The sequence below is a fragment of the Chiloscyllium punctatum genome, chromosome 36 (assembly GCF_047496795.1).
Source record: "Chiloscyllium punctatum isolate Juve2018m chromosome 36, sChiPun1.3, whole genome shotgun sequence".
In the NCBI taxonomy this organism is placed as follows: Eukaryota; Metazoa; Chordata; class Chondrichthyes; order Orectolobiformes; family Hemiscylliidae; genus Chiloscyllium; species Chiloscyllium punctatum.
Window position 1 is genome coordinate 24,205,146 of NC_092774.1, and position 71,816 is coordinate 24,276,961.

General features: G+C 45.5%; 2 protein-coding genes and 2 long non-coding RNA genes across 7 annotated transcripts in view; 2 read left to right on the forward strand and 2 right to left on the reverse strand.

Annotated features, from left to right (window-relative positions):
* The window catches only part of LOC140460248 (uncharacterized), a 1,175-nt gene extending 362 nt beyond the window's left edge, over window positions 1-813 (forward strand). Inside the window, exon 1 of the mRNA XM_072554686.1 lies at window positions 1-813. This exon is cut by the window's left edge and continues 362 nt beyond it. Coding sequence (XP_072410787.1) covers window positions 1-744 — 744 coding nt within the window. The 3' untranslated portion in view covers window positions 745-813.
* Window positions 814-2,746: 1,933 nt separating this feature from the next.
* Window positions 2,747-9,137, reverse strand: LOC140460264 (uncharacterized). The gene is made up of 2 exons (XR_011953936.1): window positions 8,440-9,137; window positions 2,747-6,521 (listed from the first exon to the last, which is right to left on the reverse strand). It is a non-coding gene; the product is annotated as an uncharacterized lncRNA (long non-coding RNA).
* Window positions 9,138-10,000: 863 nt separating this feature from the next.
* On the reverse strand, window positions 10,001-35,059 carry LOC140460245 (uncharacterized). Of its 4 annotated transcripts, none has more exons than XM_072554681.1 (4): window positions 34,905-35,059; window positions 30,778-30,963; window positions 22,027-22,391; window positions 10,001-12,521 (listed from the first exon to the last, which is right to left on the reverse strand). In XM_072554681.1, the coding sequence occupies exon 4, from the start codon at window positions 12,124-12,126 to the stop codon at window positions 10,951-10,953; it is 1,176 nt and encodes a 391-aa protein (XP_072410782.1). In that variant the 5' UTR covers window positions 12,127-12,521; window positions 22,027-22,391; window positions 30,778-30,963; window positions 34,905-35,059; the 3' UTR covers window positions 10,001-10,950. The 4 variants fall into 4 exon arrangements, with proteins under 4 accessions (XP_072410782.1, XP_072410781.1, XP_072410780.1 ...); XM_072554680.1 differs by having other exon boundaries at window positions 34,775-35,059; XM_072554679.1 differs by having other exon boundaries at window positions 34,752-35,059.
* A 29,218-nt stretch (window positions 35,060-64,277) lies between these two features.
* The window catches only part of LOC140460268 (uncharacterized), a 12,475-nt gene continuing 4,936 nt past the window's right edge, over window positions 64,278-71,816 (forward strand). The window contains exons 1-2 of the long non-coding RNA XR_011953940.1: window positions 64,278-64,429; window positions 66,279-66,483. This is a non-coding gene — a long non-coding RNA (uncharacterized lncRNA). The remainder of the gene's footprint in view (window positions 64,430-66,278; window positions 66,484-71,816) is intronic.

A 71,816-nucleotide genomic window follows, 5' to 3' on the forward strand; every position in this document is an offset into this window, starting at 1 on the left:
CAGCGATTCCACACAGGGGAGAGGCTCTTCAGTTGCCACGAGTGCGGGAAAGCCTTCAGCAATTCCTCCGACCTGCTGAAGCACCAGCGAGTCCACACGGGGGAGAGGCCATTCAGCTGCCCCGAATGCGGGAAAGCCTTCAGCGACTCCTCCAACCTGCTGAGGCACCGGCGGGTCCACACGGGGGAGAGGCCCTTCAGCTGCCCAGAGTGTGGGAAGGCCTTCAGCAATTCCTCCAACCTGCTGGCCCATCAGCAGGTCCACACGGGGGAGAGGCCCTTCAGCTGCCCAGAGTGTGGGAAGGCCTTCAGTAAATCCTCCAACCTGCTGGCCCATCAGCGGGTCCACACGGGGGAGCGGCCCTTCAGCTGCCCAGAGTGCGGGAAGGCCTTTAGCAATTCCTCTGACCTGCTGAGACACCGGCGAATCCACACGGGGGAGAGGCCATTCGCCTGCCCTGAGTGTGGTAAGGCCTTCAGCAATTCCTCTGACCTGTTGTCCCACCGGCGGGTCCACACCAGGGAAAGGCCATTCAGCTGCCCCGAGTGTGGGAAGGGGTTCACCCGCTCCTCCAAACTGCTGGCCCACCAATGGGTCCACACTGGGGAGAAGCCGTTTGCCTGCCCCGACTGTGGGCGGAGGTTCACATTGTCCTGCAACTTGCAGAGGCACCAGCGGGGGCACCAGTGCATCCAACAATCAGATTCCACCAGTGATGCTGCAGTGGGTCACCCACAGGGCTGAACCTCCTGCCCATTCTGACAGTGGGTGTAGTGGGTTTTTTTTGTTTTGTGCTGGACTCACCATTCCCCCCTCCCCACCCCCCCACCCCCCCCTGCCCCCGCAAGCCCACCTATGTGGCTCAGGGGTGGCATTGTGACTCAGTGGTTAGTACCATTGCCTCATGATGCTGACCTGCGTTCAATTCCACCCTCGGGATGACAGTCTGTGTGTAGCTTTCACGATGCCACCCCCACATCTGTATGGGTTACCTCTGAGTGCTCCAGTTTCCTTCCCCGGTCTAAAGGTGTGCAGGTTAGAATGGATTGGCCCATCTAAATTGTCCCATAGGGTTCAGGGATGTGTAGGTGTGGTGCATTAGTTGGGGTAAATGTAGAGGAATAGGGATAAGGGAATGGGTCTGGCTGGGTTACTCTGCGAGGGCCAGTGTGAACTTGTTGGGCCAAAGGACCTGTTTCCATACTGTACGGAATCTAATCTTAAAAAAAAAGATTTCCTCCAAGCGATACTGATAAAATATGCCGAGTTGGACAAAGTATCCCATCAAGTTTGAGACAAACCCAGGGTTGAAGAAGTCGGAAGTCACATGACACCATGTTACAGTGCAACAAGTTTATTTGAAATCACAAGCTTTAGGAGCATTGCTCTTTCATGAGTGCTGCTCCTTCATCACTTCATCTGGTGCCATGTGACTTCTGACCTTATCCTCCCCAATTCAACACCAGCACCTCTGCATCAGAGGTGACGAATGAGATTGGATTTTATTCGGCCTGATTTAGTGAGATGTTCATTTGGAAACTCAAAACTGTCGGACTGACAAAGAGACACGAATCATAGAGTCCCACAGCAGGAGACAGGCCCTTCGGTCCAACATTGTCCATACTGACCAAACTGTCCATCAACACTAAGCCCATTTCCCTGCACTTGGCCCATTTCCTTCCATAACTTTCCTATCCACGTATTTGTCCAAATGCCTTTTAACTGTTGTTAATGTACCACCTCAACCACTTCCGCTGGCATCTCATTCCATATGTCTACCACCATCTGCATAAATAAAGTTGCCCCTCACGTTCCCTTTTATTCTTTTTCCTCTAACCTGAAACTGATGCCCTCTAGCCCTCACATCCCCAACCCTGGGGTAAAAGTCTGAGTGCATTCAACCTCTCACGATCTCTTCACTTCTCTAAGGGCCTCTCTCAGTCTCTAATGCTCTAAATAAAAATATCTTAGCTTGTCCAACCTCTTCCTTTTACACAGACCCTTGAGTACTGGCAACATCCTTGTACATGTCTTCAGCACTCTTCCAAGTTTAATAACATTGTTGTTATAGACACTGCCTGTCTACATATTTTGTTGGAGAAAGAGGACCAAATATTATCCAAACTGGATAATCTGGCTGATGAGACAGGAAACCACTTTCTTTCTTGAGACAAGTCTCCTGGAGAGAACTGGCTGGCTGCCTGATCTACTGACCCTCACAGTACCCCACTGCCCTCAGTTATCTGGAGGGAGTCCACACATTTGCCTAAGGTGGTGCTTGAAACCTTTATCATCTTTGGGATGGATCCCCATTCATTCCGTGCTATGGAGTCATGCAGCCTGGAAACAGACCCTTCAGACCAACCAGTCCATGATCCCCAACTAAACTAGTGCCACCCATCTGCTCCTGGCCTGTATCCAGTTTGTTAATAGTTTTGTTCATTTGTTCACCGTGAGAGTTAGATAAATAAATTGCTGATTGTTGATTTTAAAGTGTTGGGGATTTATTCTTATCAATAGAGCGGGTCACACCACTTTTCATGCTAATTTTAGAGATTATTGGGCGACACGCTCCTCTGGGTGTTTCTGTTTGAGAAAGGTGGTGCTGTCAGCCTTCGCTTTGTAAGAGTATTGACGTGATGTACTGCTGAATGCAATGGAGTCAACATGAATCCCAGCCTCTCTCTGTGGTTGTGGGTGAATCGCCTTAATTTGGCTCTTAACTCAGAAACTGCACACAATTAACTGCTGAAACAATGATTTACACTTTATTGTATGTAACAACAAAAATAAAACTCCTCAAGTAACCAAGTTCAACCTCACTCACAACTTGGCTATCTCCCAATTAATGGCTGAATTTAACTGAGTTTCCACCAACAGTTTATGTCTCTGGAAGTGTTCAGGGATTCAATGCAGCATTCTTCTTCCAAGTCCTGCTGCTACATCATTCTGAGGTTGAATTCTGGTGGAGATTCCTCACTTTCAAATCTGTGATGTGATGTTTCTTTCGATTCTAACACCACCTCCCCACACTTTTGGAGATCTCTGGTCTGCAGCTTACCTTCTTATCCTCGGTTTTGTGGTTTGTTTGACACAGCCTTTCCTGCAAAAAAAACCTTTTACTTCAGGGCCTTCCTTCCACAGACAAACTTAATTGTCCTTTTGTCATGAGGTTATTAAACGCTTAGCTCATCTGTCCCAGGAAACAGTTTGTTGTTTTGCCTCCTTCTTCCCAGGGATGGTTAACGAGCAGAAATTAGGCCATTCAGTCTGCCCCACTATTCAATCATTGCGGATACGTTCCTCAACCCAATTCTCCCTGTAACCCTTGATACTTAAGAATGATTGAGTCTGCTCCACCATTCAATGAGCTGAATGGCCTAATTTCTGCCTCTGAGGTCTTCTGATGTAGCAGCTTCTCAGTGGCCCTTTTGTTTCTTGGTCCAGAAAGAGTTCCTGCTGACTCACGGAGTTTGGAAAGTTCTGCAGTTTAAAGGACCACACCACATTCCCCTCTGCCTCCTCCTGCGATAGTGGCAATTCCCAAGATCCCTTGGTATCCCTGAAAACAATCGAGGTATCTGGAAATCTCTGCTGCTACTCTGGAACAGAAGGATTATGGGGAGAAAATTCAGAAATCTGATGTGCAAAGAGACTATGGAGTTCTACTCCAGGATTCTCTCAAGGTAAACTTGCAGGCTGAGTCAGTGGTTAGGAAGACAAATGCAATGAAGGCATTTATTTTGATGAGACTTGAATATAAAAGCAGGGATATACTTCTGAGGCTCGAAGTCTCCGGTCAGGCCACAATTGGAGTACTGTATGTAGATTTGGGCCCCATATCTCAGGAAGGATGTACTGGCCCTGGAACGTGTTCAGAGGTGGCTCAAAAGAATGGTCCAGGAATGAAAAATTTAACATAAGAACATTAGAGGACTCTAGGTTTATACTTCATGGAGTTCAGAAGGATGGGGGGTGGGGTGGGATCTAATTTAAACCTACAGAATAATGAACGGTGTGGATGTTGGGAAGATGTTTCCAGTGGTAGGACAGACTAGAACCTGAGGGCTCAGCTTTCCTGTCAAGGGAAGACCCTTTAGAACAGAGGGGAGAGAAACTTCTTCAGCCAGAGTATGGTGAATCTATGGAATACACTGCCACAGAAAGCTGCGGAGGCCAAGTTACTGAGTATATTTAAGACTGAGATAGCTAGGCTCTTGAGTATCAAGGGGATCAAGGATTACGGGGAGAATGGGGTTGAGAAACGTATCAGCCATGATTGAATGGCGAAGCAGACTCAATGGGCTGAATGGCCTAATTTCTGCTCCTATGGTCTTATGGTATGCTGATGTGTGGAGGGGTGAGGAGGGGAGGAAAGAGATGGAGAGAAAGACAGGTAAGGTGAAGCTCGATAGAGATGAAGGAAATATAAGAATTGTATGATAAATGGCAGAACACATAGGAGCCCTGGCATACAGAGGGGTCTGGGCATATAGATCCGTGGAAGTGGTAATGCAGGTGGGCACGGTGGTCAAGAAGGCACACAGCACGCTTCCTTGAGTGTAAGAGTTACATTACAGCTGTTTATTCTGGCCACATTCGGAATATTGTGTGCAGTTCTGGTCACTGTGCTACTGGAAGGATGTGGGTGCTCTGGCTGAGGATACAGACAAGGTTCACCAGGACATTGCCTAGTCTGGAGGGCTCTCGTTATGAGCAGAGGAGGCATAAACCTGGATTGTTTTCTTTGGAAAAACAGAGGCTGAAAAGAGACCTCGACAAAATGATGAGAGACACAGATTGGCTGGACAGGGGTGGCAGGGTAGCTCAGCGGTTCGCACTGACACCTCACAGTGCCAGGGACCTGCGTTCGATTTTAGTGTCAGGCAACTAGCTGTGTGGAGTTGGCACATTATCCCTGCACCCCACCTCCCGTGTCTGCGTAGGCTTCCTCTGGCTGCTCCGGCTTCCTCCTACAATCCAAACATGTATCAGTTAGGGTGGATTAGCGATGCTAAATTACCCATCGTGTCCAGGGAGAGGCAGGTTAAGTTGGATTGTCTGTGTGTAAATTGCCCCAGTGTTCAGGGATGTGTAAGTTCGGTGCATTAGTCAGGAGTAAATGTAGATAATAGGGGTAAGGGAACGGGTCTCCATGCGTTAATCTTTAGAGGGCCGGTGTTGACTTGTTGGGATGAATGGTCTGTTTCCATGCTGGAGGGATTCTGTGATAGTCAGAGGCGTTTTTTTTCCTCTCCAAAGTGGAAAGGTCAACTAAAAGAGGGCACAGGTTCAAAGTGAGCAGGGGACTGTTTGGGGGAAGAGGTGGTGGGGGTGGGGAATCACACAGAAGGGTGGTGGGGGTTCCTGGAACGCACTGCCAGTGCAGGTAGTGGAAGCAGGCACCTTAACAATGTTTAAGGTGTATCTTGATAGACACATGAACGGGAGGTGAACAGAGGAACAGAAACCACACATGGGCAATAAACAGCAGGTCTAAGTAAGGATTAAGAATTATCACAGGCTTGAGGGTGTGTGTGTGCCGAAACCAAGTGAGACGGGCCTGAGACTGTGCTGTATTGTATTGATACAGCTTTCCCCCACTATTTGAAAGTAGAGTATTCCTTTCATAAGCCGAAATGGCCTAAATCGAAGAAGCAATTACCATGAGTTAATTTGTATTATGCCTTTCTTTGTAAAAACGACAATCATCTTCAGATTTCTTTCGGTTTGTGGGAGCAGGTATTAATGTAGGTCTTTTGTAAAAGTGAAGTAGTGGAAAGCGAACTTTGGAAAAGTGAGGGATACCTTTATGCTGATGGAGGGGAGATGGGGGGCAATGAAGAGGGGTGGATGGAGGCTCAGGTGGAGAATAAACACAGAGACCAATTGAGCAGCTTGGCCTGGTTCTGTGCTGGAGACTCAATGGGACAGAGACAAATGTATCTATTTCAGGTATACCTGCAGAATGCCCCATCCAGGATAAAAAATGTCCTTCATCTGCTTCAGCATACAGGGCAGATGAGCAGTTTCTCCCTGGTGTGGACCAAGAGGTGATGCGACTGAGTGAAGCCTTTCCCGTGCTGAATGCAGGTGAATGGCCGCTGCCTGGTGTATAAATGCTGATGAATATTGGGCAGGTGGGGAAGGGAAACCGTTCCTACATTTTCATGATTTCTCCATGGTGCAGGTGTCCTCATATTTCTCCAGGTTCAACAAATCAGTTGAAACTCGCTCACACTTACAGCACGTGTGTGGTGTTACTGGTGAACCCGCTGAAAATTGGAGGACTCTCATTCAGTCTGTAAAGCATGTTCCAGTCACTACTCTGGTGTGTGGGTATGTGAGACTCTGAGTTTCCAGTCACACTGACGTTTAAAACCTAACAAAGCAGGCAGACCTTCTCCCCTTTGTTTTCAAGGCCATCAATATCCAAGTCCTGGTGAATCAATCGACTGTCAGACTTTGATGTGATGTTTGGTCTGAGATTTCTGCCTCCAAATTCTTCTCTTGTAATGTTCCTGTGGAAAGAGATTGCAAAGGTCATCGCTGTCAGTCCACAATAGAAAATCAAAACACACAATTCTAGTTTCTGTGGAACATTCTTTCCTCTCTTAATACCCAAGATCTTTGTGCTGATGTATATGTAAATGTATACAGCAGGGTAATGTGGTGGATTGCATACTCCATGAAGAGGTCACTCAAGTTGCTGAATTGACATCTATCATGCGGTATTGATGTTCTTACTGAAGATATACAATATTCTGCAGTACAATATTATGAGCTCAGAAACAACTGCAAATCAGGCTTTTAGAGCCATAAACATTCCCTCAAATTTGCAGTGTGCGCTCCCTGCTTGGATTCATACTCTCTGCCTCCCGTTGCTGCAAGTGAACAGTGCTTCCCCCATTCTCTCTCCCTCCCAGGAGAAGGAATGGAAAGGGGGAGACATTGCTTCACTCCCAGATTTTGCCCAGAAGAGCCCCCCATTGTCTGAATGCACAAGTTGGACAATGAACTTCTGAAGCTACTGCTGCTCCTGTCTCTCTCTGAATGAAGATTGAGCTTCACCCCAGACTGCGACTCCCTTTCTCTGTCCAAACATATTTGAGCACAGCACATTTTTGTTGAAGTAAGGCATCTTTCCTGAATGTTACAATTAAAGGGGTGTATTTCCCCTCATATTCAAAGGGATGGTAAGTCAGAGAAGGACCATGCCTTCTCGGGTGCTCGTTGTTGTGGTTCTGTTCGCTGAGCTGGGAATTTGTGTTGGAGACGTTTCATCCCATGTCTAGGTGATATCCTCAGTGCTTGGGAGCCTCCTGTGAAGTGCTTCTGTGATCTTTCCTCCGGCATTTGTAGTGGTTTGTCTCTGCCGCTTCCGGTTGTCAGTTCCAACTGTCCACTGCAGTGGCCGGTATATTGTGTCCAGGTCAATGTGTTTGTTGATAGAATCTGTGGATGAGTGCCATGCCAGAGAACAGCCAGGGAATTCCTAGAGGTATGGCCTCTCGGCACTTTTCCAGATTTTTCAACTCTGAATCTGGGACAAGGTGTGTGGTGTGGGGGTGGATGGGAGGGGAAATAAAAATACTGGTGAAATCTACATTGATCCTATGTCGTTAGTGGGTCCCAAGGCAGAAGACGAGGTGTTCTTCCTACAAGCGTCAGGTAGCCAGAGCTTGGAGGGGGAGGCAGCAGAGTACTTGCATGTACTTGACGGATTGTGAGGGGGAGTTAAAGCGTTCAGCCACAAGGCGGTGGGGTTGTTTAGTTTTTGCGTCCCAGAGCTGTTTCTGAAATGTTCTGCAAGTTGGCGCCCAGTCTCCCCAATGTGGCAGAGACCACATCGAGAGCAATGGACATATAAATAAATCTTATAAACAAATTGTACAAATCTTAGCCTGCCAGAGTTATTTTCTTTAATTAAGTTAAAGAAAATTTTAATTAAATTGGGTGACTACATGAAACGGTTTGTTGGTCAGACTCAAGTCATGATCCTTAAATGAGACAATGCCATTAATATCAGTGAACTGCTTTTTTGTTAGAACCACAAGTTCTTGATTTATTTTCACAACTTACTGATATTCACATCTGCACATTTGATGTAAAACTCTGACATCAGAAATAACATGATACCATTAATGTTTTCTTATAATAATCCAACAAACAAATTAATAACACACAGTTAATACCAAGTCTCATTCGTATGAAATTAAATTTGACCAAATAAAATGTAAAATCAAGATGTGAGATAACAAATGGGGGAAGGGCAGAAGGTAAGAAATGCAGCATCATAGAAGGTGCTCCTCCAGGGAGTGTATTTTACCAACTACAACTGCTCAATATAAACAAACACTCTGACATGATCCTCCGGTTTTAATGTAAACCATAGCCCCATACAGTAGGTACCATTTAAATAAGTTAATAGATACAAGCCTTGAGCAAATCCAGCCTCCAGCCGGACCCCCCGCTTCTTGGAGCTCGGACCTTCCTCCAGCTCCGGGGGGTTGTTGAGCTCCTGGGCTCCGGCCGCCGCCGAAGAAGCCGCGGGCGCCGGCTCTCTCTCCTCCACCGCCGACATTTTTAATTTGTTTTCTCGTTCACCCGGTAACCGTCACCTCCCCCTTCCCGGGCCCCGGAAATTATACAAAAATAAACAATAAACCCCACCGGGGACTGTCTCCTTTTCTTCACAACTTTTGTTTGAAAAGTTCCGACTTTAATTTGAAATGTATTTTAAAGGTATTTTCTGAGGTAAACGATGCCTGTCTGCCCCCCTCCCTCCGTCAGAAACCGCCCGCTGAGTCGATGAGAAAACCGCAGCCTTGCGCCGCCATCTTTGTTTTTCTTCTTCATTCCGCCTCCTCGTTCAGTGACGCGCGTCATCCGCGCCCCCTCCAATCAGAGCGCACCTCACTCCACCTGACCAATGGCGGCCGGCTTTGCTGGTCGTGTTGGCCCCACCCTCTGCAATGTCTCTCTCTGATTAGTCGGTCCCGACCACAAGCTTTGGGATTGGTGGGGAATTTCACAATCACGTCAGTGTATCCGGCCTTTTCATTCCCATTCATTCATTCAACAGCAGATGACCCAGTTTACTGCAACGGGCTCTGGTGCTATAGTGGTAGTGTCAGATATTCAGGGGGAAGATATGATTTTTAACGTTATCAACCAATTCAACTCTGGCACCTTCACAACCACTCATTCAACCGAAGAGGGCTCAATTTAATGTAATGGCTCTGAAGGTATAATATTTGTATCCCATGTTGAAAACAAACCTCTTCCCCTTCATTCAATAGAAGAGGGCCGATTTGCTGCAGAGGTTTTTTTTAATGGCGCAGTGGTAGTGTCCCTATCTTCGAGCCCTGAAATCCCACAGCTATGAGGATGCGTAATAACAAATTTTGTAGTCATAAGTCACATGACACCAGGTTTATAGTCCAGCAGGTGTGTTTGGATGGGATCTTAGAGAAATATATTAAATTATGAAAGAAATAGAAATAGGATTTTCCACTGGTAGGTGAGCAGTGGAAATGCGCCCCAATAAGGGCGCATGGCCTCAAAGATTAGAGGTAGCAGGTTTAAAATTGAACTGAGAAGAAACTTCTTCACTGGAGGGTTGTCAATCGATGGAATTCCTTGCCCAGGGAAGTATTTGACACTACTTCAGTAACCACTAGAAGATAAATCTTTTATTTTTCAAAAACGTAAGGGATATGGTGAAAACGCAGGTAAGTGGAGCATAGTCCACGAAAAGATTAGTCATGATCTTATTGAGTGGTGAAGCAGACTCGAAGGGCCGGAAGGCCGACTCTTGCTCCTAGTTCTTATGCTCTTATGTTGAAATCAAAAGCTTTTGAAGTGTAGTCACTTCAGCAGATGAAGTCATGAGAAAACAAGTGCAGGAAAGAGAATTTAGATAAATGAAAGACAGAGCATCTCAACGGTCAATTACTTACTCCCATTCCTATTTCTGATGATCTTACTACACAGCAAGTTGTGTTTTCCAAACATTAATTTTATTTCCGTCATTTAAAAAACAAATATTTAAGATGAACAGTTTGTGTCCAAGTGGAGGAAAAACATTGTGACCCACAACAATTTATACAGCACTGTGAATATCATAAACTAGATTTGTCACTGAGTCACTCAAGTAGATACTAGAAAGGAGAAAAACTCATTCTGACGTCCACTACAGTACCTTGTACTATTCTTCACTGAACACTGCAAATGCTTTCCTTTTCAATTTAATGATCCACCTCTATTTTGAACGCCATAATCGAATCTGACTCCAACACACTCTCTGGCAGACAGTTCCAGAGGTCAAAGTATTTTCAAACATTAACGAAGTAAGTTTTGGATCCGCCCCAAAGACAATTCCGATGGACTTTTGTTTCCAAACATTTACAGTAAGTTCTTGGTATGGACACATTTCCAATTTAGTGTGTTTATTAAAATTTTATGACATATTGGGGTGGCACACTGCTTAGCATTGCTACCTCACAGCGCAAGGGACCCAGGTTCAATTCCAGCCGCAGGTAACTGTCTGTGTGGAGTTTGCATGTTTTCCCTGTCTGCACAGGTTTCCTTCCACAGTCCAAAAAGGGGCTTTGGTACATCTGTGTGGACCTCCTCCAGATAACGGAGGGCAATGGGGCACTGTGAGGATCAATAGATCAGACAATCAAATCAGTCAGCAAGTTCTCTCCGGGAGACTTGTCTCAAGAAAGGCAGCGGTTTCTTATCTCATCCATTCTCCTTCCATCCACAAACTCCACAGACAGTCACCCCAAGGGTGGAATTGATCCTTGGTTCCTGGTGCCATGAGGCAGCAGTGCTAATCACTGAGTCACCATGCCCCCCCTGAGCCACCGTGGGGTTGCAGTCCAACGGAAAACAAATAAATAGAGTGCACCAACTCTCCCACTGCACCCACTGTTAGGAGAATCAGTCCTGGGGGGGACTCATGGCACCATCAGCGGCAGAATCTGATTGTTGTGAGCGCTGGTGCCCCCGCTGGTGCTTCCGCAAGTTGCGCGAAAATGTAAACCTCTTCCCGCACTCAGGGCAGCTGAAGGGCCTCTCCCCAGTGTGGACTCGCTGGTGCTTCAGCAGGGCAGAGGAATCACTGAAGGCCTTCCTGCACTCGGGGCAACTGAATGGCCTCTCCCCCGTGTGGACCCGCCGGTGGGTCAGCAGTGTGGAGGAGCGGGTAAAGCCCTTCCCGCACTCGGGGCAGGAGAACGGCTTCTCTCCGGTGTGGACGCGCTGGTGCCTAAGCAGGGCAGAGGAATTGCTGAAGGCCTTCCTGCACTCGGGACAACTGAATGGCCTCTCCCCTGTGTGGACCCGCAGATGGGCCACGAGGTTAGAGGAAACAGCAAAGCCCTTCCCGCACTTGGGGCAGGAGAACGGTTTCTCACAGGTGTGGATCCGCTGGTGGGTCAGCAGGTTGGAGGGCTGGGTAAAGCACTTTCCACACTGGAGGCAGGAGAATGGCCTCTCCCCAGTGTGGACCCGCTGGTGCCTCAACAGGTGGGAAGACCTGCTGAAGGCCATCCCACACTCGGGGCAGCTAAAGGGCTTCTCACCCGTGTGGACCCGCAGATGGGTCAGCAGAGCAGAAGAGCGGGTAAAGCCCTTCCTGCACTCGGGGCAGGAGAACGGCCTTTCCCCGGTGTGGACCCACTGGTGTCTCTGCAGGGTAGAGGAATCACTGAAGGCCTTCCTGCACTCAGGGCAGCTGAATGGCCTCTCCCCTCTGTGGACCCGTTGGTGCTTCAGCAGGTCCGAGGATTTGCTGAAGGCCTTCCCACACTCTGAGCAGGGGAAGGGCCTTTCCCCGGCGTGGACGCGCTGGTGGGCCAGCAGGTGGGAGGAGTAGGTGAAGCCCTTCCCACACTCAGGGCAGGAGAATGGCTTCTCCCTGGTGTGGACTCGGCGGTGGTCCAGCAGGTGGGAGGAGCAGGTAAAGCCTTTCCCGCACTCGGGGCAGGAGAATGGCCTTTCCCCAGTGTGACTTCGCCGATGAATCTCCAGGACAGATGGGGCATGGAAGGCTCTCCCGCAGTCGCAACACTTCCACGGTTTCTCCACGGTGTGGGATTCCTCTGGTTTCACCATGGCCACAGCTACAGCCGCGTGTACTGCCCCTGCCCGCAGTAAATTCCTCTTTCCTGGCCGTACAACTGTTTCAGGTTTTACACACAGTGAGCTGTAACAGAAGAGACTCTCATTCAGTCCCACTAATGCTGAAAATGGTCTGAAACAGGAACCAAAATGTTTTGCTCCTTCTCACAGAATCATAGTTGAAAATCATTGATGTCCCGATGGATTGAGTGACTGTCAGACATTGATGTGAAAGTGGGGACTGCAGACACTGGAGAGGAGTTGAAAAGTGAGGTGTTCGAACAGCATGGCAGGTCAGGCAGCTTCCAAAGTGCAGGAGAATCGACGATTCAGGCATAGGCCCTTCATCTGTTGATTTTTAAACTTCAGTCTTCAGATCTTCAAATACTCTGGAAAAAGAGATTACAAAAGTCATCATGGTCAGTCCAGGGTAGAAATTCAGAACAAGCTACTCCAGTTTCTGCAGAACATTTTTTTCTTATGCTGTTCCACAAAATTGAAAGCATCCCACTCTCTCTCTCTCTTCCTCTATTCTCACTCCGCTCAAACGAATTGTCCTGAAGGTGCTGATTCAGGATCTTACAGGGACAGAAAAAGCAAAAACGTCAGGACTGACATCTTCGAATTTTGGATAACACCATGTGAAAGTTAATATCTTTCAGGATATTGGGATATTGCTGAGAGTGAGCAAGTCTGATTTTGGGAGCAAAAGAAGTGTAAATTCAGGTTGAACCTGCAATACAGCTTCTTGATAAAAAAACAGACATGAATTGGTTATCGTCCCTATGGTGGGTGGGGGTGGTGGTGATATGTGGTGGGTGGAATGAGACATCAAGGCATTGACACAGACAACCAGAGAGAAACTGAACACACAGACATGGCAAACGATAGTGGCAAGCCAGAGTTAGATCTACAGCACAGAAACAGCCCCTTCGGGCCAACCAGATATCCTAGCCTAATCTAGTCCCATTTGCCAGCACTTGGCCCATATCCCTCTAAACCTTTCCTATTCATATACCTATCCAGGTGCCTTTTAAATGTCATAGCTGTATCAACAACCACCACTTCCTCTGGCAGCTCATTCCTTACACACACCACCCTCTGCATGAAAAGGTTACTCCTTAAGACTCTTTTAAATCTTGCCCTCCTCCACCCTAAACCTATTACCCTCTAGTTCTGGACTCCCTCACCCCAGGGAAATGTCCTTGTCTATTTACCCTATCCATGCCTCTCATGATTTTCTTAAATGACTCTCAGTCACCCCTCAGCCTCTGGTGCACGAGGAAAAACAGCCCAGCCCATTCAGCTCAAACCCTGGCAACATCCTTTTAAATGTGTTCTGAACCCTTTCAAGTTTCACAACAACATTCTGATAGGAGGGAGACCAGAACTGCACACAATATTCCAAAAGTGGTCGACCCAATGTCCTATCAGCCACAACATAACTTCCCAACTCTTATCCTCAGTCAGAGGATTGGGAAAAAGTTTTCAAAACCCACAAAAGACAACCAGGAAAGAATGCAGGGACAAACCAAATTTGAGGGTCAGCTTGGAAGCATCAATGAGAAATCGGTGGACTGGGTTTATTGGGTATCCGTACTTCTTGAGTACATATATGTATTTCTCTTCTGCTCTTCGCAGTTTCTCTGGGCTGCAATGTGTGGTGGCTCGCTAAATAATCTCCTGATGCAGCTTCGTTTGTGGGTGTTGTGATGATTGCTTCTGTAGTTAGGTATTTGGTTTGTGTGTATTGTTTCTTGTAGACGCTAGTTTGAAGTTCCCCTTGACTGTTCGCTCTACTGTGACATCTAGGAATGGCACTTTGTTGTTGTGCCCTTCCTCTTCAAACCAGGAGCACCCCTCAGGCCGATACTCTCACTACCTGGAACACCAGTATACAGAGTAGTCAAAGAACTCCACTGAGGACTAAAACACCAAGTCGAAGATTCATGCCACTCCATTCACTCCACCCAAGAATTCCTGAACACCAAAGACACCAAGATAGAAGAGGATGAAATAATGCTGTCTTTTGATATAACAGCCCCATTCACATCCATTAACATCAACGTGGCCAAAGACACACCGACTACACTACAAGAACCACCAAAGACACAAACACCAAACAGCACCAACTTCATCAGCAAAGATAACATTGTCAAGTTTGTGGACCCGTATCTTATCATCCACTTCACATTCAATAACAAGCCCTACAAACAAATCAACAGAACACTCATGAGACCACCAATATCAAGGTTCCTAGCAGAAACAATAATGCAGAGACTCGAACAAACAGCCCTCCCAACGCTCCAACCCAAACTTTGGGTCCGCCACAGTGATGATACCTTTGTCATCACAAAATGAAACAAATTAGAGGAAACCTACAACACCATCAACAATATCCTTACTGGCATAAAATTCACAAAAGAGAACAACAACAAAGTGCCATTCCTAGATATCAGTAGAGCGAACAGTCAATAGGGAACTTCAGACTAACGTCTACAGGAAAACAACATACACAGACCCAAGTACCTAATGCAGAAGCAAATCATCCCAAACAAATCTGCATCAGGACACTATTTCAATGAGCCACTACACACTGCACCACCCAGGAACTACAAAGAGCAGAAGATAAATACTTATACAACATATTCAAGAAGAACGGGTACCCAATAAACCCTGTCCGCTGATTTCTCAACAACAAACGCAAACAAGCAGACACATGCACAGAAACCTGAGCCACATTACCTTACATCAAAGGTATCTGTGAAATGATGTCCAGACAACTCAAACCTCTCTGCATCATGGTAGCCCACAAACCTACCAACACACTTAAGCAGCAGCTAATGAACCTGAAAAAACAAATGTTATTTACAAATTACCATGCAAGGAAGTATAGACATGGACTCTGCCCTCATAGTTCTCTGTGGCAAGAAATGCTGGGATGAGATAAAGATTTTTTTCAGTCAGAAAGAGGTGACTCTGTGGAACTCATTGCCACTGAAACGAGGCAAGTAACTGAGTACTTTTAAAACAGATAAAGATAGGCTCTTGATTAGTAAGGGAATCAAGGGTTACAGGGAGGAGGCAGGAGAATGGGGTTGAGAAACATTGGCCATGATCAAATGGTGGAGCAGACTCAACAAGTCGAATGGACTGATTCTGCTTCTGTATCTTATGGATCTGTAACCACAAAGATCTGACTTAATTTTCACTACTTTTACTGTGTTCCTGTCGTATTTATGGCAAGCGTGTGGCAATATGTTGTAGATTTCTCAAGCTAGATCTTCTAATTTCATATCAAATATTGATAATTGGAGCTAATATTAGAGAGAGTAAAGGTGTTTATTTCTTGGATAAATAAACCTGCCATGCATTTTAAGCTTAAACCTTGCATACTTGCGAAATTAGCGTTGCCATTTTGCCCGCTGTCATCAAATCTCCAATAATACTTCCCTTTTACTTGATAACCCAGTTTGGGGAAATAAACATAACTGAGGTTTCGTGTTTTATGCAAGTGCTTTAAGCTTTTGATACAATGATTTTAAGCCATCTACACAGAGTGTGATTGAATTTCTAAACTTAAGTAGCAGCCTTAAAGTATTGTTATTTGTGTCACTCACATAACTTTAATGTAAATATTGAATTAAACTTATTGAAAAGAACATACTTGCTGAATTAGAGTCAGCATTGTTTTTAATTGCTTTGTCCATTATTCCCTTTCACCTCATTACCTATTTTCGAGAAAGAAAAAGATTGCATATGCTGGAACATTTACTTGTTTTGGCAATATTATAAAATGAAGAAAGCAGTTCAGTCAACTTCAATCTTCATGCAGTCACTTTTTAGAAAAGGTTTTGAGCAAGGTTACAAAATAAGGTTACCTAATTTGCAGCATTGCTTGAGACAGATTTAACAGTACAAGAAGTTATGATCTCCATTCAGTAATGTCTTGATTTGAAAATAGTTTAAGTTAAGCTAAGGGTGTTGCAGAAATTGAAGTCATTGTGAAAATGTTACCAGGGAAAACATTGGATTAAAAAAAAAATTCTGGTTTGAGTTTCTTCTTTGGGTATAAACAGATGCTGGATCCAAGTATCCTCCCAATATTCTAAAAATACGCCCACAAAATAAACACAATGCAATCTAAATAAATCAGGCCCAAAAGAAATTCAGAACCCACACTAATATATGGCAAGGAGGAAAGTTTTAGACTACAGGACAATAAAGATGGGTTGGTCAGATGAGCAGAACAATGACAGATGGAGTTCAATCCTGAAAAGATTGAGATGATACATTTCAGGAGGATCAACATGTTAAATCACAAGAACTTAGAATGTACTGAAGATCAGAGTAAGGTATGTGTGTTCATAGATTCTTGAAGGCAACAGGACATGTGGATGAAATGATTAAGGTGGCATATGAAATACTTGCCCTTAATAGTTAAGGCATTGAACATGAGAGCCAGGAGATCGTGATGGAACTGTACAAGACATTAGTTGGGCCACAGCTGGAGTAGTGGATCTGGTCGTCACATTATTAGCAGGATGTGATGGCACGCGAAAGGGTGCAGAAGGGAATACTAACTCAGGGTGGTGCATGTTGGTGGGTTTCAGCTATGAGAGTGATTAAATTGGCTGAAGGTATTTTCCTTACAGAGAAGGCTGGGTGAGGACCTGTTTGGAGTGTACAGATAAGACACTTAGGGTCTAGATAGGAAGAAACTTTTCCCCTTGGTGGACGGCTTCAGCAACTAGGGGGCATAGATTTAAGGAAAGAGATAGGACATTTTAATGGAATTTAAGGAAAAATATTACCTAGAAGTGTGCTGGAGATGGATGAATTTATTTATGGGAAGAATTGGTTTGTTTGAAGGGATGGATATAATGAAATAAAACTAGTTCAGAAGATCATTATAATGTGCTAAGAAAAAGAACTGGAGGTAGACCTCCAATAGTGGAAACAATCTAAAGAAGTTTCATTGTCCCATCTGAGAAAAACAATTCTGCTAAACTTCTCAAACGAACCCGAACATGTGTCAAAACTTGTTTGTTGAAAATCAATTAAACCTATTCCAAGTATTTAGGAAAATGAGAATCATTTTTAATCCTGACCCTATTGTCTACAACCAAAAGTGATAGGAAGCTTTTTCCGTTTTATTGAAATGGAGCTGTCAGAGATATTGGCTCATTAGAAGAACAGAAGAGGGTTGTTTGAGCTTATTGAGCAGTTTGTGGACTCAAACAAGGACCCAGAAAACAATTTTCTGTGGTATAGAAGCAAGGACAATTAACAAGGATTGATGTTGGTACTGTGTGTCCAAGTGTCTCAGTCTTCAAAGTTCTAGATAAGTTAAACTTCTGAAAAATTGAAGGTGTCAAAGGAAGATCAGTACGGAATCAAGGGTTTTGGGGAAAAGGCAGGAAAATGGAATCGAGGGTTATCAGATCAGACATGATCTCACTGAATGGTGGAGCAGAATGGCCAATACTGCTATTTCTTGCGGTAAATCGATCTGGGAGTTGATAAAAGCTTTGTATGATTTTTCTTTGTAGTCAGCAACATTTTGTATTTGGAAGAAGTTGGCTTTTGTGTTGGATCTCAAATAACGCTTGAGGCTCCACTGAGGGTTGTTTAGCAACTGAGGTTACATATCATCAAGTTAAATCAAAATAAGCAGCAAAATATATGGTAAAAGTGTAGGTGTGACTGCTGAAGGCCAAATAAAACATTTTCAGTCGCAAAAATGTCTTTACTCCATAATGTTTCATTTTACATGTAGTCAGCGACAACTCAAGCCAATCAAGGTGTCGCAGAGTAAAGTTAGGTCTCACCAAGACAGCTGACATGTCTGTACAATACTGTTGTAGCGCTCTTTAACCACAGGGTATATACTAGTGATTCATTTATTTTGCACTTTCCCCAACATCCCAAATTAGGTTGAGGTTTGTTACAGCATCCTGATGGGAAGCCCAATGTAACGTGCTCAGATTCTGCTGCAGTCGTGTGATGTGTTAAATTCCCAATGATTTTAAAAAAAAGGAGTGAAAGGCAGTGGTTATGTGTGTTGACACCACAGGTATTATTGATATTGGCTTTGAGATAGGGAACAAGCATCACCTCCCAAATTGTGTTTTGTTTGCACAGTATGAAACGCATTCTATTTTTAGACGGCCTAAATGCATACATAGTTTCTTATCAGCGTACCTTAAAATCAACATTAAAAAGCACAAACAATTCATTTTCACTGTAAATTACATATTTTAAAATCAAATATTGCAAGACATACAAACACATCAAGAAGTCAAAATTTGTGAAGTAAGCACATCTTTTCTGACAGTTCAGACAGGGAAAAACTTTGTTCTTGTGGTGGTCAGTGGAGACTTACTCGATCAAATATTAACGACCAGTGTATCTCACATAGATGCTGTATAAAACCAAGATCTTATTGATCACTGTTGACAAAATTAAACCTATTGACCTGACTCTTTACAAAATAAGAACATAACATTTTCCCATAATACAGACATTTGCAGTAGTGCAGTTATGTGAAAAGAAACCTGCATTGTTAATTTAGTTTGTTGCTCCACTTCAGAAATGTTGTTTTCATTTACTTTGAAAAATCAACCCTTCCACTCTTTCTAAAGGTACATGACACTTGAATTTTGTTTTTCTTTGCCAATTATCTTTCACCAATAAAAGCATTCACTTTTTTGGCATTGGGTGGGAGAGCTCTGCCAGCTGCCAATTTCTTGCTGAAATTGTTTCACTTAACATGAGTCTTGCCAATAAATGACAGCAACAGCAGCAGCTAATACTGATAACATTTCAACAAGAGTATACCAAGCTGCTTCACATTAAGTATCACCCAAGTTGGAGAAATGTGAGGATCTCCTTCTCGGCCTTTCCCCTCAGCTGAGGTGTGGTGACCCTCAAGATAAACCACCACTAGCCATCTCTAATGAGAGAGAACAGTCTAATCCTCTGGGAAGACTGTGATGAATGTGTTTAAAGTTGAAAGACTGTTGAAATATAAGGGGGCGGCACGGTGGCTCAGTGGTTAGCACTGCTGTCTCATGGCACCAGGGACCCGGGCTCAATCCCATCCTGGGGCGACTGACTGTATGGAGTGTGCACAATCTCCCAGTGTCTGTGTTGGTTTCCTCTGGGTGCTCCGGTTTCCTCCCACAATCCAAAGATACACAGGCTAAGTGAATTGACCATGCTAAAATTGCCCATAGTGGTCCATAAGTCAGGGGTAATTGTAGAGGAATGGGCTTGGCTGGCATAATCTCTACAGGGTCAGTATGGAGCTGTTGGGCCGAAGGGCATATTTCCACACATAGGGGTTCTATGACTGTAACAAACACCACATCTGACAAACAGGTATAAAACTAGCCACCAGGATATATGAACATCAACTAGCCACAAAAATACACGATCCACTACCACTCGTATCTTTACACACAGATAAAGGAGGACACCATGTTGACTGGGACCATACATCCATCCTATGACAAGCCACCGTCCTATAAGCCAACCAGAAACACACACAAGAATTCCTTGGAACATGTCATTCCAACTGGAAATGTATTGATTTGGACCCCATCTACCATGCTCTGAGAAAAAGAATGGAAATGATATCACCCACCCTAAGAAACCAAAAGACATAAATAGAAATCAGGACATAATACCAGCGCTTCACTCGACTCACTGATGATGTTACCTAGTACGGTGATGAAACATCTGAAAATGACCTTCCAGCTCAGCGAGCAAACTTACATCCACAATGAGAAAATTCTAGTTGACACAAAGGCTGCCACAAAGTTGGAATTCTCTCCCAGAAATGACAGTTGATGGTGCCCTCATCAAGATGGATCCTCGCGCTCCCCGCCCCAAGACAATTTGCGTCTTACCCTCACGAATATGGCGACTGGTTGCCCCCAGAGGTCCTTCCCCAAACAAAGTAAACACTGGGCCTGTGGAGCTTTTACTCGCGGCCTCAGGCCTCCCCTTGGAGTTTATAAACTCCCCAGTCTCCCTCCTCCCACGGTTTCCAATCCTCCCCTGTTTCACTGTCTCCTCTCTGTAAAAACAATGATTGCAGATGCTGGTAACCAGTCTAGATTAGACTGGTGCTGGAAAAGCACAGCAGTTCAGGCAGCACCCGAGGAGCAGTAAAATCGACATTTTGGGCAAAAGCCCTTCATCAGGAATAGAAACAGGGTACCTACAGTGTGGAGAGAAAGATGAGAGGAGGGTGGGGATGGGGAGAAAGTAGCAGAGAGTACAATAGTTGAGTGGGGGTGGGAAGAAGGTGATAGGTATGGGTGGAGGGGGTGGTGGAGTGGATAGGTGGAAAAGAAGATAGGCAGGTAGGACAAGTCATGGGGACAGTGCTGAGCTGGAAGTTTGGAACTGGGGTGAGGTGGGGGAAGGGGAAATGAGGAAATTGTTGAAGTCCACATTAATGCCCTGGGGTTGAAGTGTTCCGAGGCGGAAGATGAGGTGTTCTTCCTCCAGGCGTCTGGTGGTGAGGAAGCAGCAGTGAAGGAGGCCCAGGACCTCCATGTCCTCGGCAGAGTGGGAGGGGGGAGTTGAAATGTTGAGCCACAGGGCTGATTGGTGCAGGTGTCCCAGAGGTGTTCCCTAAAGTGTTCTGCTAGGAGGCGTCCAGTCTCCCCAATGTACAGGAGACCGCATTTGGAGCAATGGATACGGATACTGGCGGATGGGCAGCTAAAACTTTGATGGGTGTGGAAGGCTCCTTTAGGGCCTTGGATGGAGGTGAGGGAGGAGGTGTGGGCACAATTCCTGCAATGGCAGGGGAAGGTGCCAGGGTGGGACAGTGAGTTTTAGGGGGGCATGGACCTGACCAGGTAGTCACAGAGGGAATGGTCTTTGCGGAAGGTGGAAAGGGATGGGGAGGGAAATATATCCCTGGTGGTGGGGTCAGTTTGGAGGTGGCGGAAATGTCAGCAGATGATTTGGTTCATGCGAAGGTTGGTAGGGTGGAAGGTGAGCACCAGGGATGTTCTGATCTTGTTACGGTTGGAGGGGTTGGGTCTGAGGGCGGAGGTGCGGGATGTGGACAAGATAGGTTGGAGGGCATCTTTAACCACATGGGAAGGGAAATTGTGGTATCTGAAGAAGGAGGCCACCTGGTGTGTTCTGTGGCGGAACTGGTCCTCCTGGGAGCAGATACGGCAGAGGTGAAGGAATTGGGAATACGGGATGGCATTTTTGCAGGAGGTAGGGTGGGAAGAGGTGTAATCCTAGTAGCTGTGGGAGTCGGTGGGTTTATAAAATGCCGGTGTCAAGGCGGTTGTTATTAATGGAGATGGAGATGTCGAGGAAGGGGAGGGAGGTGTCAGATGGTCCAGGAAAATTTAAGGTCAGGGTGGAATGTGTCGGTGAAGTTTGCTCAACCTCCTCGCAGGAGCACGAGATAGCACCAATGCAGTCATGAATGTAGCAGAGGAAGAGGTGGGGAGTGGTGCCGGTTTAACTACTGAAGATGGACTATTCTACGTAGCCAATAAAGAGACAGGCATAGCTGGGGCCTACATGGGTGCCCATGGTTGTCCCTTTGGTCTGGAGGAAGTGGGAGGATTTGAAGGAGAAATTGTTAAGGGTGAGGACCAGTTTGGCCAGATGAATGAGTGTGTTGGTGGAAGGGTACTGTTGGGGACGTCGGGAGAGGAAGAAACAGAGGGCTTGGAGGTCCTGGTCATGGCGGATGGAGGTGTAGAGGGATTGGGTATCCATGGTGAAGATGAGGCGTTGGGGGTTGGGGAAACGGAAGTCTTGGAGGAGGTGGAGGGTGTGGGTGGTGTCTCGAACGTCGGGGAGTTCCTGGACTAGGGGGGATAGGACAGTGTCGAAGTAGGTACTCACTGTCTCCTCTCCCCGGGCGCTCAGGCCTGGCGACCTCTCCGGGATGTTTCCGTTCTGAAGGAGGATCACTGGACCCGTAACGATTCCTCGGATTCTCTTGACACATGCAGCCAGGGCTGCTCAGCTTTTCCAGCGGGTCCTGTTCTTGTTCCTTAAGCCGCCGGCGCCATTCCTCTCCCACACTCAGTAACACTGCCTTTGTCCCACTACATGGCCTACACTGCACATGCGCCAACTCACAAGGGGCTGGGTGACCAGACCGTGACGTCACCCCGCGTGTAGTGGGCGCGGTTCGACGAGGCATCCAACCAATCGGAGACAATGGGGGCGGGGCCAATGTGTTCCCTGCTCCCCTCACCAGCCACCTGAAAGGTAGGTTTTTTCTTTAAGTTTTAACGTAGTTTTTAAAAAAAATTTCAGTCTTTTCCGAAATGTTATTCCAGACCTCGAAGGCTAAAACATTGGAAACCTTGCAAACATAAACGAAGGGGTACTAAAAAAAAATGAATAAAGATAAATTACGAAAGAAACCGAGCGCAAAATATCAAAAAGAATAGCAAAAGCTTCTGTTGACATGCTAAAGGGAACAGAGTCGCTTAGGCCCCTTGGAAGATGAAATCGGTGAGTTAATAGGAGGAACACTGAAATGGCAGAGATGCTAAGTCAATCCTTTTCCTCAGTTTTCAAGCTGGAGGACAATAGTGCCATTCCTATTGGAACGGGTAAGTCAGAGGTGATAGAAAGGATAGAACTTAAACAATCAACGTTGAGAGGGAAAAGGTACACAGCAAACTATTAGGATTGAGGGCAGACAAGTCCCCTGGGCCTGACAGCCTACATGCCAGGGTACTATATAGACTTTAGTAAGGCTTTTGACAAGATTCCCCAAGGGAGACAGGCTCGCAAGGTTAGTACCACGGAGTACAGGGAGAACTAGCCATTTGGATGCGGAACCAGCTCACAGGTTGGTGGTGGTGGAGAGTTGCTTTTCAGACTGGAGGCCTGTGATCAGTAGTATACCACAAGTATGGGTGCTGGGTCCGCTACTTTTCATCATTGATATAAATGCTGTGGATGTCAATAAATGAGGTATAGTTACTAAGTTTGCAGATGACACCAAAATTAGAAGTGTAGTGGACAGTGAAGATGCTTAGCTCAGAGGATAACAGGGTGGAGTTTAATTTAGATACATATGAGGCACTGCATTTTGGAAAAGCATATCAGAGGAGGACTTATACACTTAATGGTAAGATCCAAGGGAGTGTTGCTGAACAAAGAGACCTTGGAGTGCAGGTTCAGAGCTCCTTGAAAGTGGAGTCACAGATAGATAGGATAACGAAGGCGGCGTTTGGAATGCTTTCCTTTATTGGTCAGAGTATCAAGTATTGAAGTGTTGCAGCTGTACAGGGCTTTGGTAAGACCACTTTTGGAATATTATGTGCAGGTCTGGTCTCCTTCCTGTCAGAAGTTTGTTGCTAAACCTGAACGGGTTCAGAAAAGATTTAGAAGGACGTTGCCAGGGTTGGAGGATTTGAGCTATTGGGAGAAGCTGAATAGGTTGGTGCTGTCTTCCCTGGAGGGTTGGAGGCTGAGAGATGACCTTATAGAGGTTTATAAAATCATGAGGGACATTGATAGGATAAACAGTCAAGGTCTTTTCCCTGAGTTGGGGGGAGTCTAGAACTTGATGGCATATATTTAGGGTGAGAGGGCAAAGAAATAAAAGGGACTTAAGGGACAACTTTTTCACGCAAAGGGTGGTGTGGGTATGGAATTAGCTGCTTGAGGAAAGCTGGTATAATTACAACATTTGAATGGAATCTGGATGGAAGGGTTTAGAGGGATATGGGCCGAGTGCTAGCAAATGGGACTAGACTGTTTAGGCTAACTGGTCAACATGGATGAGTTGGAGTGTTAAAGTAGGGATTTGAGACGGCCAGGGAATCCTTTGTGGAGTCAGACCTGCAGTCTCTCACGATTCGCCCCGGAGTTTGTACTCTGAGAGTCTGGAATAAAAGAAAATCCTCTTACAGGCAGTTTAGTTTAATTTTCGTGAACCCCTTTATTTACCAATAGCTCCACTGATACCGATAAGCTAAACTAGCTAGGTTCTAGTAACCTAGGAGAGTAGGGGACCTAACTCTTCAAGTACCCTGGCAGGTTACTCTGATGTATTGCTACAAAGTGGTTTCCTTTTCACAAAGGTTTACAAAAACATTGCATGTTCTTAATTCGTAAGGAAGAAAAGTTAATTGACAGGTCTCCGAACGCTTGACTAATCACTCCTACAGGCCCTAAGCCATTCATCAGGTGGGAAAACATATCCAGCCGAGTTAGGTGCCTGCTAGCGAGATAAACTCCTAACATAAAGAGGTACCAGTCTGAGCTAATTGGAGAGTTCCTAACCTTGCACAGGTCACAAGTCAGATACAACTGTTTTCCAAAACGGCTTCTTAGCAGGAGGGCAAACTTTTGACCATAAAATGGCTTCCTGACACATTGTGCCTGAATCTCTTCAATGTTAGGCCGAGAATAATTTCTAAGCTAGGAGCAGACTCCTGCTTTTTCGGCACTGAATCATACTGTACCTGAGGCTGAGATGTTACCAAAAGGTTGCATTTAAACTGATTCATTAGTCTTTTAATTAAACATGCTCTCTTTTCAGGGTTGTGATTCAAATAAGACATAAGATCTGATTAGTTGGAATTGACAGTGGGGTAGTCTGAAAGGTCTGTAGAGTGGTCTGCAAGAACAGCAAGTAAATTAAAGCTTCGTCAACATTACCTTTTACAGAGTTCATATTTAATAACCGGTAATGGCTCCTCAATACCATCATAAAGTGTCAAAAATGCAATTATGTTCAATCCAAAGCAGGTAATTTTTTAATAGCTTCGGGAGCCCCAGCACTATAATGGTTTCTCTCTCTCTCGTCCATTTGAACTCTCAAGTCAGGGACTTGTAACAGCAAAGATGTTTTTCCCTCTGTTTGTCTAGCTTGCAAAGGCTTTTGACAGTACCAAGTTTCATTTTGGGGTCAAAATCAAACGCTGTCATTAATTTCACAAGGGAACAGCCATGAATGTTATCACTGTGTCCTGTTTTCACAGATTCACTGTTAAGGCAAATGTACTTAATTGCCTTAGGGTATCCTGTTATCACTTGGTTATCTTCTGCATACCTTGAGTTCTCCCCTTTTACCAAGCCTCCCTGCCTGTCTATTTTCTAGTGTGCAGCAAATGTGCTCTATAATTCAACATTATATTTTAGTTTAAATGTTTAAAGACAGGTTTTATGGCTATAGACTTTCTTATTCCCTCCTTTTGTTATTTCATGACAACTACTTGGCTTATAACTATCATTAGTCCATTCAGTCAATTTGTATTTTCAAATAAGTCAAGTGCCTCCTCTGCCAGGTCATCATCCAGAGGGGCAGAGTCTGAAAGATACTGGATTTCAGCATGGAAGTTCAGGCATGGAGGTAGAGGGGTAGACAAGGGTCATTTAAGCAGACTCTTCTTTGGCTTAGGTGAAAAACAATGTACAGTCCATTTCACGCATAAGCGGACGACAGTGTATATTCCTAGGATGAGACCAAGAACTATCAGTACAATCCACACGATCCATCCACACAGCGATCATAACCAACAAGTAAACTTCCATCCATATGAATCAGACGACAGTTGGGCAGGTATCTTCCCTGCATCTTGACCCGTTTTGTTGATCACATCTGTGTCGTCCGTAAGATCAGGACATGGTTTAGAAACAAGTTCATTTCTGAGAACACAATCATGGTGTGGATAAGGCAGTTCAAGTGGTTCTTCCTGCAGGAATGTAGGGGGTTAATGTTAGAGCAGTACTTTCAGGAGAGAAATGGATTCAGAAGTAATGAAATCTCACAGCGACTGAGACGAACCATAACAAGGTGTTCAGTATATTTAGAAATCAGCAAGAATACTGTAGAATGCGAGGTACAGACTTCTACATTTTGATGTAAAGTTATATTAGAGGCAGCCACTACCATAGTATGGATGGCAGAGAGAATCTGGGTGCAGGAAGGCATACCTTGAGCAACGGGGTCAAGCTTAGTAGAAAAATAGGCAATAGGGAGCCAAGAGGAGCCATGTTGCTGGTTGAGAACAGCTGAAGCACAGGTATCAAGGATGGCAACATAAAGATGAAAGTGGCAGTCATACAAACGTCGGCCTAGCGTGGGTGCTGAAGAGAGGGTAGTTTTAAGCTTTGTAAAGACATGTAGTTGTTATGGGGTGAGTTCATACCGTTAAGGCTCATTAGACGAGGACAGGGGAGATCATGTTTGGGTCAGAAGGGCACAATTAGGAATCCATTGTCGGCAATAATTGATGAGGTCAAGAAACTACCGTATCTGTTTAGGAGTGGTTGGAGGGGCAATACAAAGAATAGGATCAATACGGTCAGGTGTCAAGCACCGATCGAATTCAGAAATGAGAGTACCTAGGAACTTAAGACTAATCAGAAAGAAGTTAACTTTGCTGGGGGGGTACAATATAGCCACATTGATGTGGATGGTTGAGAAAGGTAGTGGAGTCAGTGTGATTGGACACTTTTGTCAGGGCTAGCGAGGAGGTCATCGATGTATTGAACTAGGGTAGTGTCTCCAGGAAATTCAAATAATTCAAGCTGGGTGTGAAGAGTCTCTGAAAAGGGTGTCGGCGACTGGATAAACCCTTGAGGTAGGCAAGTCCACATATATTGGTGGCCCTTAAAAGAAGGCAAAAGTGTAATGGGCTATCTGGATGCAAAGGAAGACAAAAGAATGCATGTTGGAGGTCAACGATAGTGAAGAGTTTGGCATCAACTGGAACTTGGCTAAGGACAGTAGCAGGACTGACAACTGGAGGATTGAGCCTCAAATGATTTTAATTTACTTCACGAAGGTCATGAACAACATTCAGGATATCCCGGTTTAGGGATCGGAAAGGTAGGTGTATTGACAGAAGAATGGCATGGGACTAGAAGGCCTTGCTGTAGAAATGAATCAATGACAGGTTGAATGCCAGCTTCACCTTCTGGTTTCAGGGGGTATTGAAGTATAGACAGGAGGACAGAATTCGGTTTGATCAGAATGGAGATGGGTGGGACCTTAGCAAGGCCCACTTGTGTTTTAGAGTCCACCCAGACTCCAGGATATACTGTGTCCTGCAGGTGAGGGTGGGCATGATAATGATGAAGGCTGCCATGAATCGATAAGGCTGTGCATAAAATAGGATTGATATCTCAGTGAGCAGCTGAATTTCATGGCAAGTTTGATCAGCATGGTCAAAAAAGAGTCTTAGCGTCAAAACCTACTTCTTAGACTTTATGTTCTGGGATCAAGTGAGTGGTGGCACAGGGGAAAACGAGGGGGCCAGTTTTCCAGCTATGAAGAGGAACTGACACGAAAAGAACGCCACCAGCTGGTGATCTGATCTCACCAATCACCCAAGCGTGCGGAGTAATGCCCAGTAAGGAATTATAGTATGTGTTCAAGCCTGAGATCATTCCTGGATGAGTCATAAGCTAAAGTAATGTGGGGGTGAGGGACATTATGTAAAATACAATCGAAAGCATAAGGATCCAAATCAAATGACCACCATCGAGGCAGCTTTGGTTTGGTATTGATGCATTGAACAAAATGAGGTGGATCCTGAATCAGGATACCATTATCATGACATTTAATAGTAATATTTAGAGGACAGAGGAGAGCTCTAGCAAGTAGAGGGATACGTAATCCATTAGTAACAACAAAGCAAAAAGGGAGCGTGACACAATTTTTCCACACCACTGTCAGAGGGACAGCGTATGCATGTTTATTAGAGGAACCATCAAAAGATTGCAGGATATCATCATCGTCCAAGATTTGAAAATCAAAAGCATTAGCAAGATGGACAGGAAGTGATGAAACAGTGGCTCCTGCGTCAAACATAAATTCAATATCGTGGCCATTACGGGTAAGAATTAGCATAGGTCCATCCTCTGGGCTAGCAGTAAGTATGGGAAAATTCAAAACAGGAAGCTGCCTTATATCCGGGAGTCAGTTTTGACAAGGGTTTTGTGTCGTAAAAGGGGCAACCTGCTGAGGTTACTGGGGAGGGAGACCAGGAGATTGTCTGTTGTTTTTACTGCGGTGATGACCCAGGGACTGCTATGGAAAGGGTAGTTCTTGGACCAATGTCATAGTTCACTGCAATTGGAACAAAGGTGTAGTTGTTGGGGGACTCTAGGGGGTGGGGGAGGCAGTGAAGAGTAATGAGAGAATGTATAGGGGCATCATGGACTGTTGGGGAAGGATACATAGGAGGACCGCAAGGTCCATTGGGATATTGTGAATACACAGTACCATTTCTACTGTCCTGCCATACTGGACAATAGTATGAAGGTTTCACTTGCTAGCTTGACTGACCTTGCAGATAGAAAGGTCTACTTTGAATCCTGGGTTGAACATTAGCCACTGTAGTTTGGACAAGTTCTGTCTTAACCGTGCCGATGGTAGCCTTACTCTTGGGATCCTTTAGTTCTCAGAAGTAACGAACCTCTCGGCTAAATTGTGCAACCTCAGCATGTGGCCAGTGGATATTGTGGGTTTTAATAGCTTTCTGTACCTGATCAGGTAAGAGTCATACATATGGCATTAAATTGGGATGATCACCCTTGTAGGTAGTTAGTGTCATCAGAGGAAGCGCCATAGCATTCCTTAAAACGGGTAAGGAACTCCTCAGCCTCTTCGCCCGAGCTGGGTTTACATGTTAAGACTTTACCCACATCAACTACATGATGCACTGCTTGGTGGAGACAGGTAATAATCCAATCTGATAGTTTCAGCCGGGTGCCGGACTACAGGCTGGGTATGATTATTACCTTGTAAAATTTCTCAGAACTCGCCCATTTTTCAGGCGAATAGCTGCATTCTGAGGTGAATTAGGTCTTGGGAGGCAGCGTTAGAAATGGTCTTGGTCCTATTAATGTAATTAACAGATCCCTCAGGATTCCTTCCATAATCTGCAGCCTTATTGATAATGCTTGAGAGTCATGAGGTTTCCATGGTTGATAAAGATCCATAAATTGGGCTTGTTCCAGATTCAGAGCCTGTGGGTTAGGAACCTCTTGTATTTGGGAAATTTCTTTTTTGCCCTCCCACATCATGGTGAGTGCAAGGTCTGATATTAAGGTCCCGAGACTTTGATTGCAAATCATCGGTGTCTTCGGGACTTATTAGTTTTGGGGCAGTGGAAATCAAAAGGAGTCTCATCAGTGTTTCTTCCAGATTTTAATTTTAATTGACTCCTAGTATAGTAGGCACCGGGTTTGTGGTAATCCGAATTCTCATTCGGCAGAACAGCTGGGGAAAGGGCAGGAGCCTTGGCACGTTCGTCATCAGAGTAAGAGGGGAGGGTTCAGGCAGGGAATCGGAGGTGGTCAGCTGACAGGATTAGAGGCATAAAATATTTCCTCCTCCAAATCAGTATCCCACCCACCATCTATAAACAGATCAGGATTCTTTAGTAATGGGTCCTTGGAAGAGGGGAGGGTGGAGTATAAGGAACAGTCCTTGTCAGCTTCGTCCTGTGCAGCTGCAATTGCAGTCTGTTGTTTATTCACCAGTTTCCTTTTTATTTGGTGCCCTTGACGTTTCAACGTAGATTCTGAATCTTGGCGTTTTTTAAAATTTTCTCCCTTGCCTATTCCAATTCTGCTTCTAAATCATGTGCTTCACATTTATGTTTTAGTTCTGTCCAATTTAGTTCACATCCTTCCTCAGTTAATGGACTTACTCCCCTTTTAATACAGTTTTGTCTCCATGATGATTTTTCCCGAGCTACCCTTTTCCACTCTGATAAGACTTCTTTCTGCTTACTTCCCTCTCTTTTTTCCCAAATCCCTTGTTCAATTTTAGTGAATAGAGTTAAATCATGTGCGCGTCCTAGAGACCAATACTTATTCTGTTGAGCATCTGCAGCTGATATTCTCCTTAATTGTTTCTCATAATTAATAATACTGACTTGTTATTTCTGTTAAGGGACATTTGTCTTACATCTTATTTAGGGGCACACTCAGTTATCCTACCTACTTTATATCTTCACAAAACTACTGATCAACAAGGGCTCCAACCCCACAAAATACAAACACAAACATTCATTCGTCAACAAGCAAATGTGCATCCAAACCAAATCTCACAGGATTAAACTTTCTGCAAGCTGCAGGGAATCAGTGCTGAGTCTCTGTCTGTCTCACATGGGTGCTCTCTTGTACATACACATGAACATTTTAAGAGAGATGAGGCACTCACATTCCAGATGTCTCATAAATCCTGGATATGGCACATAGTTGCTTAACCAAGTATGCAAGAATTGTATCACTGGTCAGCTTTTTTTTTATATATACACATGACAAAAGCAGCATCCACCCTCTATATTACATAAACGAAGAACACCCAACAGAACAAAACCATAACTAACAAACAAGCCAAAACAGCAAAGCAAGACAAGCCAAGTTGAACAGATACAACAGAGAAGATAATCTCGCCTTAAAACTTTCACGAATCAACAACCCGACAATGAACAACAAGACTAAAGATTTCTGCAAAACATTCTCAACATTGTAAAATCCTGACAGTTTCTATTTTTAAGTCCTATTTAAACGATTTCATTTAGGGTTCCGTGATTTCACCGAGAGAGTGAAACGGGGGAAACACCACACAGATGTAGACAGAGAGTAATCAAGATACAACTTTACCTTATGGGCCCATTGGTCTTGAGTCCAACCCTTCGATGGAACTCCTCTTTTCCAATTTCACTCAAATGTAGCCCTTGTTGGAACCCTGCTTGCAGCGCCAAATTGAGACATTCCAAGGAGTCCCTTGTGGACTCAGACCTGTCAGCCTATCTTGGTTCATTCCCGGAGATCGTACTCTTTGGAAGTCTGGAATAAAAATAAAACTCTTACAGACACTTTAGTTTAATTTTAAATTATCCCCTTCATTAATACCATCACCGTTACAACATAACACTGATACCTATAAGACAAGCTAACTGGATTCTATTAACCCAGAAGAGTAGCAATCGCTCTTCTTCCAAGAGCCTGGGCGGGCTACTCTGTATACTATCTTTATACACAAGTTTTTTTTTTACAAAAGCAGTGCTGTCGCAAACAAGCTTTCTTAAGGTGAATTTTTTTTTTACAAAAGCACTGCATGTTCTGAACTAGACAGATAACAATGAAGGGCAATAATTCGGGAGAGAAGTAATTGATACCGAGTTTCATTTTGAGGTCAGAATCAAACACATTCATTTCACAAAGGAACAGCTGTGAATGTGATCACTCAATATCGTGTTTATACAAATTCACTGATGTTAAGGCAAATGTTCTTAATTGCCTTACCCTCCCTGCCTGTCTATTTTCTAGTGTGGAGAAAACGTGTTCTATAATTCAACATTACATTTTAGTCTAAATGCTTAAGGACAAGTTTTCCTTACAAACATTCTCACGACCCCTTTCAAAGTTTCATAAGTTCTATCCTATATCAGGGGGAGCAAAACTTAACATAGTATTCCAAAAATGCCCTAACCAACATTCAGCCACAATATGACCTCACAACTCCTTTATTCAATGCTCTGACCAATAAAGGAAATCATACCAAACACCTTCTTCACTAGTCTATCTACCTGCGACTCCAAGGTCTCTTTGTTCAGCAACACTCCCCTTAACTGTCAGTCCTGCCTGGATTGCTCAACCAAAATGCAATACCTCATTTCTCTAAATTAAATTCTATCTGACACTCCTCAGCTTGTTGCCCATCCCAAAAATTCTAATTTATAGCAAACTCTCTTTGCTCTCTCATTCCCTAGAAGCTGAAAATCTCCATACCACACACTCCCCCTCTGTTTTCACTTTGCTGAACCGAACCCCTGCTGTACCTCATTCTGAAGGGTTAAAATACTGACCAGCCAGGATAAGTGTACATTGGGAAGATGTTTCCATTGGTAGGAGAGACAAGGAGCTGAGGGCACAGCCTTAGAGTAAAGGAAAGACCTTTTAGAATGCAGAGACGGAGAAACGTCTTCAGCCAGACAGTGGTGAATCTATGGAATTCATTACCATCAACAGCTATGGAGGCCAGGTCACTGAGGGTATTTAAGACTGAGGTTCTTGAGTATCAAGGGGATTGAGGGTTACAGTGAGAAAGTGAAAGAATGGGATTGAGAAACTTATCAGCCACGATTGTGTGGTATGAACAGACCTGCTGGGCTGAACAGCCTAATTTCTGCACCTATTTCTGATGGTCTTTTGCTGTCCTGGGCACAGAGTGTCAGAATTGGGAGCAGAAGTAGACCATTTGGTCTCTCGAGCCTGCACCAGCATTGAACACATAACTGGGTATTAATCTACCTACATCTTGGTAGTTAGACTGTGACTTATCTCACTGGAGCACAGAAGGTTGAGACATAACCCTACAGAGGTTGTATAAAATCATGAGGGGAGTAGAGGAGGTGAATCACAGGTGTCATTGCCCTTGGGTGGCGTTTTTAAGATTAGGCAGCAAATTTTGAAGGTGAGAGGAGAAAGATTTTAAAAAGACTTGAGGAGCAGCATTTTTTTTTTAAAACAGAGTGGTTTGTGTGTGGAATGAATGTCCAGACATTTTCTCACCTTCCCTCCATAAACAACATTCGTTGTTGTTGAAAAATCACATGAACTTAGCCTTGAATATATTCAATGACCCCTTAACTACAGGAAGAAATCCCCACTTCTGAACTCCATTCCTCTTGCTAATATACCACTTGCACTACTCATTGCTCACTGCACCTGACAACTGGCATTGACTGGTGAGGAAGGATGCTGAGGCCACTTTGTACATCCACACGTCATTCCTGATGAAGGGTTCATGCCTGAAATGTCAACTCTCCTGCTCCTGGAATGCAGTCTGACCTGCTGTGCTTTTCCAGCACCACACTTTTCAACTCTGATCTCCAGCAACTGCTGTCCTCACATTCTCCATATCCCAAAACAGTGCATCAACATTTAAACAATGCACCTCCTTTCTGCTTTTTTTTTTACACAGCAAAAGCTCCAACTTCAGTTTGGCCACGTGTTTGCCAATTGTGGTCTTTGCTACACTGGGGAAACTGAGCATAAACTTGGGGAACAGTCTGCAGCCGGGGCCGCAGAGGCTGACCATACCTCCCAGTCGCCACCCATTTTAATTCCCCTTCCCACTCCATTTCTGACATGACCATCTTTGGGTTCCTCTATTACCACAATGATCCAAACCGCAAATTGGAGGAACACCACATCTTCCACCTGGGCAGCCTACAGCCTGGTGGACTCAATTTGGAGTTCACCAATTTCAAATAACCTCCCTTGCCACCCCTTCAATTCCTTCCTAGACCCTCCCCGCCACCACCAACCAGATTCCTTCCTACCAGTGACCAACCAGTTTGTACCCTCTACCTGTCCCCACCTATCCCCAATTCACCACCCTGCCCCCAGCACATCCTTGTTCTGCAGCTATCCCTACACCCATCCCCAGTCCTCAACAAGGGTGACACCCAAAACATTGACTTGACCTCCTGATGCTGCCTGGCTTGCTGCGTTCTTCCAGCCTCCTGCATGTCTATTTTGCCAATTGAGTCACAGACCTGGCCCAACTTTTCCCAAGTCTGTCCCCTCCCTGGATTCACTCCCTTTCCTTTCAGTTGCAGCAAGTCAACAATTGAACCTCACAATGAAAAATAAATGGAAAAGGGGATGAGAAATGAGAGTGTCGTACTCTTGGTCAATCAAAAGAAGGTCTCACACTTTTTCTGCCGACAGTGAGGAACACGTGCAATGTTTTGGTGACACTGGTGAACATGTGCCGTGCTTCTTGACACAGGAACGCACACAATATGCTCAGTGGCGCTGCTGGTATTATTAACAGATTAAGTGTCCAAATGCCAATAGGAGAAAAAAAAAAGGGTAGAGCCACAATTGTTTTCCCCATACGGCATAATATTTTATTGCTTTTCCATCTTGTCTGGCTGCTCAACATTTTTGACTTTTCCCCAGTGTAGGGGTGAAGTTCAGAACTAGAGGGCATAGGTTTCGGGTGAGAGCGGAAAGATATAAAAGGTACTTAAGGGGCAACATTTCCATGCAGAGGGTGGGGTGGTGTGTGTATGGAACAGGCTGCCAGAGGAAGTGGTGGAGGCTGGTACAATTACAGCACTTAAAAAGGCATCTGGATGGGTAGATGAATGGGAAGGGTTGAGGAATATGAGCCAAGTGCTGGCAAATGGGATTAGATTAATTTAGGATATCTGGTCAGCATGGACGGGTTGGACCAAAGGTGTCTGTTTCTGTGCTGTACATCTCTGACGACTCTAAATAATAAAAAGTATAATTTGACAAATAACAAACTATATCCATGTTAACAAGGCTTAGCTCACCACATGCTTTACTAACCATTCTCCACAGGTCCTATCCCTTCAATGACTGAGGAACATATGCTGGTGCATAATCTCCTTCACTAGTATTTACACACTGGTCTAAGGAATTGCACAAGTAACAGAGAGGGTAAAAAGCACAAGGATTAATAAAAAAGTGAGGGTAAAAATCACAAGAAGCACAAACCCCAGTAAATCAGATGGAAAGTGAGTGTAAAGTGTCACTATGACAGGACAGGCCCCACATTCCTTCCCCTCCGTCCCCCCCCCCCCAACCTGCCTCACCTTTCACCTCCCGGGCCCAGGACCTTCCAGGTGGCCCCAGAGTTGACACAGGGGCCGCCCCACGACCAGTAGAACTCCACCACCCAGGCGGCCGACGGGTTCCCAAACAGGCCCTTAACCCCATCCGCCTCCAGAATGGTCACCGGCTCCTACCTGCTGTACAGCCGGGCGGTGTGGCCGTGACACAGCAGCTGCGCCAGGAAGGCGGCGGTGCCCAGTGACGGGTGTCTGCCCCGGGGCCGCACGGCGCCATTTTCCTAACGGCCGCCCCTTCCCCGCTCGAGCGCCTTCTCCTCCCAACCGCCTTCACCCCCGCGTGACGTCAGCTCAGGGGGATGGGCGGGGCCGGGGGAGCCTCACCGTCACCAAGTAACAGACACCTCGCGCAACAACTGCTCATTCACAAAAACAAACTCTCCTGTCTCGCTCTGCAGCTGCAGGGGGGACACTGCCACGTTTCGAGGAGCCCTGTCTACATTGGGAAAGCTCACGGCTCAATTTAAACAGATATTCCGACATCTAACGGAACGGCGTCATTTCTAAAGGGGGCAATCTGCATTTTAAAGGGCATGGACATTTTCACGGGCTATTTCTGCAAATAAAGAGATTTAAATGGACAAGATTATATTTCAAACGGATGCGTGCACATTAAAAGGAATATCTTAATATGTACAGTGACGCAGTCATATCTAAATGAATCTACATTTCGAGGAGACGTTGCCCTATTTATAAGCAGAAATATCCCTTTAAGAGACAATAGGTGTGAATTCTGTCTGTGTCCCAATGTTGTCAGACTGACATTTTTCTTAGAAAAGCTCTGCATTTAAATTACATTCTCGAGACGGTAATTTATAGATAAGGGTGTAGGTTAGGGTGGATTGGGTGTACTGTATTGTCCACAGTGCCCAGGGATGTGCAGTTTAGGGTGGACTGGCCATGGGAAATATAGAGATACGGGGTGGGTGTGGGTGTGGGTGGGATGCTCTTCAGGGAGCCAGTGTGGAATAGATGGGTTGAATGGCCTGCTTCCAATTGTCGGGATTCTATGACTCCCTCCACAATGGAGCATTTTATCTGCATCTATCCTGTCAAGCCCCTTTCAGAATTCTATTGGTTTCAGTAAGATCACTTCTTTGGTTCAGAGACATATAGCACAGAAACAGACCCTTCGTCCAACTCATCCGTGCCGACCAGGATTCCCAAACTAAACTAGTCCCAGTTGCCTGCAATTGGCCCATATCCCTCTTAAACCTTTGACAAAGGGTCAGTTAGACTCGAAACGTCAGCTCTTTTCTCTCCTTACAGATGCTGCCAGACCTGCTGAGATTTTCCAGCATTTTCTCTTTTGGTTTCAGATTCCAGCATCCGCAGTAATTTGCCTTCATCCCTCTTAAACCTTTTTATTCATGTACCCATCCAAATATCATTTAAACGTTGTAACTGTCCCTGCATCTAACACTTCCTCAGCAAGTTCATTCCACATGCAAACCACCCTCTGTCAAAACATTGCTCCTCAGGTTCCTTTTAAATCTCTCTCCTCTCATCTTGAAAAAAAATGCCCTTAGTTTTGAGCTCCCCCTTTGCTGTTCACCTTACCTCCGCTCCTCATGATTTTATAAATCACAATAAGTTCACCCCTCATCCTCCTGTGCTCCAATGAAAAAAATCCCAGCCGCTCCTTATAGCTCAAACCTTCCAGTCCTGGGAACATCCTGGTAGATCTTTACCGAACCCTCTTAATAGAATTCTTCCTATTACAGGGCCACCAGAAATGCACTCTGTACCTGGAAAGTGTCCTCACCAACATCCTGCACAACCTCAACATGATGTCCCATCTCCTCTCCTCAATGGTGTGAACAGTGAAGGCAATGGTGCTAAATGACTTCCTAACCGCCATGAACACCAGTGATGCAACTTTCAAAGAACTATGTACCTGAACTTCTCACTGTTTTGCAATACAACCCAAGGTCCTACCATTAATTCTTGCACTTCCTTGTTTTAGCAAAACGCAACCCCTCTCTTTTATTCATATCTCTCATACACATACACATACAACCCCCCCCCCCAACACTCTCACAGGCTTATATTCCATCATACTCACAATTTACCAAGCATGCAAACACTCTTACGCATACTCTCATGCACACACACACACACACACACACACACACACACATAACTCTATGGGGTGAATTTGTATTGGCAGAATTACATTTGCAGATACTTTCAAAATGTGCACAATCTGTAGGCAGCCAATCCATGTAATATTTTATAAGGTTCCTACTTTGGAAATAGAACCAGTCTAATTCAAGATTGGGATACTGACAGACTCAAACCCCACACCTTTCACGCATTTTCTGATCTGTCACTTTTTTTAAAAAATGAAATCTTAAGTCATCTTGAGAACGTGACAGAAAGGATGTTCTGGGATTTACATATTAATGAACTGAAACCTGCAACCCATTCTAAAAGGTGAATGACTTAACAGCAATCTAGGTTTGTTCAATATATCCTATCAGTTGCATGACACTGAACTTTGGTTACAAAATCTGTGCCTTTTGATCCTGCTTCACAGCTACCCGATGAAGGAGCACTGCTCCAAAAGTTAGTGCTTCCAAATAAACCTGTTGGACTATAACCTGGTGTTGTGTGATTTTTAACTTTGTCCTTCCCAGTCGAACACTGGCTCCTTCATATCATTTCTAGGGGACACAGCCCACACCTTGGTGCTGCCAGTAAACTTTACAATGCCGATGAAACGATGCACTCTGTGCTCCTGAAAAATTTACAATTTCTAATGATACCAGCTACTCATTCACTGCTCCACCTGATACACGACATTGGAAAGAAATGAGCAGCTTTTAAACAAAAACCTCTTGGAGCTCAAAGCTTTCATTGAGAGTCTGAGCCCGGCCGTAAGTTCAGGGAGCCTTTATTGTGACCTAACTTTGTTACAGCTTCAGATCTCCCCAACAAAAAGTTGGAGAAAAAGTAGCTGCTTTTTAAACAGCTCAAGGTCAAAGCGCACACACTCCCCTCCGCTCCCCCTCCACGCCACCCCACTTCCTTTACGATTGGTCCAGTCAATAATGGCACTCAGCCATCGTTCCTTCAATCCCCCTGCGATGGCATATGAACTCGCTGGTGGGAGGAGCAGGTGAAGCCCTTCCTGCACTGAGAGTGGGTGATTGGCCTTTCCCCAGTGTGAACCCGCTGGTGCTTCAGCAGGGTGGAGGAATTGCTGAATGCGTTCCCACAATCAGGGCAAGAGAATGACCTCTCCCTAGTGTGGACCTGCCAATGCCTCAGCAGATTGGAAGAATTGCTGAAGGCCTTTCCCCTGTGTCCACCCGCTGGTGCTTCAGCAGGGTGTAGGAATCACTGAAGGCGTTCTCACACTCTAGGCATTTGAAGGGCCACTTCCCTGTGTGGACATGTCGTTCCTTCAGCAGCGTGGAGGAATTGCTGAAGGCCTTCCCGCTATCGGGGCAGGAGAACAGCCTCCCCCCAGTGTGGACCCGTCAGTGGGTCAGCAGGTTTAAGGAATTGCTGAAAGCCTTCCAGCACTCGGGCAGCTGAAGGGCCTCTTCCCAGTGTGGACCCACCGGTGCTTCAGCAGGGAGGAGGAATTGCTGAAGGCCTTCCCACAGACAGGACACAAAAACGGCCTCGCCCCCGTGTGGGCCCGCTGATGCTTCAGCAGGTTGGAAGAATCGCTGAAGGTGTCCCTGCACTCGGAGCATTTGAAGGGCCTCTTCCCAGTGTGGACCCGCCGGTGCTTTAGCAGGGAGGAATTGCTGAAGGCCTTCCCACACTTGGGGAAGAGGCCTTTCAGCTGTCCCTAGTGCAGGAAGGCCTTCAGCATTTCCTCCACCCTGAAGCACTGGTGGGTCCACACGGTGGAAGAGGCCTTTCAGCTGCCCCGTGTGGACCCGTCAGTGCTTCAGCAGGGTGGAGGAACTGCTGAAGGTCTTCCCGCCAATGGGGCAGGAGAACAGCCTCTCCACAGTGTGGCTGCGCCAATGAGACTCCAGGACAGATGGGACATGAAAGCCTTTTCCACGGTTACCACACTTCCATGGTTTCTCCAAAGGGCGGGATTCCTCTGGTTTCTCCATGGCCGAAGCTTGTGCTGCACACAAATGCGTGTACAGTCCCTCTCTGCCGTGAATTCCTCTTTCCAGACCGTATCGCTGTTACACGCTGCACCAGTAGGGTCTCTCATCCAGTCCCACTGATGCTGAAAATGTACCGAAACAGGAACCAAAAAGCTTTGCTCCTTCTCACAGAATCATGGTTGAAAATTGTTGCAGTCCCGATGGATTGAGTGACTGTCAGGCATTGACGTCAAAGTGAGGACTGCACACGCTGGAGAGTCAGTGTTGAAAAGTGCGGCACTGGAAAAGCACAAAAAGTCAGGCACCAACCGAGGAGCAGGAGAGTCAATGTTTTGGGCAGAAGGCCTTCATCTGTTGATTTTGAAACTTCTGTCTTCAGATCTTCAAATACTCTGCAAAAGGCAATTACAAAAGTCATCACGGCAATTGCAGGGAGAAATTCAGAACAAGCAACTCTACTTTCTGCAGAATATTCTTTTCTTTTGTTCTTCCATAAAATTGAAAACACCATCCCACTCTCTCTCCCCCCCGCTGTAACTAATCCTCCTGAAGGTGCTGATTCAGCATCTTACAGGGGCAGAAAAGCGAAAACATCAAGACTGACACCTCTCTGAATTTTGGGTAACTCCATCTGAAAGTTCATATCTTTCACAACATTGGACTCCTGCTGACAGTGAGCAAGTCTGATTTTGGAAAGCAAAAAAAAAGGGGGTCAATTCAGGGTGAACCTGCAATTCAGCTTCTTGATGAACAACCAGACATGAAAGGGTTAACATCCCCAGAAAGGTGGGAACAAAATGAGACATCAAGGCATTAACACCGACACACTCCAGTCAAATCTTCTATTCCTAGTAAGGGCAAAACATCCTTGAAAGCTGCTCTGAAAGGCCAGTCCTCACAACGACCCTTTTGCTTTCACCGCTGACTATTAGTGTCATACAGAACGGAAACAGACCCTTCGATTCAACTCGTCTGTGCCAAACAGATATCCTAAATTAATCTAGTCCAATTTGCCTGCATGTGTCCATATCCCTCTAAACCCTTCATATTCATGTACCCATCCAAATGCCTTTTAAAATTCCCCTCTCACCTTAAATTTATGCCTTCTAGTTTTGGACTCCCCTACCTGGGGAAAAGACCTTGGGTACTCAGCCTATCCACGCCCCTTATGAACGTCTATAAGGTCACCCCTCAGCCTCTGATGCTCCAGGAAAAATAGCCCCAGCTTATTCAGCTTCTTCTTGTATCTGAAACCCTCCAACTCTGGCAACAGCCTTGTAAATCTTTTCTGATCCCACTCAAAGTTTCACAATATCTTTCCTATAACAGGGAAACCAGAAATGAACGCAGTCTTCCAAATGTGGCCGAACCAATGTCCTGTACATTCACAACATGACCTCCAACCTCCTACACTCAATGCTCTGGCCAATAAAGGAAAACATACCAAATTCCTTCTTCACTGTCCTGTCTACCTGAGACTCCACTTTCAAGGAACTATGAACCCACACTCAGAGGTGTCTTTGTTCTGCAACTCTCCCCTTAACTGTGTCAGTCCTGCCTGGATTGCTTGACCAAAATGCAAACCACACACTTCTTTAAATTAAACACCATCTGCCACTCCTTGGCCCATCAGCCCACCTGATCAAATCTAATTTATAGTGAACTCTCTTTCCTCTCATTCCTTTGAAGCTGAAAATCTCTATCCCACACACACTCCCTCCATTCTCACTTTGTTAAACCTAATCCCTGCTGTATCTCATCCTGAAGGGTGTGGTTCATGCTGATTAACAGGCCCACACTCAGGGGGGTTCCCAATTGAAACATTCAGAATCCTGATCAGCTTGGACAGAGTGGACGTTGGGAAGATGTTTCCATTAGTTCTAGTCTCTCCAACCAATGGGCACAGCCTTAGAGTAAAGGGAAGACCTTTAAGAACGGAGAGAAGGAGAAACTTCTTCAGCCAGACAGTCGTGAATCTATGGAATTCACTGCCACAGAAGGCTGTGGGGAACAGGTCATTGAGGATATTGAAGACCTCATGAGATAGACAGGTTTGAGAGTATCAAGGAGATTGAGGGTTACAGAGACAAAGTGGGAGAATGGAGTTGAGAAACCTATCAGCCATGATTGAATGGCAGAGCAGACCCGATGGGCTGAATGACCTAACTCTGCTCCTATGTCTTATGGTCTCTTGCCGTCCTGGACACAGACTGTGAGAATTGGGAGCAAGAGTTAGCCATTGGGCCTTTGAAGCCTGCACCAGCATTCAACAGATCATAACTCGACATGAATCTACTAACATTTAGGTGGATAGGCTGGGAAGTTTTCACTGGAGCATAGGTTGAGAGGTGATCTTACAGAGGTTTATAAAATCATGAGTGGTATAGATGAGATGACCGCTGGGTATCCTTTCCAGAGGGTGGGGGTTTCAAGATTACGCAGCAAATTTGAAGGTGAGAGGAGAAAGATTTTAAAAAGGCATGAGGGGCACTTTCTTTTTGTTTACACATAATGGTTTGTGTGTGGAATGACGATCCAGAGGAAGTGGTGGATACAGGTACAGTAACAACATTTAAAAGACATTTGGGTAAGTACATATATAGGAAAGGGTTGGAGGGATATGGGCCAAACACTGGCAGGTGAGACTAGTTTAGTTTGCGTGAATATAGTCAGCATGGACTAGTCCGACTGTTTCTGTGCTGTATGACTCTGTAACAGTTCTGTACTGATCTTAAAACCATTTTCTTTCCTTTCCCCATAAACATCCACTTCTTTGTTGTTCAAAAATTAGATGAAGTCAGCCTTGAATATATTCAATGTCCTCATAACTGCAGGAAGATGTCCCCACTTCTGAGCTCAATTTCTCTTGCTAAAGATACCACTTGCCTTGCTGATTGCTTGCTGCACCCATCTGACAACTGGTATTGACTGGTTCCAAGGGACGCTGAGGCCTCTTTGTACATCCACACATCATTCTTGATGAAGGGCTCGTGCCTGAAACATCGACTCTCCTGCTCCTTGGATGCTGCCTAACCTGCTGTGCTATTCCAGTACCACACTTTTGACTCTGATCTCCAGCATCTGCACACCCCAATATACCACCATTTAAACAATATACCTCCATTCTGCTTTTTCATCACATCAAAAGATATAACTTCACATTGTGGTACTGCATTTGCCACCTGTTTGTAAATTGTGGTCTTCTCTACATCAGGGAGACAGAGCTTAAACTTAGGGAATGGTTCGCTGAGCATCGCAGCTGAGTCCACAGAGGCCAACCAGACCTCCCAGTCACCATCCATTTTAATTCGCCTTTCCACTCCCTTTCTGACATGGCCATCAGAGGCCTTCCATTGCCACAACAAACCAAACTGCAAATTGGAGGGACAACACCTCATCTTCCACCTGGACAGCCTACAGCCCAGAGGACCCAGCACTGAGAATTCTAATTTCAAAACAAAATCGCCCTTCCCTTCCCATCCCTTCACTCCATTCCCAGCCCCCAACCAGATTCATTCCTCCCATTGACCAATCAGGTCGTACTCTCTACCTGTCTTCACCTATCCCCACTTCACCACCCTGCCCCCAGCACACCCTTTATCTGCACCTCTACCCACACCCACACCCCCGTCATGAAGAAACCGAAACGTCGAGTTCCCCTCCTCCTGATGCTACCTGGCTTGCTGTGTTCTTCCAGCCACCTGCCCGTCTATTTTGCTCATTGCATCACAGACCTGGACCAACGTTTCCAGAGTCTGTCTCCTCTAGGATTCACTCCCTTTCCTCTCAGTTCCTGCAAATCAACAATTGAACCCCAGAATTAAAAAGAAATTGAACAGGGGGCGAGAAAATAGACTGCCGTACTCACAGATCTTAGACAGAGGAAGGAATTTGCAGTCTGGGTGAAGCACAATCTTCATTCAGAGAATGAGAGGAGAGCAGGAGGAGCAGCTTCAGAAGGTCATGGTGAAACCTCCACATTCAGACAATGGGGTGGCTCTGATTGGCAAGAGGGCCAATCTCCTTCCGGTCCTCCAGGGTTCTCTATTGGTTCGTCAAAAGAAGGTCTCGCGCCCTTTTTACGGACAGCGATGAGCATGCCCAGTGTTTTGCTGACACCGGCAGACATGCGCATTGCGTTGCTAACACCGGGAAACATACACAGAATGCTCAATGGGGGGATGCTCGTGTTCCTGACAGATTTTGAGTGTCCAAATGCCAATAGGAGAAAAAAAATTGGAGCCACCAGTTTTTTTTCCCCTGTGGCTCGACATTTTATTGCTTTTACATTTTGTCTGGCTGCTCAACTTTTGTATGTCTTTTCCCGTTATGGCAAAATGCAAAACATCACATTTCTCTGAATTAAATTCCCTCTGCTACTCCGCAGCCTATTGGCCCACCCGATCAATTCTAATTCGTAGCGAAGTCTCTTTCCTCTTTTATTCCCGAGTAACTGAAAATCTCCATCCCACACACTCTCCCTCCATTCTCATTTTGCCTAACCTAATCAGTGGGCGGCACAGTGGCACAGCGGTTAGCACTGTTGCTTCACAGCACCAGAGATCCGGGTTCAATACCCGCCTCAGGCGACTGACTGTGTGGAGTTTGCACGTTCTCCCCGTGTCTGCGTGGGTTTCCTCCGGGTGCTCTGGCTTCCTACCACAGTCCAAAGATGTGCAGGTCAGGTGAAGTGGCTATGCTATATTGCCCGTCGTGTTAGATGTAGGGGTATGTTGGGCTGAAGGGCCTGTTTCCACACTGTAATGTAATGCAATGCCTGTTGTACTTTATCCTGAAGGGTCTGTTTCATGGGCCCATACTCAGGGAGTATCTCATTGAATACGGCCTGGACAGAGTGGAAGTTGGGAAGATGTTTCCATTGGTTGGAGAGACTAGGACCTGAGGGCTTCCAGATGAAGTGGTGGATGCAGGTACTGTAACAATGTTTAAAAGACATTCAGATAAGTATATGAATATGAAAAGTTGGAGGTTTTTGGACGAAACACAGGCAGGTGTGACTAGTTTAGTTTGTGAATATAATCAGCATGAACAAGTTGAACTGAAGGGTCTGTTTCTAAGCTGTACGACTAACTGTTCCATACTGGTCTTTAAACCATTTTCTTGCCTTTCCCCATAAACATACACTTCTTTGCTGTTCAAAAATCATTGAACTCAGCCTTGAATATATTCAATGACCCCCTAACTGCAGGAAGACATTCAGATTTCTGAACTCAATTCCTCTTGCTAACATACCACTTGTCTTGCTGATTGCTTGCTGCACCTGTCTGACAACTGACATTGACTGGTGTAGAAGCATGCTGAGGTCCCTTTGGAAATCATTCTGATGAAGGGCTCATGCCCAAAACGTTAGCTGTCCTGCTCCTTGGATGCTGCTTGACCTGCTCGGCTTTTCCAGCCCACACTTTTCAACTCTGATCTGCAGCATCTGCAGTTCTCACTTTCTCCACATCTCAATATATCATCATTGAAACAATAAACCTCCTTTCTGCATTTTTTCACAGCAAAGGCTCGAACTTCACACTGAGGTCCTGCATTTGCCACGTGTTTGCCAATTGTGGTCTTCTCTACATCGGGAAGATTGAGTGTAAACTTGGGGAATGGTTCGCCAAGCATCGCAGCCGGGTCTGCGGAGGCCAACCGGACCTCCTCGTCACTGGTCATTTGAATTCCCCTTCCACTCCCTTTCTGACATGACTATCTTTAGCCTCCTCCATTGCCACAATGAACCTAACTGCAAATTGGAGGAACAACACCTCATCTTCTGCCTGGGCAGCCGACAGCTCCCAGAACTCAACATTGAGTTCTCCAATTTCAGATAACCTCCCTTACCATTCCCCAAATCCCTTCCACTCCTCCATGCCACCAACCAGATTCCTTCCACAAATTGACCAACCCGGTTGTACCCTCTCCCTGTCTTCACCTATTCCCACTTCACCACGCTGACCCCAGCACACCTTTGTTCTGCAGCTCCCCCCTATACTCAGCCCCAGTCCTGAAGAAGAGTTGCACCCGAAACTTCAAGTTCTCCACCTCCTGATGCTGCCTGGCTTGCTATGTTCTTCCAGCCTCCTGCCTGTCTATTTGCCAATTGAGACACAGATTTGGGCCAACATTTTCTGAGTTGTCCTCTCTTTGGATTCACTCCCTTTCCTTTCAGTTGCTACAAGTCAATAGTTTATAGAATCCCTGCAGTCCAACACATCAACACTGAACCTCCGAAGAGCAACTCACCCAGACCCATTCTCCTACCGTATTACTCTACATTTACTACTCAATAATGCACCTAACCTACACATCCCTGATGACTATAGGCAATTTAGCATGGTCAAAACCCACGCCCTTTGATCCAAGAATGAAAAAGGGGGTGAGAAAAAAAGAGCGCCGTACTCACAGATGTTGGACAGAGGAAGGAAGTTGCAGTCTGGGCTGAAGCTCGATCATCTTTCAGAGAGGAGCAGCAGTAGGTTCAGAAGCTCATAGTCCACCTTTCGCATTCAGACAACAGGGCAGCTGTGAGTGGCAGGAGCAGCATTCTTCTTCCGGTCCTCCTTGACTTTCTATTGATTTTTCAAAAGTTAGTCGACGCCTCTTCAGCGAGGAGCATGCGCAGTGATTTGCTGACACTGGCAAACATTCGTCGTGCCTTACTGACATTGAGGAGCACACCCAGTACGCTCTCCGGTGATACCGCTGTTACTGACAGTTTCAGTGTTGAAATGCCAATTGGAGAAAAAAAGGGTGGAGTCACATTTTTTTCCCCTGTGGTTCAACTTTTAATTCCTTTTGCATTCTGTCTGGCTGCTCAACTTTTGTAGTCCTTCTCCCCAGGGTAGTCGGGGCGAGTCTAGGACTACAGGGTATAGGTTTATGGTGAGAGGAGAAAGATTTATGGAGGGAACTAAGGGGCAAATTTTTCACGCAGAGAATGGTGTGCGTTTGGAATGAGCTGCTGGAGGAATTGGTGATGGCTGCTACGATTACAACATTTAAAAGACATCTAGATCGGTATATGAGTATGAAGAGTTCAGAAGGAGATGTGCCAAATGCTGGCAAATGGGTCATGAGATTAAATTAGGATATCTGGTCAGCCTTGCCTGAAAGGCTTTGTTTCCGTGCTCTACAACTCTATTTCTACATAGTTGGAACCAATTACACAAGACGAGGAATAGTCCATTCACCCCTTACAGCCTGTCCTGAGCTGTAGCCTAACTGCGCATATTTCAATGCAAGTTTCAGAAAGATTTCAGTAGGTACATACATTTTTTAAAAAAAAAGAATGTATGGACTTTCAGACTTTAACGATGTTTCTGACATTATCATTTTAGCTATTCTCAGTTGTTAAGATCAGCCATTTCTCATCTTTCTCTTCTCCCAGGTAGAGTCATCACCAACCATTCTCTCTGTCTCTCTCCTTAGAAGGGCTTGATACAGCGATCAAAGAGGGCTCAAGGCACAAGAAAGACCAGAGTGAGGGGGAAGCTGGGGAGAAAAGAGACAGAATGGCATGGCGGGGCGGGGGGGATGTAGAGAGAGAGAGCAAAAAAAAATGGACAAGGGGGGCAGAGGGGAGAGCGTAGAGAAAGACTGGGGGGGGGGGGGGAAACAGGGTGGCGGGACAGAGAATGAGAGAGAATGGGAAGGGGATGCAGAGTACTGGGGAGGAGTGATAGAGAATAGGGTGGGGTGCAGAATGTAAGGAGAGCGTGAATTGGATATGCAGAGTGTTAGGAGAGGGAGAAACAGAGACAATGCACAGGGGCACTGGGTGGGTAGAGAATGGATGGGGATGGAAGGTGGGGGGGAAGAGAGAATGGGCTGTGTGGCAGAAGGTGGGGGGGAAGAGAGAATGGGCTGTGTGGAGAGGGTGGGGGACGTGATAGAGAATGAATTGCGACAGAGGGTGGGGAAGAGAAAATGGATGGAGAGGAGAGAGTGCGGAGAGAAACAACAGTGGTGCAGAGGGTGGCGTGAGAGAAAATGGACAGGGTGTTAGAAGTAGAGAGGGAGAATGGACAAGAAGCTGGGGATGGAGAGAGAATGAACAGGGGGCGCTGTGTGGGACAGGGGGTGAATGGTCGTCAGGCGAGGGGGAATGGACGCGAGGCAGGGGGGAATGGACAGGGGGCGCTTTGTGGGGCGGGGGGTGAGTAGACAGGCGGCACTGTGTGGGGCGGGGGGTGAATGGACAGGGGTGCTGTGTGGGGCGGGGGGTGAATAGACAGGCGGCACTGTGTGGGGCGGGGTGTGAATGGACAGGGGGCGCTGTGTTGGGCGGGGGGCACTGTGTGGGGCGGGGGGTGAATGGACAGGGGGCGCTGTGTGGGGCGGGGGGAATGGGCAGGGGGCGCTGTGTGGGGCGGGGGGAATGGGCAGGGGGCGCTGTGTGGGGCGGGGGGAATGGGCAGGGGGCGCTGTGTGGGGCAGGGGGCGCTGTGTGGGGCGGGGGGAATGGGCAGGGGGCGCTGTGTGGGGCAGGGGCGCTGTGTGGGGCGGGGGGGAGAATGGACAGGGGGCGCTGTGTGGGGCGGGGTGTGAATGGACAGGGGGCGCTGTGTTGGGCGGGGGGCACTGTGTGGGGCTGGGGGTGAATGGACAGGGGGCGCTGTGTGGGGCGGGGGGAATGGGCAGGGGGCAAGGTGTGGGGCGGGGGGAGAATGGACAGGGGGCGCTGTGTGGGGCGGGGGGGGAAAATGGACAGGGGGCGCTCTATGGGGCAGGGGGAGAAATGGACAGGGGGCGCTGTGTGGGGCGGGGGGGAATAGACAGGGGGCGGTGTGTGTGCTGGGGAAAATGGACATGGGCGCTGTGGGTGGCAGGGTCGAATGGACAAGGAGCGTGGTGGGAGCCATGGGCGAATGGACAGAGGGTGCTATGAATTGTAGGGTAGTGGAATGGACAGGGGGTGCTTAGGGTGGGAGAGGAATGGACAGGGGTGCGGTGGGTGGTGGGGGAAATGGATAGGGCACTGTGGATGGTTGGGCGGGCAGAATGGACGGGGGTGTTGTGGGTGGCAGGGATACATACAGGGGGCATTGTGAGTGACGGGGGTAAATGAATGGTGGCGATAGGTGTGGCAGGGGAATGGACAAGGGGTGCTGTGGGTGATGGGGGGTTGGATCGAGGGACGTAAGGGACCACCTTTTTATGCTGATGGTTGTGTATGTGGAACAAGCTGCAAGAGGAAGTTGCGCAGTCGAGTACAATTACATCATAGAACAAAGAGCATAGAAAAATAGAGCGCAGTACAGAAGGTATCTGGATGAATCATTTGGGTTTAGAGGGATATGGGCCAAATGCTGGAAATTAGGATTGGGTAAGTCTCGGACAATTGGTCAGCATGGACGTGTTGAACTGAAGGGTTTGTTTCAGTGCAGTGATACTCTATAAATCAATAACACTTAGAGTCATAGAGATGTACAGCATGGAAACAGACCCTTCCGTTCAACCTGTCTATGCTGACCAGATATCCCAATCCAAACTAGTCTCACCTGCCAGCACCGGCCCATATCCCTCCAAACCCTTCCTCTTCGTATTCCTATTTAAATGCCTCGTAAATGTTGCAATTGTACCAGCCTCCACCCCTTCCTCTGGCAGCTCATTCCGTACCCGTCCCACCCTCTGTGTGAAAAAGTTGCCCCTTAGGTTTCTTTTATATCTTTCCCCTCTCACCCTAAACCAATGCTTTCTAGTTCTGGATTCTCCGACCCCAGGGAAAAGACTTTGCCTCTTTACCCTATCCATGTCCCTCATAATTTTGTAAACCTTTTATGAGCGAAACTTGACCTTTTTAGTGATAATGTTCCCATTGGATTTGTTTTAATGCACCCAGTTTCCGGAGCTTTTTGATGGGTAAAAGTGGCACAAATCCACTAGATCTTGTGGAAGCAGTGCATTTGTCAAATACTTTCATCTGTCCATCGTCTACAAGGCACAATTTAGCAGTGTAATAGAATACTCTCCCACCAGCTTGGATCGGTGCAGCTTCAACATCATTGAAAAAAACCTGATACCATCCAGGACAAAGTAACCTGGTAGATTGGCACCATATTAACATACATCCACTCCCTCTGCTCCACTGTTCAGAACCAGTAGTGTGTACTATCTACAAGACGCACCGCAGAAATTCAGCAAAGAACCTGAGAAAATACCTTCCAAATTAACAACCACTTCCAGCTAGAAGAACCAGGACAAAAGCTACTTGGGAAACACTATCTCTTGCAAGTATCCCTCCAAGCCACTCATCATATTGACTTGGAAATATATTGCTGTTCCTTCAGTGTTGCTGCGTCTAAATCCTGGAATTCCCTCCCTAAGGGCATTGTAGGTCATCGTGAAGCGTGTGGACCACAGCAGTTCAAAAAGGCAGCCCACCACCACCTTCTCAAGGGGAATAAAATGCTGCCAGCCAGCAACTCTCATGTACCACGAATAACTTTTAACAAATGATTGAAACAGAGTGTTGGAATGTGCGAACTAAAAACAAATATCAACGTTCAGGAGTGACAGGTGGAGGGTATTGACTCGGTCCTTATTTGATGACAGATAAAGAGCAACATACTGACACTGAACTGGAAATAGAGTTTAGAGGCAAAGACATGTAGTCTTTCATTCAGTGTATACATTTAAAATCGATTAAAGGTTGGTTCCTGAGATGTACTACAGCAACACACGAATAGGACGGTTAAGGAGACACACGAGACACTTGATTTCACCTCTTTAATGGCAGCTATATCTCCCACACTCCCATGCGATGGAGAAACCGCTCTTCTGATGACAGGCAGTGCACATGCGCTGAGAGGGAGGTGCTGGTGCGCATGTCTCTGATCGGCATGAGGCGCCGCCCCTCATCGTTCTGATGGACGGCTGACCAATCTTTGGGAAACCCCGGAGAACCGGAAGGAGTCCAGTCATCCGGCCAATCAGAGCCCCCCGTATTGTCTGAATGCGGAAGGTGGACCATGAGCTTCGAAAGCTGCTGCTGCTCCTCTCTCTGAATGAAGATTGAGCTTTAACTCAGACGGCAACTTCCTTCCTCTGTCCAACACCATCCAAATGGTCCAATTTGAAATCTAAATGTTGACTTTGCTTTTGTGCACCCTCCTGTGCAGCCGTAACCCTGCACGCCTCGCTCGGTCTAAGCGCCGTATGACCTGCATGTCCTTGTTTGCTCGGATCTGACTGTACTGCTTCCAAATCGAAACTTTTGACGTAGAACACAGAACAGTACAGCACAGAACAGGCACTTTATCCTAATCTCAGATGAGGCATACCTTTCATTGTACTAACTTCCATGTGCCTATCCAAGAGTCGCTTAAATGTTGCTAATATCTCTGACTCTACTACCACTGCTGGCAGTGGATTCCATGCACCCACCACTCTGTGAAGAACCTACTCTTACATCTCCCCCAAACCTTCCTCCAATTACCTTAAAATTATGCCGATTTGTAACAATAGTTTCTTCCAATGCTATCCACTCTATCTATGCCTCTCAACATCTTGTATACCTCTATTAAGACACCTCTCATCCTTTTTCACTCCAATGTCCATTTCATACCTTATGCTAATATTTTTTGAAGGACTTCTTCAGAAGGATAATATATTACAAGGGGAAAAGACAGTATACATACATAATATGAAGTCTTTAAACTTGATTACGTTTTAATTAACAGACAAATTTATTTATGGTAAAATGGGTAAACTGAACATGCATTTTGAAGGGTAAGAGTGTGGAATATTTCGAGGTGCATGGTAAAACAGGACTGAATCTGCACGGCTTTGACAAATCTATTAGGATTCTTTGAGCAGCGAATGAGTAAGTTAGACAAAGGGAGAGCCAGTGGATGAGAGTGATTTGGATTTCCAGAAGGCCTTTGACAAAGTGCAGCACAGGAGGCTGTGAAATAAGACAATAGTCCCTGGTGTTAGGGGCAAGGTGCTGACATGGATTGAGGATTGGCTGGCAGAAGGCAGAGTGGTGATATAAAGGGACATTTTTCAGGAGGGGGCAAGTGGAGTTCCAGAAGGGGTCCATGCTGGAAACACAAAGAGACTTGGAAGTTCCCAGCTCAGGATTCTCAGGAGAGGATTGTACCATTCTGGGGGGAATGGGGACTGAGAAGGATCCTACTATTCATGGGTTGTGGTGGGGGTTGGAAGGATTGTACCATTCACATGGGAAGGGGACAATTATACAATTCAGACAGCAAGGGTCTTACCATTCATGTCGGATGTGGGTATGGGAGGACTGTACCCTGAATGGGTGTGGGGGCGGAAAGGATTGTAATTGTTCATTGGAGAGGTAGCAGTGGGGAGGGTTGTACCATTCACAGGGAGAACTATTTATTTTTATTTTCAAGAATTTCCATGATACAGGACAGATGCCAATTTTACCCACCAGAAATCTCCTGAAATTGTGTGCTTAAAAAAAAGTCCAGCCAGAAGATCATCAGTGAAGAGGTCTGGTTTTGGTCATACAGGGATAGATATAAAGTCACACTACACGGAAACAGACCCTTCGGTTCAACTCATCCCTGCCGACCAGATGTCTCAATCTGGCCCAGACCCAAGATCCACATTTAGCCCATATCCCTCTAAACTGAACCCTTCATCCAGATACCTTTTAAAATGTGTAATTGTACCCACTTCCACCACTTCCTCTGACAGCTCATTCCATACAAGCATCACCCTCTGCATGAAAATGTTTCCCCTTAGGTCCTTTGTAAATATTTCCCCCTCTCACCTTAAACCTATGCCCTCTAGTTTTGGACCTCCCTGAGAAAAGAAGACCTTGGCTATTCACTCTCTCCATACCCCTCATGATTTTATAAATCAGTATAAGGTCACCCCTTAGGCTCTGACGCTCCAGGGTAAAAAAAGGCCCCAACCTCTCCCTATAACTCAAAACCTCCAGCCCCAGCAACATCCCTGTAAATCTTGTCTGCAGCCTCTCAAGTTTAACAGTGTCCTTCCAAATGAATGGCGACCAGACTTCTGTGCCTTGTTCTAAAAGTGGTCTCACCAATGTCTCGTACAGCCACGACATGACGTCCCAACTCGTTTACTCAATGCTGTGACCCACGAAAGCAAGCACTTCCTTCACCACCCTGTCTACCCACAACTCCACTTTCAACGATTAACGCCTGCACTCCTGGAGCTATTCATTCAGCAACACTGCCCAGGGCTCTACCATTCACTGTATCAGTCTGCCCTGCTTAGTCTTCTCCAATTTTGTTCCATTTGCCCACACAGGCATGTCTTGTTGACTTTGTTCTGAGCAGTGTGGATACTTTCTCTCTTTCACACTTCCATTAACACTCATATGATACCTCAATCTCACCTTTCCCATCATTAGCAATCTATCCCTTTGGCTCTGGGTACTTCTCACCATATGTTCCCCTCTGCCTTACTCCCCCCCTCTGCCTATGCCATAACAACGAGCATTTTCAAGCCCCTTTCAGTTCTGAACGAGAGTGAAATCAGACACGAGACATTAACCAATTCTCTCTCCACACACATTACCTGTTCTGACGACTTGCCCCAGCCCCCACAAGGATAGAAATGTCAGCACCTATTTCTCCAAATGTCATGTTTGATTTGCTCATGACACATTCCTTGGATTTGGAGTGTTCTGATATAGTGTTTAATCAGGATCCATCAAAATCAACATCCACTCTTGTCTGAGAGGAGAACCAACTCAACTGACCGAACAAGCTGCACAACTCTTCTGTCGGATCTGTAGATGCGACATCCTCTCTCTCTCGTTAACATAATAGGATTAGAGAGGCTTGGAGTACCATTCTCTCTAAACACGATTCCTAATCCACTGTTATTCCAGACTTATATGCGTGACATCAAAACCTAAATAGTCTACAGCTCCTCAGTTTCTCTCCCACAAACAATAGAATGGTTTCAGCACAGAAGGAATGTGCTCTAATGGAATGATGTCTGTTCTTAAATTTCACGTTAAGGTTATTATTGCATTAATCGGTTATAAATGGTGTCTGATTCAAAGAGGCATCCTTTTTGTGGAACCCTACGGCAGTTTTCTGGTCACAGAATCATACAGTACAGAAAAGGCCATTTGGCCCATCAAGTGTATATCACCAATATGTTATCACTTACACTAGATTCATAGAGCTGCACAGCATGGAATCAGACCCTTTGGTGTCCATAACTAGAGGGCATAGGTTTAAGGTAGATGGGGAAGGGAATCTAAGGTGCAACCTTTTCACGCAGAAGGCGATGCATGTATGGAATGAGGTACCAGAGGGAGTGGTGGGATTGGTACAATTACAACATTTCAAAGTCATCTGGATGGATAGATGAATTGAGAAAGATATGGGTCAAATGCTGGCAAATGGGATGAGATTAATTTCAGATATCTGGTCAGCATGGCCAAGTTGGATGGAAAGGTCAGTTTCCGTGCTGTCCAGCGCTACGGTGGGGACATAACCCGTGTCCACATCTCCCCCCCCCCCCCTCCCCCCCTACCCTGCCACGGTGGGGACATAACCCGTGTCCACATCTCCCCCCCACCCCTCCCCCCCCTACCCTGCCACGGTGGGGACATAACCCGTGTCCACATCTCCCCCCCACCCCTCCCCCCCTACCCTGCCACTTGTTGTATAGCTCAGAGCCCGGGAACATCGTTGGGTCAACCAGACCCTGACAATTTCCACATAGCTCCAGGCATTTCTCACAAACGCCACTCGGATTGTCAGCCACTGTCAGAAACTTTAGTTTTCCTTCTTGTCCAACCTTCAGCACTGGGCGAGCATTCTCTGTTCCCGTTGTGGGATCGTGTTCAAACAGCGATCAAAATCAGCAACTGGGGAAAATAGCCTCTTTATTCAGCAACTGCAAGTTGCACAAGTTTGAGGTGGTGATGGAATCCCAAAATACCGTCATTACAGCAGCCTCTTTACACACAGTTCTTACAGAGATTAACACTCCATCACTATGGTGTTCCATTGTTTTATCTATTGTACACAAACACTGGCTGCTACTCCCAATGGGATTGAGATTGTCTGTGTGGTCTGCTTGCAGAATTAAGAGGTGTTAGTCCTTTCGTCTTTTAAGTCAGCAAATGTTAGTAAAATTACTCGGCCTGTATGCTCTAAATAAGTTAGACATTGTCCCTGCACTGAATAAATTAATAAAGGATATTAAACTGTTTATCACTGCTGGATTGTGAGAAATGTTTAGTATTTGCCAGCGTGAGTTTCATTCATTCCTGCAATTTCATAGAAGCACAGTCTCGATAGTCAGCTTCTTAAAGGGGACAGTGGATGCGAGTCAGGGAAACTGTTTGATGTATTTATGTATTGATATATTTATTCAGGTCCCGATAGACAGTTGGCAAGGGCTGATTAATATTGTATTCTTTCATGGAGATAAGATGGCAGGGAGGTATTGTTCTGAAAACATTACTATGTTGCCAGTTATTCAGCGGTAACTTTTGATGCAGAAATAGGCCTAAACACGGCTTGTAGCAAGAGCTGGTAAGGGATGAAGGTGTGAAAAAGCAGGAATGAGTCAAAAGAGGTGTTTTAACTTATTCTATTTTGTAATAGTAAAATATACTACAAAACTGCGATTTTATGAATGAACGAATGAAGCAATGTTATAGGAAAGAGTTATGAGTGAATGAGATGAGAATGCAGTATTATTAGATATAGGGCTCCTGTGAGCAGCTTAGAAAAGACTTATGAATGACTAAATAGAAACTGTTTGAGAGTGGGTTAGTAAAGAGACCTATAACACAATATGTCACACCATGTTATCATCCTGGCATCCTGGTGGGGTCGGAGAAACCGAAGCCAGATTTCTTCGGAGTCAAACATGACAGATACACACCTCCTGACTTCAGTACATGCTCCAAATCAGTAAGTGTGTCTTAATAGGTGCTCAACTCACCAGGGAATATATGCCCTCTTGAATATTAAGGGAAAAAGTGAGGACTGCAGATGCTGGAGATCAGAGCTGAAAATGAGTTGCTGGAAAATTGCAGCAGGTCAGGCAGCATCCAAGGAGCAGGAGAATCGACATTTTAGGCATGAGCCCTTCTTCAGGAATCTTGAAGAAGGGCTCATGCCCAAAACATCGATTCTCCTGCTCCTTGGATGCTGCCTGACCTGCTGCGCTTTACCAGCAACACATTTTCAGCTCTTGAATATTAAGACAAGAAACACCCACAAAGCATCCAAATGTTCACTACTCAGTGTGACTGGATTGGTGTCTGAGCAGGTGGCATGACTGACTGAATCCCTTCCCGCACTCGGGGCAGGTGAATGGTCTCTCCCAGTGTGAATCCGCCGGTGGGTCACCAGGGTGGATAACTGAACGAACGCCTTCCCACAGACAGAGCAGGTGTATGGCCTCTCCCCAGTGTGGACCCGCTGGTGACTCTGGAGGTTGGAAGACTGGTTGAACGCCTTCCCACACACAGAGAAGGTGAAAGGTTTCTCCCTAGAGTGGACCTGCTGGTGACTATGGAGGGTGGATAACTGAATGAACGCTTTCCCGCACACATTGCATGTGAAAGGCCTCTCCCCCGTATGGACCCGCTGGTGGATCACTAGGGCGGATGAATGGGTAAACCCCTTCCCACACACGGAGCAGGTGAACGGCCTCTCCCCAGTGTGACAGCAGCGATGGCTTTCAAGCAAGCACGGGAATTTGAATTCCTTCCCGCAGTCCCCACATTTCCATGGTTTCTCCATCACGTGGGAATCCCCACCGCCTTCTAGTGTTGACAATCAGTTGAAGGACCACTCACAAATGGAAGGTGTTCTATGTCTTGCTGCTGCGAACGGGGTGTTGCTATTTCAGACTTTGTACCCGCTTAAAGGTCTTCCCACAGTCAGTTCACTGGTACACGCTCACTGAGGTCTGTGTACTTCAGTCTCACTGAAGTTTGAAACATTTCAAAGTAGACAGGACAGAAGAGAAATAAAATTTCCATGAGATTCAAAAGACTGATAACATTCCTGTGCCAGTGAATCAATTGTCTCGATCAGATCTTGTTTTGAGATTTCTGGCTGCAATTCCATCCGTTCTCATATCCTGTAAAATGGAGATTACAGAAGACATCAATGTCTACAAAGGATAGAAATTCCAAACAGACAATTCTGGTTCCTGTGGAACATTCTTTCTTCTCAATGCCACAGTCTCCCTCCATTCTAACTAGGTATTATTGCCCCATGCTCCCCATTCCCCTAAAAATGCTGAAACATGTTGACTGATGGATCTATGCTCGCCTCTTCCTTCCCTGGACACAGGTTGTCACAGTTTGAACCAGGAGTGAGCCATTCAGCTCCTGGGGTTTGCTCTGCTGTTCCATAAAATCATATCTGTGCTGCTTTGGCCTTCACTCCATTTCCTGCTGTTCTCCATAACCTTTCCTATCCCTGTCATTTAAATTTCTCTTCAATTAAGCCTTGAATACATTCCATGTGTCAGGCTCCATTACACTCTGTGGGGGAACATTCCATAAACGAACAAGAAAAAAATAAATTCCTCATTTCTCCCTGAAATGGGAGACCACTTCCAGGCAGGTGGAGACTAGCTAGTTTAAAATCATGGTCAGCATGGACTGGATGGAATAAAGAGTCAGAAACTGAGCAGTTTAACACCAGAATAGAAAGGGGGCTGAGAAAAGAAAGTGCTGTACTCACAGATGATGAACAGAGAAAGGACATTGCAGTCTGAGGTGAAGCTCAACCTTCATTCAGGGAGAGAGGAGCAGCATCAGCTTCAGAAGCTCATGTTCAAACTTCCGCATTCAGTCAATACGGCGGTTCTGATTGGCCGGCGGACCAGTCTCCTTCCGGTCAGCCAGGGATTCCAATTGGCTCACAGTTGACCTGTGTGACGTTATGGCGATCGGCCAATAGGAGAGAACCATCTTGGAACACGGGATCGTCATCGGCCAGCTCCCTCCTGACGTCCCGCCCCGTATGTGGACGTCACAATGCGGAAGTAGTGAGATCAGTTTCAGACTGAGACCTTCCCAACTCTGGGCAATATCTGGGAGCAGGGCAATATCTGGGAGCAAAGCAATATCTCCCCCTTTCTATTCCTCATCCTGGGAGGGAGAGAGAAGAGGGGAGGCACTGTACACTTGTACTAACTGGCGGCGGAAAGTGTGAATGCAAGTGAAGGGGTTTCAGATTCACTCTCTCTTAAGGCTTTCTGATCCTCATGGCATTTATCAAGACTGGAACGTGAAAAGGGTCAGAGATTTGTCCAGTGTTATTAAGTTGTTAAACATTCAACGTGCTCTTCGTGGTTTTCTCACATTCGATTATAATTAATTTTTGTAATTATGTATTGTAGCTATGTCATATACTTCCAATTATGCTGTTATTGAAGGGGACGATAAGTGAGCATTGGACAGAGTCATAGAGATTGAACAGACCCCTTAGTCTAACTCGTTCATGCTGACCAGTTAATCTGGATAAATCTAGTCCCATTTACCAACACTTGGCCCATATCCCTGTAAACCTTTCTTAATTCATTCACCCATCCAGATGCCTTTTAAATATTGTAATTGTAGCAGCCTCCACCACTTTCTCTGCAGATCATTCCATATGTACAAAGAGAGTCTGTTCATCAGTCTAACAATGGCAGGGAAGAAGCTCTTTCTGAACCTGTTGGTCATGTGTTTCCAGATTCTGTATCTTCTGTCTGACTAAAGAAGTTGTGAGAGAGCATTAGGGGGTTGGAGGAGAATTTGATGATGTTGGCAGCATTTCTGCGGCAAAGAGAAGTGTAGGTGGAGACCATGGATAGTAGGTTGACTTCCATGATGGTCTGCGATGCGCATAAAACCTTCTGAGTATCTTAGCATTCTGGGCAAAGCAGTAGCTGGACTAGGTTGTTACACATCCAGATAGAACACTTTCTATAGTGCATCTGTAAAAGTTGGTGAGGGTCATTATTGACATGCTGAAAAGCATAAGCCTCCTGAGGAAGAAGTGTTGTTGTGTTATCCTGACTGAGATTGCCCCATCATTTTTCCAGATGGTGAGAACGCTCGAACAACCCACTGTGGAGTTTGCATTGCTGACAGAAAGCAGTTTGTGTTCAGCAGCAGCTTAGTCATTCACGCACTGCTGTGAGATTAAAAGTACAGACAGCCATGAGGAACCAGAGGTGTTTTCAACCAACATTCAAACTGATCAACCTAAACCTTGAAGTCTCAAACGAAATCTAGAAGTTCACTTAGCCAAAATCTAATGGAGGCATCCTCATAAAATTATCGGATATACTTGGAATCCTGAGAAGAATTCAAGTGAATCCTAGAAAGATATTGCATGTCTTGGACTATTCCCAGAAAGTGAATGAACTATCAAGATTCATATAAAGATTAGTGGGAACTCTGGCAGAGAAGGAAAGAAACTAGATTTACAATTTAATGCCATAGATACTATTCTGCTAAGTTACTCCTGTTGATTAGGTTTTCACATTTTTAAACAAACAAGTTGTTCTTCCAGTTAATGACTGGGTTTTCAAACTTTCTTCAAAATTTAATAGTTTTTCTCTTCAAACTGAATGATTGTAACAAAACTGCATCTCATTGTTGAATTTTGAATGTGTACGATGTGCTTGGTAAAGTTTGAATGAACAATATTTCAAAGTGAATTTTATCATGTTAAGTACTAAGACATTCTGGAGAGGAAAGGCTTGTCCTTGTGTGTTTTGCAACACTTAATCAAGGTCAGTTCAATAGAAGAAGCAGACAGGTTGATGCTCAAGTTGAGAGCTGGGGCCAAACAGCTGAAATAATGCAGGCAGTAGCACAGCAATTAGGGTTCGAAAGTTAGCCAAAAATATAAAAACAGGTTGGAAAGTTTCTTCAGCTTTCTTTAAAAAAGTTAACAAAGTAAGTGTTGGTTCTATAGAAAATGAGTCTGGGGATTCAATAAAGAAGGATAAAAAGATGGTAGATGAATTGAAAAGAGCTTGAATCTGTCTTCACTAGAGAGGATACAAGTAACACCCTGGAACTAGCTGTAAATCAGGAATTGAAAAGGAGGGAGGAGCTGAAGAAAATTACAATTACCAGGGAAACTGACTAAACTGTTGGAACTACGAGTTGACAAGTTCCGGGTACCTGAAGGATTTCATCCAAGAATCTAAAAGAAACACTATCCAGTGAAATAGTGAACAATATGTCATAGGGAAAATGTCAAAAGCTGTAACTAATGATGTTATGACAAGGCACTTGTATAAGTTCAAGGTAATCAGGCAACGTAAATGTATTTTTGTCAATGGGAAATAATGTTGTAGTAATGTTTTGAAGAACTGCCTCTTCCCAATGCGACTGAGCTGATGAATCTCCAGTGCCGACAGGGAATGGTATCCCTTCCCCCAGTCCCCACATTTGCACGACTTCTCCGCAGTTCTGGTGTCCTTTTGGCTTTCTGTTTCTGATGAACAAGTGAAACTGTGATCACACTCAGGAAACGTGTACAGTCACTCCCTCCTGCGAATCGTGTAATAGTTCTTCAGTCTGTGTAACTGGTAAAAGCTCCTTCCCACTGTCAGTTCACTGGGGGACACTGTCTCTCTCTCTCTCTCTCTCTCTCTCTCTCTCTCTCTCTCTAAACAAGGGGAAAAGATGTACAAAAGTTGAGCAGCAAGACAAAATGCAAAAGCAATAAAACAATTGTGGCTGTACCCTTTTTTCCCCTTTTGGCATTTGGACATTTAAATGTATCAATAACACCCACATCCCCAAAAAACATATTATGCATGCCTGCCGGTGTCAGCAAAACACTGGGCAGATTCATCGCTGTCTGGAAAAAACGGCGCGCAACCTTCTCTTGATAGACCAATAGGACGCCCAGGAGGACCAGAAAGAGACTGGTCTTCCTGCCAATCAGAGCCATCCCATTGACTGAATGCAGAAATTGGACCATGAGGTGCTGAAGCTGCTGTTCTTCCTCTCTCTCTCTGAATGAAGATTGAGCTTTAACCAGACTGCAAATTCTTTCCTCTGTCCAATATCTGTGAGTGCGGTACTCTCTCTTTTTGCACCACCTTTTCCATTTCTTTTTCATTCTGGGCTTCAATTGTTGACTTGCAGCAACTGAAAGGAAAGGGACAGGTTGTGGTACAGCAGGGATTAGGTTGAGCAAACTGAGAATGGAAGGAGAGCATGTGGGATGGACATTTTCAAATTCTAGGGAACAAGAGAGGAAACAAAGAGTTCACTATAAATTAGAATTGATTGGATGGGTTGAAGGGCCAAGGAGTGGCAGATGAAAATGCGTGGTTTGCATTTTGGTCAAGCAATGCAGACAGGACTGACACATGTCAGAGGGGTGTTGCAGAACAAAGGGACCTTGTAGTACAAATTCATAGTTCGTTGAAGGTGGAGTCGCTGTAGACAGGATAGTGAAGAAAGCATTTGGCATGCTTTCCTTTATTGGTGAGACCATTGAGTATAGGAGTTGGGAGGTCACATTGCAGCTGTACAGGCCTTTTTGGAAGACTGCATTTGTTTCTGGTCTCCTTGTTATTGGAAAGATATTGTGTAACTTTGAAAGGGGTCAGAAAAGATTGGCAAGGCTGTTGCCAGAGTTGGAGGGTTTAAACTACAGGGAGAGGCTGAATACACTGGGGATATTTTCCCTGGAGCATCGGAGGCTGAGGGGTAACCATGTTGACATTCATAAGGGGCATGGCTAGGGTGAATACCCAAGGTCTTTACCCCAGGGTAGGGGAGTCCAAAACTAGAGGGGCATATGTTTGAGGTGAGAGGGGAATTTTAAAATTCTTCTGGTTGGGTACATGAATAGAAAGGATTTAGAGGGATATGGACCACATGCAGGCAAATTGGACTAGATTAATTTAGGATACCTGTTTGGCACAGACAAGTTGGACCGAAGGGTCTGTTTCCGTGCTGTATGACTTTAATCATCTTCTGTGAAAGCAGAAATCTGACAGTGAAGACTGGAGTTTCAGGATGTTTTGCCCTTACTGGGAGCAGAAGTGTTTGACTTAAGTGTGTTGGTGTTAATGTCTTGATGTTCCATTTTGCTCCCACCTTCCTGGGGACGTTAACCATTTCTTATCTGGTTGTTCATCAAGAAGCTGCAGTGCACCCTGAATTTGACAATTTTATTTTTGCTAAGTGAGGCAATACTTCCTTCGAGTTACGCTGTACCAAGGATCCAGTTACAAAGGGACAACTTGGTGGTGACAAACAGTAAAGAAGGTGAGGTGGGATGGGTGGAGAGTGTGTGTGCTTTGAACTGTGTAAAAAGCAGTTCCTTTTTCTATGTTTTTTTTTTGCTGGGGGGGTTCTGAAGCTGTAACAAAGCTGGGTCACAATAAAGGTTCCCCGAACTTAGTGCCGGGCTCAGATTCTCATTGAAAGTTTTGAGCTCCAAGAGTTTTTAGTTTTAAAGCTGCTCATTTCTATCAGCCTGCTGCACTAAGTTTCCAATGTCGCATATCAAATGGAACATGAGTATCTTGAGAAATTGGGAATTTTTCAGGAGTGCAGAGTAAGTCATTTCATTGGCATTGTAAAGTGTAACAGCAGCACTGGGAGGTGTGGGCTGTGTTCACGAGATACGATATGGAGGGGCTGGTGTTGGAGTGGGGTGGATAGAGTTAAATATCTCACAACACCAGGTTATAGTCCAACAGGTTTATTTGGAAGCACTCGCTTTTGGAGTGCTGCTCCTTCATCGGGTAGCTGTGGACCAGGGTAAAAAGACACAGATTTCATAGCAAAAGATCACAGTGTCATGCAATTGATAGGATATATTGAACAAGCCTAGATTGTTGTTCCCTCTTTTATCTTTTAGAATGGGTTGCAGGTTTTGGTTCATTAATATAAATCTTTTAAATCACATTCTCGAGATTACTTAAGGTCTTATTAAAAAAAAAGGTGACATCTCAGCTCAGACAATGCTTTAAAGGTGTGAGGTTCGAGTCTGTCAGTATCCCAATTTTGAATCAGACTAGTTTTATTTCCAAAGTAAGAATTTATAAAATATTACATGGATTGACTGCCTGCAGTCTGCATGCTCTTTGAGCAAAATTGAATGTATCTGCAAGAATAATCCTGCCAATACAAATTCACTCCACAGAGTTATGTGTGTGCATTCATGAGAGAATGTGAGTGTGTGCATGTAAGGTTGTGTGCGTGCAGGTAAATTGTGAGTGTGATGGAGTATAAACCTGTGAGTTTGTTGGGGGGAGTATGTCTGTGTGTCTGAGAGAGAGCGTGTGTATGAGAGAGGTATGGATAAAAGCAAGGGCTTGCGTTTTGTGAAAACAAGGAAGGGCAGGACATGTACAGTTAATGGTAGGGCCCTGGGTTATGTTGTAAAACAGAGAGACATGGGGGGGGTGAGAGATCAGGTACTTTTTTAAAGAGGCTGGGACTTTTTTCGCTGGAGTGAAGGAGGCTGAGGGGTGACCTCATTGAGATTTCTAATATCATGAGGAGTGCAGGGATGGTGAATAGTAAAGGGTTCTTCCTTAGCATAAAACTAGGGGGTTTTAAAATGAGCTCAAGGCTAGGGGACATATTTCTTTAAGGTGAGAGGAGAGAGATTTAAAAGGAACCTGATGGGCAATGGTTTGACAGAGGGTGGTTTGCACGTGGAATGAACTTGCTGAGGAACTGGTAGATGCAGGTACAGTTGCAATGTTTAAAGACCTTTGGGTGACTACATGAATGGAAAGGTTTAGAGGGATATGGGCCAAATGCAGGCAAGTGGGACTAGTTTAGGTTCGGAATCTTGCTCGGCATGGATGAGTTGTTTCTGTGTTGTATACCTCTATGAACCAGAAGTGATCTTATTGAAACCAGTAGAATTCTGAAAGGGGCTTGACCGGATAGATACAGATAAAATGCTCCTTTGGGGGGGCGGGGTTGTGGAAATCATAGAATCTCGAAAATGTGGAAGTACGCCACTCAGCCCATCTATTCCACACTGGCCCTCTGAAGAACATCCCACCCATACCCACCCCCTTACTCCATATTTCCCATGGACCATCCACCCTAATTTGCACATCCCTGGGCACTATAGGTAATTTAGCACAGCCAATCCACCCTAATGTGCACCCTAATCTATAAATTACCTTCTCGAGTGTAATTTAATTGCAGAGATTTTCTAAGAAAAATGTCAGTTTGACTCAACATTGGGACCCAGACAGAATTCACACCTGTTATTAGAAAAACTCTGCATTTAAATGACATTCTTGAGAAGGTAATTAAAAATAAGTTCAGGGATTAACATATCAAAGAGCAGAAACCCATTCTAAAAGATGGAAGATTTAATCTAAAATTGTTTAATGTATCACATCTCCATGACACTTGACTCTTTTACTACAAATTCCGGGATCACGACCTAATTCTACACAACCACCTGATGAAGGAGCAGCGCTCCGAAAGCCAGTGGTTCCAAATAAACCTGTTGGATTCCAATCTGGTGTTGTGTGATTTTTAACTTTGTCCATGGGAAACTCATGAATTGCGGGACTGGTAACAGTTGTTATTTTGTGATCCATTCCAAGTGAAAATTATCCTCTGCGCAGACACGGGTGAGCAGTCTGTTTTTGTGCATTGTGCGGGATCAGGCTCGCAGCTTTTAATTCCTTATGTTCAGCAGCTGAAGCAAACTGTAGATCAGCAATCGTATTCTAAGAGTGGTACTTCCAGCCCTGGTTAATTCCATTGGGTCCACAGAGAGAGGGGGAGAGGATGTCACATCTAAAGTTCATACAGAATAGTTGTTTCGGTTGTTCAGTCAGTTGAGTTGGTTCTGCACTCAGATGAGACTGGATATTCCTTTTTAATGGATCATAATTGAAACAACAATGGAACACCTTAAATTCTAGCAATTTTGATGGGCAAATCGAACCTTTAATAACGTTGGGTGACCCAAATTAGACATTTTTATTGATAGCTCCATAATCATATTCCTGCTGGATTTTTTTTCTGGGCAAACAATTTCAGATGGGAGAAATTCTGTATCCTGGGAAGGCAGTGAAATAAAAAAAAACGGTTGTTCAAAGCATTTTAACTGTGGACCCACGAGCTCTTGTCCATTAAATCTCTTTATTTGCAGAAATAGCCCGTGAAAATGTCCATGTCCCTTTAAAATGCAGATTTCCCCCTTTAGGTATGACGACGTTTCGTTATTACGTAGAAATATCTGTTTAAATTGAGCCGTGAGCTTTCCCAATGTAGACAGGGCTCCTCGAAACGTGGCAGTGTCCTCCCCTGCAGCTGCAGAGCGAAACAGGAGAGTTTGTTTTTGTGAATGAGCAGTTGTAGCGCGAGGTGTCTGTTACTTGGTGACGGTGAGGCTCCCCCAGCCCCGCCCATCCCCCCTGAGCTGACGTCACGCGGGGGTGAAGGCGGTTGGGAGGAGAAGTCGCTCGAGCGGGGAAGGGGCGGCCGTTAGGAAAATGGCGCCGTGCGGCCCGGGGCAGACACCCGTCACTGGGCACCGCCGCCTTCCTGGTGCAGCTGCTGTGTCACGGCCACACCGCCCGCCTGTACAGCAGGTAGGAGCCGGTGACCTTTCTGGAGGTGGATGGGGTTAAGGGCCTGTTTGGGAACCCGTCGGCCGCCTGGGTGGTGGAGTTCTACTGGTCGTGGGGCGGCCCCTGTGTCAACTCTGGGGCCACCTGGAAGGTACTGGGCCCGGGAGGTGAAAGGTGAGGCAGGTTGGGGGGGGGGGACGGAGGGGAAGGAATGTGGGGCCTGTCCTGTCATAGTGACACTTTACACTCACTTTCCATCTGATTTTACTGGGGCTTGTGATTTTTACCCTTTTTTTAATCCTTGTGCTGTTTATCCTCACTTTTTAAAAAATCCTTCTGCTGTTTACTCTTGCTATTACTTGTACAATTCCCTCGGGTAGTGTGGAGATACTAGTGAAGGAGATTATGCACCAGCATGTCTATGTTATTCAGTCATTGAAGGGGCAGGACCTGTTGAGAATGGTTAGTAAAGCATGTGGTGTACGTAGCCTTGTTAACAAGGACATACAGTAGCTTGTAATTTGTCAAAGTATGCTTCTCATAGTACAGACCCTTTGGTCCAACCTGTCCATGCTGACCAGATATCCAAAATTAGTGTTGACAGTGTAGTGCTGGAAAAACACAGCAGCTTAGGCAGCATCCAAGGAACAGGAGAATCGATGTTTCGGGCATAAACCCTTCATCAGGCGGGCGTATGCCCGAAAGGAATCAAAAGATTCCTAATGAAGTGCTTATGCCAGAAACGTCGATTCTCCTGTTCCTCGGGTGCTGCCTGACCTGCTGTGCTTTTACAGCACTACACTCTCTCTCCTCTGATCTCCAGCATCTGCAGTCCTCACTTTCTCCGAGTTGATTTCAACATTACTGCGAAGACTCTTCCATGGATGCCTACCTGGAAGAAGTTCTCCTCCTCTGTCTACAAAGATCTGAGAGTCCCTCTCTCACTGTACCCCCCAAGTCCTCTCCTCTGCCCAGAATTTCTTCAGCCATGTCCTCAAGCAATTTGACTACCACAGCCATATCTCCTTTCTCATTGCTTGGCTACGGAGCCATCTGATCCCACATGGACTCCGGACCACATTCAGACCAACCCAGTTTGGACCTGAACAGGATATCCAGTACACACTACAAATCCGAAAGCTTCAACAACGATTTTCTTTCTGGATCCTCCACTCCACACTATCAGCCATCTACTTTACCTGCAGTCAGTCCTGCCCAAGCTCAGAGCCTCACTTTTCCCAGAACTGCAACCCAGATTCTACATCCTCAGAAAAGATTCCTGTTGAAGGACTTATGCCCAAAATGTTAATTCTCCTGCTCCTCGGATGCTGCCTGACCTGCTGTGCTTTTCCAACACTCTAAACTCTGATCTCCAGCATCTGCAGTCCTCACTTTCTCTGAGCTATCCTAAATTAATCTAGTCCCATTTGCCAGCACTTGGCTCATATCCCTCTAAACTCTTCCTCTTCATATACCCATCCAGATACCTTTTAAATGTTGTAATTGAACCAGCCTCCACCACTTCCTCTGGCAGCTCCTTCCATACACGCACCACACTCTGCATGAAAACGTTGCCCCTTAGGTGCCTTTTATATCTTTCTGCTCTTAACCTAAACCTATGCCCTCTAGTTCTGAACTTTACCACTACACTGGGGAAAACACAAAGAGATTGAGCAGCCAGACAAAATGCCAAAACAATAAAATGTCAAGCCATGTGGGAAAAAAAAATTGTGGCTCTACCCTTTTTTCTCCTCTCGGTATTTGGACACTTAAAATCTGTCAGTAACACTAGTATCACCACAGAGCATATTGCAGGGCGCGTGTTCAGTGGTGTCACCAAAACATTGGGCATGTTCCTTGATGTCGGCAGAAAAGGCGCAAGATCTTCTTTTGATGGACCGATAAGGAGCACTGGAGAACCTGAAGGTGACTTGTCCTCTTGCCAATCAGAGCTCCCCTACTGTCTGAAAGCAGAAGCTGGACCATGACCTTCTGGAGCTGCTGCTGTGCCACTCTCTCAGAATGAAGATTGCGCTTCAGCCCAGACCGCAACTTCCTTCCTCTGTCTAACATCTGTGAGTACAACACTCTTTTCTCACCCCTTTTTCTATTTATTTTTCATTCTGGGGTGTAATTGTTAACTTGCAGCAACCGAAAGGAAAGGGAACAAATCCCAGGGAGGGGGCAGACTCGGGGAAACGTTGGTCCAGATCTGTGTCTCAATTGGCAAAATAGACCGGCAGGAGGGTGGAAGAATGTAGCAAGCCAGGCAGCATCAGGAGGTGGAGAAGTCGACGTTTCAGGTGTAACCCTTGTTCCAGCCTGGGGTTGGGTGTAGGGGAAGATGCAGAACAAGGGTGTGCTGGGGCAGGGTGGTGAAGTGGAGATAGCTAGAGACAGGTAGAGGGTACAACCTGGTTGATAAGTGGGTGGAAGGAATCTGGTTGGTGGCAAGGAAGAGTGGAATGGGAGGGACTGGGAAGTGAGTCGGTGATGGAAAGGGGGGTTATTTGAAATTGGAAAACGCAGTGTTGAGGCCTCCGGGCTGTTGGCTGCCCAGGTGGAAGATGAGGTTTTGTTCCTTTAATTTACGGTTTGGTTCATTGTGGAAATGCAGGAGACCTAAGGTGATTATGTCAGAAAGGGAGTGGGAAGGGGAATTAAAATGGGTGGTGACTGGGAGGTTCATTCAGACTCTGCGGCTTCAGCTGTGGACCATTCCCCAAGTTTACGTTTGGTCTCCCTGATGTAGAGAAGACCATAATTGGCAAACACATGGCAAATACAGTACCGCAATTTGAAGTTATTGCCTTTGCTGTAAAAAAAAACAAAGGACGTGCATTGTTTAAATGGTGATATATTGGGATGTGGAGAAGGTGAGGTCTGCAGATACTGGAGATCAGAGTTGAAAAGTGTGGTGCTGGAAAAGCACAGCAGGTCAGGCAGCATCCGAGGAGTAAGACAGTCCATGTTTTGGGCATAAGCCCTTCATCAGGAATGATGTATGGATGTACAAAGGGGGCTCAGTGTCTAGTAAACCCCAGTTGTCAGACAGGTGCAGCAAGCAATGAGCAAAGCAAGTGGTATATTAGCAAGAGGAATTGAGTTCAGAATTGGGGATGTCTTCCTGCAGTTAGGGGCTCATTGAATATATTCAAGGCTAGGTTCACCTGATCTTTGAACAACAAAAAAGTGGATGTTTATGGGGGAAAGCAGAAAATGGTTTTAAGATCAGTACAGAACAGTTAGAGTCATACAACACAGAAACAGACCCTTCAGTCCAAGTACTCCATGCTGACTATGTACTGAAACTAAACTAGCCTCACCTAGATTGGCCCATATCCCTCAAACCTTTCCTATTCATGTACTTATCCAAATGCCTTTTAAACGTTGTAACTGTACCTGCATCCACCACTTCCTCTGGACATTCATTCCACACAAACCACTCTTTTTAAAAAAAAAATCATGCCCCTCATGACTTTTTAAACCTTTGTCCTCTCACCTTCAAAATTTGCTCTCTAATCTTGAAACCCCCATCCAAGGGAAAGGACCCCTGCCTTTCATCTCATCTGTCCCCTTCATGATTTTGTAAACCTCAATAAGGTCACTTCTCAATCTCCTGTGGTCTAGTGAAAATGAGTGTGGTGCTGGAAAAATACAGAGAGGCAACATCCGAGCAGCAGGAAAATCTAAGTTTTGGGCATAAGCTCTGATGAAGGGCATATCCCGAACCGTCGATTTTCCTGCTTTTCAGATGCTGCCTGACGTGTGCTTTTCTAGCACCGCACTCTGGACTCTGATCTCCAGCATCTGAAGCCCTCACTTACTTCCAGTGAAAACATCTCAGCCTATCCACCGAGATGGAGGTAGATTCATATCCAGTTCTGATCTGTTCAATGCTGGTCCAAGCTCGAAAGACCAAATGGCCTACTCCTGCTCCCAATTCTGACACTGTGTCCAGGACATCAACAGACCACAAGACATAGGAGCAGAAATAATGCTATTCTGCCCATCAGCTCTGATCCATCATTTAATCATGGCTGATGAGTTTCTCAAACTCATTCTTCCACTTTCTCCCTGTAACGCTGAAGCCCCTTGATACTCAAGAACCGATCTGTCTCCGTCTTAAATTTTCTCAGTGACTTGTCCTCCACAGCCTTCTGTGGCAATGAATTCCATAGATTCACTGCTCTCTGGCTGATGAAGTTTCTCCTTGCCTCTATTCTGAAAGGTTTTCCCTTTACTCAAAGGCTGTGCTATCGAGTCCTAGTCTCTCCTATCAGTGGAAACATCTTCCCAATGTTCACTCTGGCCAGGCTGTTCAGTATTCTGTATGTTTCAATTAGATCCCCCTGAGTGTGGACCTGTTCATCGGAATGATCCAGACCCTTCAGAATGAGGTTCAGCAAAGTAAAAATGGAGGGAGAGTGTGTGGGATGGAGATTTTCAGCTTTTCAGGAATAAGAGAGGAAAGAGAGTTCACTATGAATTATAATTTATCAGATAGGCCAATGGGCCAAGGAATGGTAGATGGAGTTTAATTTAGAGAAATGTGAGGTGTTGCATTTTGGAAAGGCATTTTGAAGACAAAGACAGGGGAATATATTACAGGGAACAAAGAAATGGCAGAAGAATTAAATGGGTACTTCAGGTCGGTGTTCACTGGGGAAGACACACGCAATCTCCCTGAGGTAACAGTGGCTGAAGGACCTGAACTTAAGGGAATTTATATTTGCCAGGAATTGGTGTTGGAGAGACGGTTAGGTCCGAAGGTTGATAAGTCTCCGGGGCCTGATGGTCTACATCCCAGGGTACTGAAGGAGGTGGCTCGGGGAATCGTGGATGCGTTGGTGATTGTTTTCCAGAGTTCGATAGATTCAGGATCAGCTCCTGAGGATTGAAGGGTGGCTAATGTTATTCCACTTTAAGAAAGGCGGGAGAGAGAAAGCAGGAAATTATAGACCAGTTAGTCTGACCTCAGTGGTGGGAAAGATGCTGGAGTCTATTATAAAGGATGAAATTACTGCACATCTGGATAGTAGTAACAGGATAGGACAGAGTCATAATGGATTTATGAAGGGGAAGTCATGCTTGACTAAACTTCTGGAATTTTTTGAGGATGTAACTCTGAAGATGGAGGAGGGCGATCCAATAGATGTCGTGTACCTGGACTTTCAGAAAGCTTTTGATAAAGTCCCGCAGAGGAGGTTAGTGAGTAAAATTAGGGCGCATGGTATTGGGAGCAAAGTACTAGATTGGATTGAAAATTGGTTGGCTGATAGGAAACAAAGGGTAGTGATAAACTGCTCCATTTCGGAATGGCAGGCAGTGACCAGTGGGGTACCGCAGGGATCCATGCTGGGACCGCAGCTTTTTATAATATATGGTAATGATATAGAAGATGGTATCAGCAATAACATTAGCAAATTTGTTGATGATACAAAGCTGGGTGGCAGGGTGAAATGTGATGAGGATGTTAGGAGATTACAGGGTGACCTGGACAAGTTAGGTGAGTGGGCAGATGCATGGCAGATGCAGTTTAATGTGGATAAATGTATGGTTATCCATTTTGGTGGCAAGAACAGGAAGGCAGATTACTACCTCAATGGAATTAATTTAGGTAAAGGGGCAGTGCAGAGAGATTTGGGTGTTCTTGCACACCAGTCAATGAAGGCAAGCATGCAGGTACAGCAGGTAGTGAAGAAGGCTAATAGCATGCTGGCCTTCATAACAAGAGGAATTGAGTATAGAAGCAAAGAGGTGCTTCTGCAGCTGTACAGGGCCCTGGTGAGACCACACCTGGAGTACTGTGTGCAGTTCTGGTCTCCAAATTTGAGGAAAGACATTCTGGCTATTGAGGGAGTGCAGCGTAGGTTCACGAGGTCAATTCCTGGAATGGCGGGATTACCTCACACTGAAAGACTGAATCGACTGGGCTTGTATACCCTTGAATTTAGAAGACTAAGAGGGGATCTGATTGAGACGTATAAGATTATGAAAGGATTGGACACTCTGGCAGCAGGAAACATGTTTCCGCTGATGGCTGAGTGCTGAACCAGAGGACACAGCTTAAAAATACAGGGTAGACCATTTAGGACAGAGATGAAGAGAAACCTCTTCACCCAGAGAGTGGTGGCTGTGTGGAATGCTCTGCCCCAGAGGGCAGTGGAGGCCCAGTCTCTGGATTCATTTAAGAAAGAATTGGATAGAGCTCTCAAAGATAGTGGAATCAAGGGTTATGGAGATAAGGCAGGAAGAGGATACTGATTAGGAATGATCAGCCATGATCATATTGAATGGCGGTGCAGGCTCGAAGGGCTGAGTGGCCTACTCCTGCACCTATTGTCTAAGGCAAATTGGGACAGGACTTATACACTAAATGGTCAGGTCCTGGGGAGTGTTCCTGAACCAAGAGACAGGGAGTGTAGGTTCCTTTCCTTGAAAGTGGAATCACAAGTAGAGATGGTAATGAAGAAAGTGTTTGCTTTCCTTTTATTGGTCAGTGAATTGAGTATAGGAGTAGGGAGGTATGCAGATGTACCTACTCGAGAAGATGCAAACCTTGACTTACTCTTGGGAAATAAGACAGGTCAGGTGACTGGGGTGTCAGTGGGAGACCACTTTGGAACCAGTGACCATAATTCTATTAGATTTAAAATAATAATGGAAAAGGATTGACCAGATTGTAAATTGGAGAAAGGCCAATTGTGACGGTATTAGGCAAGAACTTTTGAAAGCTGATTGGAGACAGATGTTTGCAGGTAAAAGGACGGCTGGAAAATGGGAAGCCTTCAGAAATGAGATGATGAGAATCCAGAGAGAGTATATTCCTGTTAGGGTGAAAGGAAGGGCTGGTAGGTATAAGGAATGCTGGATGATGAAAGAAATTGAGGGATTGGTTAAGAAAAAGGAAGCATATGTTGTATATAGTGAATCCTTAGAGTATAAAGGAAGTAGAAGTATACTTACGAGGGAAATCAGGAGGGCAAAAAGTGGACATGAGATAGCTTTGGCAAGTAGAATTAAGGAGAGTATTTACTGTGGAAAAGGATATGGAAGATATATATTATAGGGAAATAGATGGTGACATCTTGTAAAATGTCCCTATTACAGAGGAGGAAATGCTGCATCTCTTGAAACCACCTAAAAGTGGATAAATTCCCAGGACCTGATCAGGTGTACCCTAGAACTCTGTTGGAAGCTAGAGAAGTGATTGCTGGGCCTCTTGCTGCGATATTTGTATCATTGATAGTCAACAGGAGAGGTGCCGGAAGACTGGAGGTTGGCTAACGTGTTGCCACTGTTTAAGAAGGGTGGTAAGGACAAGCCAACAAACTAGAGACCAGTGAGCCTAACATCAGTGGTGGGCAAGTTGTTGGAGGGAATCCTGAGGGACAGGATGAACATG

What these genes read in the sequence shown, in the direction of transcription:
- LOC140460245 (XM_072554681.1), bottom strand. Translation starts at nt 12,126, where the DNA reads ATGGTGAAACCAGAGGAATCCCACACCGTGGAGAAACCGTGGAAGTGT.